Source organism: Coenobita brevimanus, chromosome 108 (assembly GCF_032717465.1).
Source record: "Coenobita brevimanus isolate Jiangsu-jjx chromosome 108, ASM3271746v2, whole genome shotgun sequence".
NCBI classification, from domain to species: domain Eukaryota; kingdom Metazoa; phylum Arthropoda; class Malacostraca; order Decapoda; family Coenobitidae; genus Coenobita; species Coenobita brevimanus.
The window spans coordinates 16,010,943-16,083,031 of NC_137061.1; the positions used below are offsets into that span (position 1 = coordinate 16,010,943).

Below are 72,089 nucleotides of genomic sequence, written 5' to 3' on the forward strand. Positions count from 1 at the left end.
CCAAGTGGTGGTCGCTGGTACCAATCTTCAAGCGGGCAAACACACCCTCACTCTTCTGCCTGGTGAGTCACTCTTCTGCCTGGTGGGTCACTCTCCTACTTTGTGAGTCACTCTCCTGCCCGGTGAGTCACTCTCCTGCCCGATGAGTCACTCTTCTGTCTGGTGAGTCACTCTCCTGCCTGGTGAGTCACTCTCCTGGCTGATGAGTCACTCTCCTGGCGTGTGAGTCACTCTCCTGGCGTGTGAGTCACTCTCCTGCCCGGTGAGTCACTCTTCTGCCTGGTGAGTCACTCTCCTGCCTGGTGAGTCACTCTCCTGCCTGATGAGTCACTCTACTGCCTGATGAGTCACTCTTCTGCGTGTGAGTCACTCTGCTGCTCGGTGAGTCACTTTCCTGCCTGGTGGGTCACTCTCCTGCCTGATGAGTCACTCTCCTGCCTGGTGAGTCACTCCTGCCTGGTGAGTCACTCTCCTGTCCATTGCGTCACAGACTAGCCAGAGGTAAAGTTATGTTTGCATGATGCGCCGTTGTGTTCAGTGTAATACTATGGAGAAAATGGTCAACATAAGCAACAGTCTGCTGACAACTCTCTCTCTCTTTCTGTCTCTCTCTGTATTAATCAGTGTATCTGTCTATTAATCTAATTAAAATTAAACACACACACACACACACACACACACACACACACACACACACACACACACACACACACACACACACATTATATATATATACGAGTATATATATATATATATATATATATATATATATATATATATATATATATATATATATATATATATATATATATATATATATATATATATATATATATATATATACAGAGAGAGAGAGAGAGAGAGTAAATTAACCTGTCGGTGGTAGGTACACTGTACATACATTCACGTCAATTAACCTGTCGGTGGTAGGTACACTGTACATACATTCACGTCAATTAACCTGTCGGTGGTAGGTACACTGTACATACATTCACGTCAATTAACCTGTCGGTGGTAGGTACACTGTACATACATTCACGTCACTTAATATTGTACATACAACTTTTCTTAAATGAGAAGAAATGGTCATGTTTGATCTTCCCAAGCACTGGGACACAATTTTTGAGTGACTCATACCACAGCTGTGAACGCATTAAGCTCACCCACTCCCCTCCCACCCTCTCACCCAATCATTATCTCTCTCTCTCTCTCTCTCTCTCTCTCTCTCTCTCTCCATCAAAGCTTTAGCGCTGCTTAAGGTAATCTAACAAACCTCAATAAATACATGGTTTTCACCTTACAACGCCAGTTCACTTTCTTTAACTAAGGGCATTCTGACAATAACATGATTATAAATATCAGGTTAACTTTCTGGCTATTGGAGTGGCATAATATGGCAATTATTCAGCACCAGTAAAATAGTCTGTTACTGTCATGGGTGATGTATACATGTCCTCTCTAGTTCCCACACCTTGACTTGGCCCAGATTTTCAACCTTTGGCAGCTTATGTGGCTCAGTGGCAGAAGACAGTGCTACGCCTTCATGTCCTTTCCATAGCAATTCCACGTGACTAGCAACATATTCCAGTGTTAATCTACAGTGTTGTTCCAACTTAACATTTATGAGGGGCAGTGACATTTTTAGGCCAGGTTAGCGTGAAAAGAGTATAGTTTCCCCAGCAGTATCTGTCTCCCTAACTGATGGCTAGAGATGCCAACTACTAATTTACATAACAGTTCATTAAATAATCACATTCACAGACATAGGTATGTTATTGTTTGTATTTGTATAAGTTTCATAAATAAAGTTAAGCTGTGATGCACTATCTTAAACACTATTAGCCCCACATCCCGGGTCAAGAATTGTTTCGTGAATAGTCCATGGTGTGTGCTGCCAGACCATCAAGTTCTTGGAATTAAAGCATCCCAAAACCACAGACTAAGGAATATAAATAATATCAACTAATTTGTGTGTAATATTGTACAAAATATTTACAGTCTCATAACCTAGAGTACCGTGTTAGGTGCAGCGCCATTTACGTTTATGGGTTCATTAGACAATCAGTCATTTGTCACAAATCAACAACTTTTTTCTCTGGCTTTACAAAGTGTTCGAAATTTAAACCTTTGATCTGTGACACTTCCTCTTTCACTGACAATAGTGGCAACATACTCAGCTCTAATTTTTAACAAATCAGTATAGTAAACATCCCCGGCCTGTTCATTGCATCAAACAATACATGCAGCCGTTATAGATGAATAATAAAGCAAGTTCTATGCACTCTGATTTATCTTGTTTATTGGTACAGTACTTGATCTTCCCACCTATGGCTTTTTGTATGGCTATGGAGCTCTTCAGCACCGTACCACATAACTTTATTTTTTCAGTATAAGCAAAGTGTGCATTAATGGTGTTTTGTTTTAAGACTGTTTGTCAACTTACAGTTTTCAGGCATTTCCACAACTTTTGAGCCATTGACAGACGAAGGCTGTCACATCAATCTCTTCTTCCGTCTGGCGTCCTGGAAGCCCCCAATATGAAAAAGGGGGCTGGGGGAAAGAAAAGCAGGGAAAAAAAGAGTTATATGAGAAAAGCAAAAAGTTGCGGTATAACCCTGGAGAATGTACTCCCCCCCCCTGCAAGTACCATGCACTTAGTAATCTGTTCTTGAATTTAAATAATTGAGTCAAAATACAAGAGTGTTGGCAGACGTACCAAACCTCACAGACCAATATTTACCTGCTTTGGGAACAGAAAAACTGATAGAGAAGTCTTAATATATATATATATTTATATATATATATATATATATATATATATATATATATATATATATATATATATATATATATATATATATATATATATATATATATATATATATATATATATATATATATATATATATATATATATATATATATATGGCAAAGGATTTGTTTATGTCAGCTCTTGTCTTCCCCCTTAATTAACACCTCGATCATAGTTCGGCCATACTAACCTGCAGATGGAGGAAAAAAGTGATGCAGTTACCTTCGTCTGTGATTGTTCAACAAATGTGAAAATGAAATAATAATTTTGGAAGATCACAAATGGACGTTAGATGAGTAAAAGTCCGTCATTGCATATTTGCGTGCACACACACACACACACACACACACACACACATATATATATATATATATATATATATATATATATATATATATATATATATATATATATATATATATATATATATATATATATTGTTACGGAACAGAGAGAGATAATGAACACTTCAAGTGAGAATACTAAAATCACTACTGTCCCGCAAAGTTCCAGGTTCAAAACAAAACACTTAGGTAAAATTACAAGTTAAAGTTTAATGCTCAAACTAACAACTAAACATTCAGGACTCATAAGGATAATGTAATGGCAAAACAGGTTACATATATGGTTAACTGCAATAGCCTTTACTAACACGAAATGAGCAAGAGCAAATTTATCTAAGTCAGCCCTGATAAAATGAGAAAACCGAATAATGCTCAGTTAAGGCAAGATATAATATTATTACAGATACAAAATATTACTTATACTGGCTGACAGCAAAAACCCCACCAGGCCCACGAATCAACGCCCTATGCTATACAGTACAAGAAAAATGGTAATAACACTTATACTCAAATTATACAGCAGCTAGATGGCTGGAGACTTCCTGAGCACCCACAAAAATAATAATATAACTGTACAGGGGAGGACAGAGATGTGAACAGAATGAGGAGTAGATCTAAGTGGCAACTAATGCAGAGACTGAGCTCATTATTTAGGGGGCCGACAGAGCTTGATTCAACTTGCAAGAAGGACGCGCAAATGAAGGCACAGAGGATGAAGAGCTGACACTCCTGCTCTGAACAACAGAAAGAACGACTTACTCTACTATAAGGGAGAGAAGGTGGGAGTGAGGTAGAACATGCAAGCCTGGTCACTATGGAAGCCACGTGGCTAATCGTGATCAAACATGCAGCATACTGTACATTAGAATTATAAAAAGGATGATGAAATCATAGGCAATCCCACAAAGAAAAAGAAATTTACAAAGGAAATTTCTTATTACTCTAAAACAATCTGTCTAAAGTCTAGATAAGCAATCTGCAATAACATTTTCTTTCCCCTTGACATGTTGTATGTCTAATGAATACTCCCGAAGAAGTAGACTCCATCTTGTCAATCTCTGATTTTTATCTTTAAACTTTCTAAGGAATTTCAGTGGGTTATGATCGGTATAAATGACTATGAGGTCAAAACCAGAACACAGATAAAATGAAAAATGCTGTAAATCCAAAATCAAGGCCAAAAGCTCTTTCTCAATAGTTGAGTAGTTCTTTTGAGGTGGAGTGACCTTCTTACTGTATTAAGATACAGGGTGTTCAATACCCTGATCATCCTCTTGCAGCAAAACAGCCCCAGCTCCTGTATAACTTGCATCAATAGCCATCTTAAAAGGCTTAGCAAAATTTGGAGTAGCGAGCACTGGCTGACTTAATAGGATAGCTTTAAGTTTACTGAAAGAGGATTCACAGTTATAGGTCCAGACAAATTTAACTCCCTTTTTCAGTAGGTCTGTAAGTGGTGATACAAGAATTGAAAAGTTAAGAACAAATCTCCTGTAATAACCTACCACTCCTAAAAATCTTTGTAGCTCTTTCCTACTTTTAGGTCTGGGAAGATCACTTATAACCTGAACCTTACCTCCTGGTGGTGCAACATGTCCATCACCAAGTACGTATCCAAGGTACTGAACTTTAGCTTGACCAAACTCACACTTTGATAAATTAGCTACAAGATTAGCCTGAACCAAACGCTCAAGAAATTTACTGACATGGCATAGGTGATCTTTCCAGTTGTCACTGAAGATTAATACATCATCAATATAAACAACACACCCTGCCAAACCCTCTGTTACAACATTCATGAGCTTCTGAAAAGTGGCTGGTGCATTCTTCATACCATATGGCATTACAGAACATGCAAAAGTCTTCCCTAGTGTTACAAAACATGAGATCTCCCTAGCACGTTCAGTCATAGGTACTTGCCAGTTTCCCTTTAACAAATCAAACTTACTTATGTACCTAGCCTTTCCTATCTTGTCTATGCAATCTTCCACACGAGGGAGAGGGTAAGTGTCTGTTTTGGTTATCTGATTAACACGTCTGTAGTCGATGCAAAGCCGCTGTGACCCACCTGGCTTAGGGACCAGAGTGACAGGAGAACTCTACTTGCTCTGACAGGGCTCAATCATATTGTGGTCCAACAGGTAGCCAAGCTCCTTCTGGATGAGAGGAACTTTCACTGGGTTCACACGGTAAGGAGGCAGTTTAACTGGCTTTGCGTCTCCAACATTGACATCATGCATCAACACAGTGGTTCTTCCTGGAGTGGCACGGAACTCTTGCGGGTACTCCTGCAGTAATGCCGAAAACTCCTGCCTTTCCTTGGGTGGTAGATGAGAAAGCTTAGTCTGGAGATCATTCATGATATCAGGATTCTTCCCCAAACTATCACTCAGGCTCATACTGCATGGGAGAACTTCACTTGCAGACTCGGGTGGAACAGCTACAGTGCAGACTGGGTTATTTTCGTCCTGCCTGTGATATAACTTTAGCATGATGATGTGACAAAGTTGCTTGTTCTTTCGACGATCTGGTGTGGTGATGACATAGTTGACATCACTGAGTTTCTTCTCCACGAAATAAGGACCACTAAACTTGGCTTGAAGAGGTTGCCCATGCACCGGTAGCAGAATCAAAACCTGATCTCCTGGCTGAAAGTGGCGTAACCTGGACTTCTTATCATACCAAGTCTTCATCTTCTCCTGAGCAGCTCCTAAATTCTCTCTCGCCAGCTGTAAAGCAGTGGACAGCCGTTCTTTGAACTTCATCACATACTCCAGCAGGTTGATGTCATCTTCCTCCGACAGCCAGCATTCCTTGAGTAGCTTAAGGGGTCCTCTTACTTCATGGCCAAACAGTAGTTCAAAGGGTGAGAAGCCCAGTGATTCATTTGGAGATTCTCTTGCGGCAAGTACGAATGGAAGATTTTTATCCCAGTCTTTCTGATGTTCCAAACAGTATTTCCTGAGCATTGATTTGAGTGTTTGATGATATCTCTCCAACGCTCCTTGGGTCTGGGGATGGTAAGCTGAAGACGTGATCTGGGTGATGCCCAACTCTTTCAGAGACTGCTTGAAAACATTTGACATGAAATTACTTCCCCGGTCTGACTGTACCTCCTTGGGCAGACAAAACTTGATGAAGAACCCTAGCATTTCCTTAACCACGTTCTTTGCTGAGATATTTCTAAGTGGAATGGCTTCAGGATAACGAGTAGCCATTTCAATCAGGGTCAACACATAAGAAAATCCTGAAGTCTTAGGAAGAGGGCCCACAACATCCACCCACACACGGGTGAATGGCGCCTCAAAAGGAGGAATGGGAACTAGAGGTGCAACCTTTTTGGTCTGATTACACTTCCCCACAACTTGACAGGTGTGACAAGACTTACAATACCATGAAACATCTCTGAAGATACCTGGCCAGTAGAAGTGTTTCAAAATGCGTGCCACAGTCTTCCTCACTCCAAGGTGTCCTGCCAAACTGGAATCATGAGCCGCTCTAATGATATCCTGCCTACAAACACGAGGGATGACAACTTGATGTACAACCTCCCATTCACAGTCGGCTGATGCTGTTGGGGGTCTCCATTTCCTCATAAGTACTCCTGACTTTATATAATAACAAGTAGAAGCACCAGCTGACTCTTCCTCACTGCAAGCAGAGTGTGCTAGACCTTTCAACTCAGGGTCAGCAACCTGCAACTCAACCAACTCTTGACAAGACAAATTATCAACACTACGGGGTACTGCCTTATCTGGTGAGTGGTCCAAATTAGCAAGAAAAGTGTCAGCTAGGATAACATCATTATCATCATTATCCTCTAAATCACCAGTAACTTTAGACTTAGCCCTAGTGACAGCACATGCAGAGAACACATCAGGGATATCACAATCCTGGGTCGCAGTCACTGGTTCACTAGACAACTGAAGAGCTGGACACACTTGACTTCCACCAATATCATTTCTAAGTAAGAAAGTTACACCTGTCATTGGGAGTGTCTCAACCAACCCAACCATAACGGAACCATTAACAAAACCAGACTCTAAAGTCACTCTGCACAGAGGGACAGAGAAGTAATTATTCCCTACACCTTGTAAGATTACAGTTTCATCAGAGGAATTAACATTAGAGCCTGGAACACTGGTCAGCATAAGGGATTGGCAAGCACCTGTATCACGATATATTTTAACTGATTTCCTGTCATTACTGTCCAGAGGACTGACAAAACCATCAGACAGGAAATTAGCACATGAACTCTTGAGAGTGTCACCCACGTTATTGCTCAAAAGAGGAGCTTCATCATGAGAATTTAATTTACCCCTCAAAGCAGGTTCAGTTAACTCGGTTAAAGAATTCTGGGAACTCAAGGGTGGACACTAGACCAATTGGCTGAATATTTAAAGACTCCTTTTTGTTCACATCACGCTGTCTCTTGAAACATTTCTCCGTAGTATGACCAAGCTTACTACAATAAGTACATTTACTTTTCTGAAATCTAGAGGTGGAGCTGGTATTTACTTCCTGTGAAACATCTTCTTTATTCTCTTTCGTGTTACCTGTACTCTGAGTAGAGGCAATGTACTTACTCTCAGCTTTCCCTTTTTCTTTAGAATATCTCTTGTGAGTGAGAACATATTCATCAGCTAAAACTGCAGCATCAGCCAAATTATCTATTCTTTTCTCATCAAGATATAGGCTCACATCTTTATAAATACACCTTTTGAAGTCCTCCCGGAAAATCATCTGCTTAAATTTATCAAAATCAGAATTTACATTCTTAGAATTTAACCACTGCTCTAACAGATCTTCTTTGATTTTTGCATGCTCAACATGGGATTGCTTATCTTGCTTATAAGTTGTCCTAAATTTTACTCTATAGGCTTCAGGAACAAGCTCATTGGCCTTAAGAATCAAGCTCTTAACTACATCATAATTATCAGATTGATCCTGAGGCAAAGATGCATAAGTTACTTGAGCTTTACCGGTGAGAACACTCTGAAGGAGTACTGGCCAATACTTTTTGGGCCAATTAAAACCTGTAGCTTCCCTCTCAAACAACTGAAAATACTTTGTTAAATCAGATTCATTAAAAGGAGGGACAAGTTTAACATTTTTAGCCACATCAAAATCATCTGAGCTAGATGATCCAATTCCACCTTGTTTCATGCGATACTCATGGTCTGCCTGAATCCTAGCTAGTTCAATTTGTGCCTGAGCCTGTGCCTGTGCCTGTGCCTCCTGAATACAAGCCTGAGACTCAGCCTCCTTAGCACGTGCCTGAAACTCAGCCTCCTTAGCACAAGCCTCCTGCAGGCCTAGCTGTAACTTAGCTATTTCAATCTGCGTTTGCTCATCTGGGGGAGTTACATTAAACAAGCTTTTATTAATCATGCCAACAATTTGATCTTTAGAATGATGAGAGCGAACAGCAATTCCCAATTCTTGAGCAACAAGCTTAAGTTCATTCTTTGTTCTGTTTTCTACATCACACACTGTTTGCACATTTGACAAAAAAGCTTTGGCTTCATCAAGAGTAGTAATAGTAAACATCATGAATAAATCTATCTATCTATCTATCTATAGCCCAACGCCCTAATCCCGCAAAGGGTGGCTGCAGACAAAACGCCTCCAAGTCACTCTGTCACCCACCATTTGACTCCCCTCCCCCCAATTCACCCCCCCCTCCCTCATATACCTCTCAACTCCATCCCTCCACCTCATCCTCGGTCTACCCCTCCCTCTCCCTCCCTCCACCTCACCTACATACACCCTCTTAGTCAGTCTTTCATTCTCCATTCTCTCCACATGTCCAAACCACCTCAGTGTATTTCTCCTAATCTTTTCAACCACATCCACATCTACCTCACAACGTTCCTTCACTTCTTCATTCGTCAACCTGTCCCTCCATGTCACTCCACATGCTCCTCTCAAGTAACTCATTTCCACTGCTCTCACTCTTGACTTGTTCCCCTCTTGCAAGGTCCACGTCTCGCTTCCATACGTCAGGGTAGGGATCAGAATACCATCATGCAGTGACTTCTTAACTTCCATACTCACCTCCCTATTTCTCATCACTGCTTTCAGTGTGCCAACAACCTTCCTTCCCTGCTGTACCCTTTCACGTACTTCATCCCCCAAAGTTCCATCCTTACTCATCACACTACCCAAGTACTTGAATGCACTCACATTCTCCATATCCTCACCATCCAACCTCACTGCACACTCTGTGACTTCATTCCTCTCAAACACCATAACTTTACTTTTGTTTACATTAACTTTCAGCTTCCTCCTCCTACACACTGTCCCAAATTCATTCACCAAACCTTGCAACTCCCATTCATCTTCACTCAACAATACTTTATCATCAGCAAACAGCAACACCGGAAGCTTCCAAATCTCACCCTCATTCATTAGGGCCAGCCCCACATCCACTGCCCTACCTTGTACCTCCTTTACGACCCCATCCATATATATATTAAACAGCCATGGAGACATTACACACCCCTGTTTCAGTCCCACATTGAGATCAAAGAACTCACTCAGCTCGCCATCCACTCGCACCGTAGCCCTAGCTCCCTCGTACATACTCTTCACAGCACTCAACAATTTCCCCTCCACTCCATATATTCTTAATACCTTCCACATACCTTTCCTATCTATTCTGTCATAAGCTTTCTCCAAGTCCATGAAGGCAGCGTACACTTTCCTTCCCTTCTCTAGATACTTCTCCACTAAACATCTTAGACCAAATATCTGATCTACACACCCTTTTCCCTTCCTAAATCCCCCTTGTTCTTCTCCAACTAGCTCCTCTGTCATATGTCTAACCCTATCAATGAGTATTCTACCATATATTTTACCAGTCACACTAAGAAGGCAAATACCCCTATGGTTACCACATACTTCTCTCTCCCCTTTTCCTTTGTACAGAGGAACAATTATACCTGATTTCCAGTCCTCTGGAACCCTTCCCTCTTCCCAAGCCAATCTACACAACTTCCATATCCACTCCACAACAATCTCACCCCCATACCTAAGCATTTCACCACACACTCCATCAATTCCTGGGGCCTTTCCCAGCTTAATCTTCTTCATCGCTTCCACTACTTCTGCCCTACTGATCTCTTCCTCCCTCCTCTCATCTCTTCTTCTCCCAGCCATTCCCCAACCACTTATACTCACACTGCTCTCACTCTCTACATTCAAGAAATCCTCAAAGTGCTCCTTCCATCTCCTCAATTTCTCTCTCTTCTCCACCAACAATCTATTATTCCTATCTTTCACTCCCCCCTATTATTTCCCCTTTCACACTGCCTTACTTTCTTTACCTCCTTCCAAAACAATTTCTTACGCTCCCTCCATTTCACACTCAGATTCCTCCCAAACTCTTCATCCACTTTCTTCTTACTCTCCTTCACCAGTCTCTTAACCTCCCTTCTCCTGCTCACATATACCTCTCTCTTCTCTCTCTCATCTTCTCCCCTACCTCTACTCGCCAACCATTCACCATATGCCTTCTTCTTTTGTTCCACAGCTCGTTTCACCTCATCATTCCACCATGCTGTCCCTTGTACACCCTTGCATCTCCTCCTCACTCCACAAACCGCCTCACACGCTGCGCTTATCTCTTCCGTGAATATCTTACATACGTCTTCCACCCCTTCCATCTGCTCTAGCTCATACCTTCCCAATCTTTCTTCCACTATGCTCTTATACTCTGTCCTCTTCTCACTATCTTGCAATTTCTCCACTCATCTCACAGGAGCTGCTTCCTCCTGTCTTCCCCTTCGCCTCCTCAACCACTTTCTTTTGCAGCTCTACCTTGGCCATCACTAAGTGATGGTCCGAGACTCCATTCCCCCACCCTCTCCACACCCTTGCATCCAACACTTGTCTTCTCATTCGCTCATCCACACACACGTAGTCTATCATTGCCTTTCGTTCAACAAGTTCACCATCCATCCTCCTCATTACTCTCCATGTATACCGGTGGATCATCTTATGACGAAAGTAGGTGTTGGCTATTGCCAACCCCTTACCAGCACAGATGTCCATCAAAGCACTACCATTCCCATCTACTTCCGCTGGCACACCCCACTGACCAACCACTCCATCCACTCGTACATTCCCGACTTTGCCATTCATGTCTCCAATCAACAGCACTCTCTCGCTCCTCTCAAACTTGTCCATACATGCTTCTACTCTCGCCCAAAACTCATCTTTCACAGTCTCAAAATATCAAGCAATATCCTTATGATAATATCCTGAATATCCTGATAAGAGGTCGCCAAATTTATGTCATGGAACAGAGAATACTAAAATCACTACTGTCCAGCAAAGTTTCAGGTTCAAAACAAAAGAATTAGGTAAAATTACAAGTTAAAGTTTAATGCTCAAACTAACAACTAAACATTCAGGACTCATAAGGATAATGTAATGGCAAAACAGGTTACATATGTGGTTAACTGCAATAGCCTTTACTAACACGAAATTAGCAAGAGCAAATTTATCTAAGTCAGCCCTGATAAAATGAGAAAACCGAATAATGCTCAGTTAAGGCAAGATATAATATTGTTACAGATACAAAATATTACTTATACTGGCTGACAGCAAAAACCCCACCAGGCCCACGAATCAACGCCCTATGCTATACAGTACAAGAAAAATGGTAATAACACTTATACTCAAATTATACAGCAGCTAGATGGCTGGAGACTTCCTGAGCACCCACAAAAATAATAATATAACTGTACAGGGGAGGACAGAGATGTGAACAGAATGAGGAGTAGATCTAAGTGGCAACTAATGCAGAGACTAAGCTCATTATATAGGGGGCCGGCAGAGCTTGATTCAACTTGCAAGAAGGACGCGCAAATGAAGGCACAGAGGACGAAGAGCTGACACTCTTGCTCTGAACAACAGAAAGAACGACTTACTCTACTATAAGGGGAAGAAGGGGGGAGTGAGGTAGAACATGCAAGCCTGGTCACTATGGAAGCCACGTGGCGAATCGTGATCAAACATGCAGCATACTGTACATTAGAATTATACAAAGGATGATGAAATCATAGGCTATGTAACTCTATATATATATATATATATATATATATATATATATATATATATATATATATATATATATTACATGTCCGACTCTGGGCAAAGGCTTCAGGGCCTATTTTTGGGGGGCAGTGACCTATCCCAAGGCCCAGTAGTCCTCCTACACCTCCACATGTCACCACTTTGGAGCTAACACCCACCATCCATGTTGAATACATGCTAGGGCTGTCTCATACAGGACTGGTGTACTGGTATTAGCGGGGGTATTTTTACGACATGTCGGCAGGTCAACTGGTAGATCAGGAAAGTCTGCTTTTTTAGGAAATTAAAATCCTTAAACTGTTCCCTGCCCAAGCCGGGATTCGATCCTGGGTCACCTGGTGAACAAGCCTACATCTTTTCTATCCTTAATGACTTAGAGCAGGTTGTACAGCACCCTACCCATATCCCTGACTGCCCAGGAGAGAGCTCCAACATACTTGACCTCTTCCTCACAACTAATCCTTCTGCTTACTCTGTTAATCTTTTCTCTCTGTTGGGCTCCTACAATCACAACTTTATCACCTTAACCTGTCCTATCACTCCGGTACGGCCTGTGGACCCTCCAGGGAAACGTCGTCTGTGGCATTTTGGAGCCGCAGACTGGGAGGCCCTCAGGCAGTACTTCTTTGATTTTCCCTGGAATGATTATTGCTTCCATGGCCGTGAGCCATCTGAGTGTGCCTTGCGCATTACGGAGGTTATTCCCTCGGACATGGAAGCATACATTCCTTTCTCATATCCTTTGACTAAAGCAAGAAAGCCTTGGTTTAATCACGCTTGTTCTAATGTTGTCCGCAACAAGGAGAGAGCCTATAAAAGGTACCGGAGCCAACCCACCCCTGAATCACATCATCTTTACGTGCTAAGTGTGTTCTTCGCTCTGCTAAAAATAATTTCATCCATACTAAATGCTCTCAACTCTCCAACTCGAATTCTTCCCGCTCCTTCTGGCACCTTGCCAAAAACCTTTCTAACCTCATCATCCTTCCCTCCTCTTTTCTACTCTGATGGTTCTGTAGCTATTTCTTCTACTGATAAAGCAGATCTCTTCGCACAGACTTTCTCCTCCAATTCCACTTTAGACGATTCCGGTGCTGTTTCTCCATCACTTCCCCCCTCTGACTTCCTCATGGCTGACATTAAAATTTCTTCAGTTGATGTATTTTCTGCCATCACTGGCCTCAGTACTAACAAGATATATGGGCCTGATGGGGTTTCTCCTGTTGTTCTCAAGAACTGTGCTTCTTTGCTTACATCCTGCCTAGGTAAACTCTTTCGCCTTTGTCTGTCAACTTGTACCTTTCCTTCTTGCTGGAAGTTTGCTCTCATTCAGCCAGTCCCAAAGAAGGGTGACCACTCCCAACCCTCCAACTATCGTCCAATTGCTTTAACGTCCTGTATTTCAAAAGTTTTCGAGTCAATTCTCAATAGAAGAATTTTAAGGCATCTTTCCTATCACAACCTTCTTTCCGATCATCAGTACGGGTTCCATCAGGGTCGCTTCACTGGCGATCTTCTCACCTACCTTTCAGACTCCTGGTCATCCTCCTTTCGGGACTTTGGCGAAAGCTTTGCGATTGGAATTGACATCTCAAAGGCTTTCGATCGAGTCTGGCATAAATCTTTAATTTCCAAACTGCCCTCCTACGTTTTCCATCCTTCTATCTGTGCCTTCATCGCTAGCTTCCTTTCTGGTCATTCTATAGCCGCTGTTGTAGACGGCCATCGTTCTTCTCCTAGATCTATCAACAGTGGTGTTCCTCAGGGCTCTGTCCTATCACCAACTCTCTTCCTTTTATTCATCAATGATTTTCTAAGCTGTACATCTAACCCTATCCACTCATACGCTGATGACTCCACCCTTCACCTTTCCATTCAGTTCCCGCAACGCCCATCTCAACAGTTACTTCAGCAAACAAGGGATGAGGCTATGGCACACCTAATGTCTGACTTGGCTCATATCTCTGACTGGGGTAAAAATAATATGGTTGTTTTTAATGCATCTAAGACTCAGTTCTTACACCTATCAACCCGACAAAATCTTCCACAGGTATACCCACTAATGTGTAAAAATATTCAGCTTAATCCTGCAATCTCCTTGAACATGCTTGGGGTTTCATTTACTCAACTCTTATCTTGGAAAGATCATATTACATCTCTTGTAAAATCTGCTTCCAATAGATTGGGTGTGCTAAGCCGACTCCGCTCTTTCTTTACCCCTGCACAATTGTTGACTCTATACAGGGGTTTTATCCGCCCCTGTGTGGAGTACAACTCTCATGTGTGGGGAGGCTCCCCACATACAGCTCTTCTCAATAGGGTGGAGTCAAAGGCTTTTCGTCTCATTAACTCTCCTCCTCTTACTGACTCCCTTCAACCTCTGTCTCATCGCCGCACTGTTGCATCTTTAACTCTTTTCTATCGCTACTTTAATGGTCACTGCTCCTCTGAACTCTCTGCTTGCATTCCTCCACCTCTACGACGGGCGCGTAGCACCCGTCTGGCAGCAAACTCTCATCCTTTTTCTGTCCAACTCTCTAATGCAAGAGTTAACCGTTACTCCCAGTCTTTCATTTATGCAACAAGTCAACTCTGGAACTGTCTCCCTCTGTCTGTATTTCCTGCTGCCTATGATCTCCAGTCTTTCAAACGCAGTGTGTCCAGGCATCTCAAAATGATCGGATCTTGAATTTGGCTCTCTATTGTATTTTGTTTTTCTCTTGGAGGGAACTGTTACTGCGGGCTCATGGCCTTTGGTTCCTTCTTCCTCGCAAAAAAAAAAAAAAAAGGCCGCCTCTCTACCGATTCAGCCACCGCCTCTCCCTTGTAGACAGATGGACAGATAGATAGATATATGTTACGATCATTTTGCGAAATTGGTCATTTTGCAAACTGCCTGGTCATTTTGCAAAAAGACCAAAACCACAACCGTGATCAGTTTGCAAACTGACCATAAATATACAGGCATTTTGCAAAATGACCAAAACCAGGGTCAGTGTGCAAAAAATGACCTTAAATGTCTTGCCATTTTGCAAAAGGACCAGGGTTTTGGTCTTTTAACAGAATCATAGGCGACCTGGTTGTTCAATATGCAAAATGCAATAGGACATGAAGAACGGCTATTTTGCTCAATCATCAGTAATCTACTCGGTCAACTGAAGTGAACGTAAGTGGAACGATGTGAACGTAATAAAAAGACAAGGTTATTTAATCTCAGAAAATACATTGAACATTAAAAAGTATGCTTATTCAACCTTCAAAAAATTTTAGAAAAAAATATCTTACATCCTTAAGCATTGTGTGTGTGTGTGTGTGTGTGTGTGTGTGTGTGTGTGTGTGTGTGTGTTTAAAAATACATATATTCATGTAAGTAAGTAAGTAAGTAAGTAAATGTTTATTGCTTTTTAGTCATACATCCATGTAGGCTATACATTTGAACATTACATAACAAGCAACGGTCTGTCGTGCCTAAGCTTCCTGACAGACATTTTTATAAATACTATATATAAATTGTGGTTGCTTTAGTTTTATATATCAGCTACAATTGTATGTGTGTTAGAAAAAAAGTAAATTATTTAAATATAAACTACAACCTTATGGTTATCGGAAATATACATGCATAAATAAATACATATACATCGATATACATACACACATATACTTTTACATATATTTTGTACATCCATATTCTCACATACACATGTGCACATATACAGTATACCCACATACATATACACATACACATACATATACATACATACACACACACACATACACGTATATATACATATACATATACATACACATACATATACATACATACACACACACACATACACGTATATATACATATACATACACACACACACACATACATATACATACATACACACACACACACATACACGTATATATACATATACATATACATACACGTATATATACATATACATATACATAGACACACACATACATATACATATACATATACACACACATACATATACATATACATATACACACACATACATATACATATACATATACACACACATACATATACATATACATATACACACACATACATATACATATACATATACACACACATATACATATACATACACATACAGTACATTATGTATACATACATACATATATATATATATATATATATATATATATATATATATATATATATATATATATATATATATATATATTGAACACACACACACACAGCTTCACATTTACATTCACACACATACACATACTATGCATTAATTGTATCAAAACTTATGGTGCTTTTGTTCTACCCTAAATTATTTCAAAATTATGTGTATTGTATGTATTGCTGACCTAACAAATAATTTTTCATTTCCAAATGTTAGAATATTACTTGACTTAAGGAGAATTTTTTTATCTGTTGGTAAACCATTAAGTAGTTGAGGGCCGAAAGTTATTATACTGTTCTTGAAGAGGGTTGTTCTAAATTGTGGAGAGCATAAATTAATGCTATTACTACGAGTATTATGTGGGTTTTCTACAAACTTAAATATTTCATTCCCTACATAGACTCTTAAGGTCTTATACATCAGTAGTAATGTAAAATACTTATGAATATTTTCAAAGTTCAACAATTTTGTATTTGAAAATATTGGGGTTGTTGAATCGAATTTACCTAGAAAATATATACATCTTAAAAAAAAAAATTCTGAGCTACTATTATTTTGTTCAAAACTGAGGGCCAAGTACATGGCCATATGGCTACACAGTACATGAGGTAAGGATAGCATAGTGTATAATAAATGCTGACCATAGCCTCTGTTGTTAGATTATAACGGACTTTGTATAATACACCACACACTTTGGATAACTTTAAACATATTTCATCTATATGATATTTATAATCTAAATTCTCATCTATGAGTATGCCAAAGTATTTTATTTTACTGACATTTTGTATAGTTTCACCATCAAGTAGTAATGGTGGCAAAGAATTTTTTACTGATTGGTTTTCAAAAAAAATATATTTTGTTTTAGATACATTAAGCTTTAATTTATTAGATTTTATCCATTCATTTATTAAATTTAATTCCAAGGGCAAGTTTGATTAAAGGTAATTTATATTTTTGTCTGCTAACAAGAGATTAATATCATCAGCATATATCGTAAACTTAAATTTTGTGCTGGCATTTACTATATCATTAACGTATATTAGAAAAAGAAGTGGCCCAAGGATAGACCCTTGTGGTACACCTTTTGATAATGATTTAAAAGGCGAGAAATTATTGTTACAAAAAACCTATTGCATTCTATTACTGAGATAACTATGAAATAGTTTTAGTAGGACACCTCTTATTCCAATATGTTCCAACTTATCAGTTAGAATTTTGTGATCTAATGTGTCAAAAGCTTTCGATAAGTCAATAAATACCCCAACTACATAATACTTTTCTTCTAAGAACTTATAAACATTGTTAACAAACTATAATACTGCAGATTCTGTTGATCGATCTGTACGAAACCCATGTTGGTATTCAGATAGTAGGTTTTTTTCCTCAAGGTAATGTATTAATCTAACAGCAATTACTTTTTCAAATATTTTACTGAAAGCTGGTAGTATAGAGATTGGGAGATAATTATTAATATCACTTCTGCTACCTGTCTTATATGTAGGAATAATTTTGGCCTTTTTTAAGTGATCAGGAAACATACTTGTTTTCAATGTAAGGTTGATTATATGAGTCAAAGGCTTAGATATTACATCTGATGTATATCTTAAAACTTTGGGGGATATATCATCATAACCTGGAGCAGCTGACTTTAAAGCATTCAGGTAATTTTCAACTTCAGTCTGTTGTGCTGGAGGTAAGTATATTGAAAAATCAGGAGAGTTATTTAAGTACCTTTTATGGTTGTTTTTCATCCCAGCTGATTCTATGTTAGAGATTTTTAAAAAATGTTTATTAAATAAGGTAGAGGTGTCAAAGCTAGGCTTTAATTCAATAGAGTGCACAGAGGTTAAGTTGTTTGTTCTACCAAGTATTGAATTATAGCTTTCCACTGGGATTTAGGATTTCCTTGACTTTCTTTCAATAAATCTTTGTAATACTTATTTTTTGCCACTCTTAAAGTTGATGTCAGTTTGTTTCTGTATTGTCGATATTTTTCACCATAGGTCAGTGGCCATTTTTTTGCCAGTTTCTCTAATCTATTTCTTTCTTTAATGCTGTTTTTTAAAGCCGTTGTTATATATGGACTAATTCCACATTTTCTTTTTATACGAACCATTCTCAATGGAAAATGTTTTTGATATAATGTATTATATATATTATAAAATATGCTATATGAGTTATTGGGACAGATTGATGTTAATACATTATTCCAATTTACATGGACAAGGTCATATTTGAAGCGCTCTAGTGCAGAAGAAATTATCATTCTCTTATTAATGGAATAAGTAACATCAGGAGTTTATGAATATATTTAAACTGAGAGATAATAGGGAGGTGATCAGTAATGTCTGTATTATTTAGTTACCAATATTGAATTCGACTTGTGTTGTCCAAATGTGATCCTTAAGTGTGGCCGACATGTCAGTTACTCGTGTCGGCTTTGTAATTAGAGGAAATAAAGAAAAAGAATACATCACATTGATAAACTCAGAAACAGAGTTGTCATTTCTCTTCAACAAATCCAAATTAAAATCCCCTAATATGTAAATCCCTTGGTATTGTTTATCATGGGCTAAGGAAAGAATTTCTGACATCGAATTTAGAAAGCTGTAAACATTACCACCTGGAGGCCTGTAGATACATATGAATAACGACTTTTTATTCATAATAACAGATTCAACACCTATACATTCTATAAAAGACTCCATTAATGAGAATTCTTTCTGTACTAACGAAAGGTAGTCAGTTGAAATATATATTGCTACACCTCCACCATACTTATTTCTAGAGTTTTTAAACATATTATAGTTCATAGAGTGGAGCAAGATGTGGGTCAAACCTTATTTCTGTAAAACCAAGAATATTTATTTCTTTACATTCATTATACAAGACAGTGTCAGTAAAGTGTTGAAGGTTTTTTGGAATTGATCGTATATTCATACTTGATATTGTAAAAGTATTGTTATTACTAGGCAGGTCTAGGTCGTCAATGTAGATATATTTTGATTTTGGAATATTTTGGTGTCTTAGGTGGGTGTATAATTTACTGATATCTAAGTCACTGTTATATTATCTTCATATATAATAAAGGGATCGAATTCTAAGTTATAGGAATCGTTGATGCAGACTACTAAACTTGGATTATTTAGAATAGTATTTAATTCATCATCACTTGCATTGGCAAAAGGTAATTCTTCAGCAAAACCTATTTCTCTAAATTCTGTGGACATAAATTGATCAAAAATTTCAGTTAGAGCAGTAATTTATCTATTTCCTCTTGCGTTCTCTGACGTTCCTTGTGTGTGTGTGTGTGTGTGTGTGTGTGTGTCCTTTTCAGAAAACCCACTATCAGACTTGTTAGAGCAAGAGGCACTGCACTTGCATCTAACATTACATAACACTTTGTTTTTGAAACACGTACAGCGTCTGGTCCTACATGACTTACTGCAGCAGCATTTAGCGAATCCCTGACCTTGTCCCATGGAATCTGCATGAGCTGCTTCCCGCAGACTTACTTCCCACTCCTGTGATACAACTTCTACCAATGGGAATTTCTCCACACATGGAGTAAATGGGTTATGAATGTACACTTGCTTAAGCAGGCTCGCGACTTAATCCTGTTCGAGACAATTGGCTTGACAATCACAGACCTATTGAATATTGACCAATTATGCTACTGATGAATTTGCAAAAAGATTAAAACCGTGGTCCTTTTGCAGTACGCCCAGACATTTAAGGTCATTTTTGCAAACTGACCATGGGTATGGTATTGTTGCAAAATGCCAAGATATTTACGGTCATTTTGCAAAATGATCACTGTTTTGGTTGTTTTTGCAAAATTACCGGGCATTTGGCAAAATGAAAAATTTCGCAAAATGCCAATAACATTATATATATATATATATATATATATATATATATATATATATAGATAGATAGATAGATAGATATGGATGTAGATATAGATATAGATAGATAGATAGATAGATAGATAGATATGGATATAGATATAGATATAGATAGATAGATAGATAGATAGATAGATATGGATATAGATATAGATATAGATAGATAGATAGATAGAAAGATTATATATATATATATATATATATATATAATCTCCGGAAGCATGCCAAATCGCCTAGTAGTTGTACTGAAGGTTATGGATGTGAAGACCAAGTACTGATGAAATGCTTTTGTTTCATTCTCCTCCTACAAACTATATATTGCTCGGTGTGTTTGGTGCAGTGAACAGGCTGACAATGTTGATCATACTGACTCGACGATTTTTTTTTCTTATGAGTATTTAAAACCTAGGAACGCTGCTTCTGTATGTGCTCAGGAGTGCTCAGAATAAGTGGATCTCTCTCTTTCGCTCTCTCTCACTCTCATAATTCCCACAGGGCTGTGACTCAGGCTGCTTACTCAGTAGCTGAATCAGAATATAACACTAGCAACTCAGGGAAGCCAGCCAGTCTCACAAGTGGTGCAGCTCGCTCATTTCTGCTTTCTTTGGTGTCGGCGTGTCCACACCTCCACTTGTAAGACAGGATGGTACAGTTATTTATTGCCTGGGGAGAGGGTTGACATTTTTCCTGGTGTATTTCATCCATACTAAATGCTCTCAACTCTCCAACTCGAATTCTTCCCGCTCCTTCTGGCACCTTGCCAAAAATCTTTCTAACAACTTTACCTCATCATCCTTCCCTCCTCTTTTCTACTCTGATGGTTCTGTAGCTATTTCTTCTACTGATAAAGCAGATCTCTTCGCACAGACTTTCTCCTCCAATTCCACCTTAGACGATTCCGGTGCTGTTCCTCCATCACTTCCCCCCTCTGACTTCCTCATGGCTGACATTAAAATTTCTTCAGTTGATGTATTTTCTGCCATTACTGGCCTCAGTACTAACAAGGCATATGGGCCTGATGGGGTCCCTCCTGTTGTTCTCAAAAACTGTGCTTCTGTGCTTACACCCTGCCTAGGCAAACTATTTCGCCTTTGTCTGTCAACTTGTACCTTTCCTTCTTGCTGGAAGTTTGCTCTCATTCAGCCAGTCCCAAAGAAGGGTGACCACTCCCAACCCTCCAACTATCGTCCAGTTGCTTTAACGTCCTGTATTTCAAAAGTTTTTGAGTCAATTCTTAATAAAAAATTTTTAAGGCATCTTTCCTATCACAACCTTCTTTCCGATCGTCAGTATGGGTTCCGTCAGGGACGCTCCACTGGCGATCTTCTCACCTACCTTTCAGACTCCTGGTCATCCTCCTTTCGGGACTTTGGCGAAAGCTTTGCCATTGCACTTGACATCTCAAAGGCTTTCGATCGAGTCTGGCATAAATCTTTAATTTCCAAACTGCCCTCCTACGGTTTCTATCCTTCTATCTGTACCTTCATCGCTAGCTTCCTTTCTGGTCGTTCTATAGCTGCTGTCGTAGACGGCCATCGTTCTTCTCCTAGATCTATCAACAGTGGTGTTCCTCAGGGCTCTGTCCTATCACCAACTCTCTTCCTTTTATTCATCAATGATCTTCTAAGCTGTACATCTAACCCTATCCACTCATACGCTGATGACTCCACCCTTCACCTTTCCATTCGGTTCCCGCAACGCCCATCTCAACAGTTACTTCAACAAACAAGGGATGAGGCTATGGCACACCTAATGTCTGACTTGGCTCATATCTCTGACTGGGGTAAAAATAATATGGTTGTCTTTAATGCTTCTAAGACTCAGTTCTTACACCTATCAACCCGACAAAATCTTCCACAGGTATACCCACTAATGTTTAATAATATTCAGATTAATCCTGCATCATCCTTGAACATGCTTGGGGGTTTCATTTACTCGGGACTTATCTTGGAAAGATCATATTACATCTCTTGTAAAATCTGCTTCCAAGAGATTGGGTGTGCTAAGCCGACTCCGCTCTTTCTTTACCCCTGCACAATTGTTGACTCTATACAGGGGTTTTATCCGCCCCTGTGTGGAGTACAACTCTCATGTGTGGGGAGGCTCCCCACATACAGCCCTTCTCAATAGGGTGGAGTCAAAGGCTTTTCGTCTCATTAACTCTCCTCCTCTTACTGACTCCCTTCAACCTCTGTCTCTTCGCCGCACTGTTGCATCTTTATCTCTTTTCTATCGCTACTTTAATGGTCACTGCTCCTCTGAACTGTCTGCTTGCATTCCTCCATCTCTACGACGGGCGCGTAGCACCCGTCTGGCAGCAAACTCTCATCCCTTTTCTGTCCAACTCTCTAATGCAAGAGTTAACCGTTACTCCCAGTCTTTCATTCATGCAACAGGTCAGCTCTGGAACTGTCTCCCTCTGTCTGTATTTCCTCCTGCCTATGATCTCCAGTCTTTCAAACGCAGTGTGTCCAGGCATCTCAAAATGATCGGATCTTGAATTTGGCTCTCTATTGTATTTTGTTTTTCTCTTGGAGGGAACTGTTAACTGCGGGCTCATGGCCTTTGGTTCCTTCTTCCTCGCATAAAAAAAAAAAAATAATAATCTAATGAAACTCTTTTTGTGACTCGCTTGCAGTCCTGAGGTGAAACTTTCTAATTTTGCATTTAGGTCCGTTCAGGTGATATGTTTTTAACTTTTTATTCATTATTAAGTTTCTCACAGCACAAACATATTTTGTGGCTTGAAGCACAAAATATTTCCTGTAATTGCTATTTGCACCTGAGAATTTTCTTGTACGCGGGACTTCGGTGTTATTATTTACAGAAATTCGTGTAATATCTCCTAGTAATGAATATAGGTACTGTATTATTCCCCTGTCTCTGGCAGGTGGACAGCAGCACGTGGCTGTGGCCATGGACGTGAGAGAGAGGAGCAGTGTGGAGGACGCCATGAGGTCAGCCCAGGACCAGTGTGGCGCCCCGCCCTCGCTGCTAGTCAACTGTGCTGGCGTGGGCGCCAGAACTCCCATCTCAGAGACTGATGGTGACTCCTGGCAGAAAAATATTGATGTCAACCTGACGGTCAGTTCCAAAATGTGATGATCATTTCTGTGTTTAATAGTACATGACATAGAAAGTAACAGAAAATGCTCAGACTATTATGAAAGTAATACTTATACTCAGGCAACAATGCCTAATATTATTATCATCTTTTACTCTGCAGGGAACTTTCTTGGTAACACAGACTTTCGCAACATCACTGTTGGAAAATGGGAAGGATTCCAAGGGTGCAGTAGTGAATATTGCAAGTATTGTGGGGAAAACTGGCTCTACCAATTGGAGTGGCTATACTGCCAGTAAAGGAGGAGTTATTTCACTCACCAAGACGTGTGCTGCGGAATTGGCGAGGTAGCTAAACCATATAGGCATGCAGACAATGGACTGATCATGGCTTCCATGTACAGTATTTGCTTTAATGCTGGTATTCATTTTCCTCATACTGTATATAAAGAACGATTTTTTTAATGTAATATGTTCATACTTCAGTGTAAGTTACTGGATCTCAATAACATTTCAGCAAAGCCATACGTGTAAACTGCGTGCTTCCTGGACTGATTGACACACCAATGACTGCAAGTCAAATTAAGGAGCCACGTGAGAACCTCATGCAGCTCATACCACTGGGTAGAGCTGGCCGCCCTGAAGGTTAGTGGAGGCAATGAATAGGTCGATGTTGTGAGGTGACTGGTGGCTGGATTTGTGAGGTGATAATATTTAATATGCCGAGTGTAGACGTCCGGCACCAAGAAGAAGAATGGCTGGGAGGGTGAGGTGTCATTTTTGTCCCAGGCTTCACCAGGATATATGTTCAGATTCTTTCATGCTGTTTCACAGACTAAATAAAATCACATTACATAAATGGACACAAAAGTGGTTGAAGAACAGAAGTGCATTTTCAGATATTCGTTCTAACCAAAACTAAATTATATAAAAGTAATTCGTGTGCACATTTTTATTCTTTTGCATTTATACGAATACTGAATCAAATTTAGAAAGGCAGGAATCTTATGTAAAGAAATCACGTGAATGCAACAGTTTCATTAGATTTTAGATAAAATATAATATAAACTATATAGTACCTCTTTTTTTTTTTCTACCACGATGACATCAGGCCAGCTGTGAGGGATCCAGTAATTGTTTCCTGTACGTGACCGATATATCCTCTGTAAACTTTGTGCATTGTATAGAAATAAAAGCATTGACTGCCATGCATGATAACACTGTCATAAACACAGTACCTATAAACAAGAAACTGATATTATGAGAATATTAACAATGACAGTTTTCACTCTATATGTTTTGCTATAAGTTTTTACATTTATTACACTCAGAATGGCCTCTCATCTGTCGCTGCTGTGCAATCTGTTTACAACACCAGTGATGTCCTGTGCCTGCCCGGCATGGGCCTCCATCCTATCTAACACCCACTACAGCACCTTGCAGACCATACAGAACAACGTCCCTCACATCATTACTGGCTGCATTAAAGCCACTCCCACAGCTCACTTACTCTTTGAAACTTGATATGAGAGGCATGCAGTTCTATGCGGGAGCATACCCCAACACACATTCCCCTGTCATTATATAACAGGGCCACACAACACAACTAGGCATGTAAAATAATCACTCACAAACATTACAAGACCCTCTTCAACATCATCCCGCCTCCAAACATTCCAATATTGACAATAAACAACAAACTCACTTCCTGTGCAGATCAGTACATCTCATCCAGAACCCTGTATTACAATCCCCTTCTCTCAAAGTTCACCATAAACAGAGGTATTCTTAAATAGAGCTGATCGAGTACAACGACCTAGATTTAGATCAGGGCATCACAGGGGTTCGGGGCTGGAGTACTCACTCCCAACATGTAAGGCATGGGTGACCAGCGTCGCTCGTCTTTCAGTGCCGTCATGTCAGCAATGAACCCAAACCACCCTGCAGATGGAAATCTTTTGAGCCCCATCCTATTGAAGCGTCTTAACCCACTAGACCACTACACGTCCATTTCACTATATGGTTACCACCCAATGTATTAAATGGTTTCCTGGACGTACTTATGGTGCTCAAAGCACCATATCTGAATTTTGATGCCATTGCTTACTGTGATGTTAAGACGACAGATCCCAACCATAATATCTCATAACCAGATATTTCTTTCCGATACATCACCCTGTCCATAACTCTTGTAATTGTAGATCTCTTTGGCAGCAGCTGGCATCATGCCTTCGTTCAGTCAATCGCAGGTGCTGTCAGAAACAACCTTAATGGATCACCAGTCACTTATAAGATGATGACAGCGCCAACATTAGGCAGTGGGTGGGGCTGCCGTAGTTTAGTTAAGACATATTTACCTGCAATAGACGTGTCCATCCTCGGATCTTTCACAGAGAAATACGTGAATAATAATTGTACTGCAACCAGATAAGACGTGCTAAACAATTATTGCATCACAGGACCATTGTTGAGTTCCTAACCACACTTAAAAGTACCAGAACTACGGAAGCTCTTGTAATAGAATGTGTATTGCCCATTCTTTCTCGCCCTGTGTGTCGTGCACTATGTGGTTCCAGTACTACACAGAAATGAGGATTGCCATGACATAGTAACTAATAGTACGATAAGAGGTATTGACAGCTAACTTCCAGAGGATGTAGTGGATCTCTGTATCTCATTTCATGCCATCTGCACAATAGACTATAGAGGTAAACTGTCACTAGCATTATTTTCTGCACACAGATCTGTACAGTACTTGGGGTATATTTTTACTTCTGACTCCTCTTCAACTGTTGATAATTTGGTGATGTTATTCATTTCATCGTGCGGTGGCATTTTTTTTTTTTTTCTGTAACACTTAACAGTTTCACCATAAATAGCAGGCTAGTGTTATGCCACACCCATTTTTGTAACTACTTACGTATGTAAGATATTCACGGAAGAGATAGGCGCAGCGTGTGAGGCGGTTTGTGGAGTGAGGAGGAGATGCAAGGGTGTGCAAGGGACAGCATGGTGGAATGATGAGGTGAAACGAGCTGTGGAACAAAAGAAGAAGGCATATGGTGAATGGTTGGCGAGTAGAGGTAGGGGAGAAGATGAAAGAGAGAAGAGAGAGGTATATGTGAGCAGGAGAAGGGAGGTTAAGAGACTGGTGAAGGAGAGTAAGAAGAAAGTGGATGAAGAGTTTGGGAGGAATCTGAGTGTGAAATGGAGGGAGAGTAAGAAATTGTTTTGGAAGGAGGTAAAGAAAGTAAGGCAGTGTGAAAGGGGAAATAGTAGGGGAGTGAAAGATAGGAATAATAGATTGTTGGTGGAGAAGAGAGAGAAATTGAGGAGATGGAAGGAGCACTTTGAGGATTTGTTGAATGTAGAGAGTGAGAGCAGTGTGAGTATAAGTGGTTGGGGAATGGCTGGGAGAAGAAGAGATGAGAGGAGGGAGGAAGAGATCAGTAGGTCGGAAGTAGAGGAAGCGATGAAGAAGATTAAGCTGGGAAAGGCCCCAGGAATTGATGGAGTGTGTGGTGAAATGCTTAGGTATGGGGGTGAGATTGTTGTGGAGTGGATATGGAAGTTGTGTAGATTGGCTTGGGAAGAGGGAAGGGTTCCAGAGGACTGGAAATCAGGTATAATTGTTCCTCTGTACAAAGGAAAAGGGGAGAGAGAAGTATGTGGTAACCATAGGGGTATTTGCCTTCTTAGTGTGACTGGTAAAATATATGGTAGAATAGTCATTGATAGGGTTAGGCATATGACAGAGGAGCTAGCTGGAGAAGAACAAGGGGGATTTAGGAAGGGAAAAGGGTGTGTAGATCAGATATTTGTTCTAAGATGTTTAGTGGAGAAGTATCTAGAGAAGGGAAAGAAAGTGTATGCTGCCTTCATGGACTTGGAGAAAGCTTATGACAGAATAGATAGGCAAGGTATGTGGAAGGTATTAAGAATATATGGAGTGGAGGGGAAATTGTTGAGTGCTGTGAAGAGTATGTACGAAGGAGCTAGGGCTACGGTGCGAGTGGATGGTGAGCTGAGTGAGTTCTTCTTTGATCTCAATGTGGGACTGAAACAGGGGTGTGTGATGTCTCCATGGCTGTTTAATATATATATGGATGGGGTTGTAAAGGAGATGCAAGGTAGGGCAGTGGATGTGGGGCTGGCCCTAATGAATGAGGGTGAGATTTGGAAGCTTCCGGTGTTGCTGTTTGCTGATGATACAGTATTGTTGAGTGAAGATGAATGGGAGTTGCAAGGTTTGGTGAATGAATTTGGGACAGTGTGTAGGAGGAGGAAGCTGAAAGTTAATGTAAACAAAAGTAAAGTTATGGTGTTTGAGAGGAATAAAGTCACAGAGTGTGCAGTGAGGTTGGATGGTGAGGATATGGAGAATGTGAGTGCATTCAAGTACTTGGGTAGTGTGATGAGTAAGGATGGAACTTTGGGGGATGAAGTACGTGAAAGGGTACAGCAGGGAAGAAAGGTTGTTGGTACACTGAAAGCCGTGATGAGAAATAGGGAGGTGAGTATGGAAGTTAAAAAGTCACTGCATGATGGTATTGTGATCCCTACCCTGACGTATGGAAGCGAGGCGTGGACCTTGCAAGAGGGGAACAAGTCAAGAGTGAGAGCAGTGGAAATGAGTTACTTGAGAGGAGCATGTGGAGTGATGTGGAGGGACAGGTTGACGAATGAAGAAGTGAAGGAACGTTTTGGGGTAGATGTGGATGTGGTTGAAAAGATTAGGAGAAATACACTGAGGTGGTTTGGACATGTGGAGTGAATGGAGAATGAAAGACTGACTAAGAGGGTGTATGTAGGTGAGGTGGAGGGAGGGAGAGGGAGGGGTAGACCGAGGATGAGGTGGAGGGATGGAGTTGAGAGGTATATGAGGGAGGGGGGAGTGAGTTGGGGGGAGGGTAGTCAAATGGTGGATGACAGAGTGACTTGGAGGCGTTTTGTCTGCGGCCACCCTTTGCGGGATTAGGGCGTCGGGCTATAGATAGATAGATAGACAGATAGAAAAAGATGTACTTAAACCACGATAAATACCCTAACCATTCTGAAATAATACAAACATAGAACCAAATGAAATGACACAAACATAGGAACTGTGCATGAAATATATCTAGATATTTTCAGTCACAAAAATACAACAATCTCCCTAAGACAGAATAGAGAAGTGGCAATGATACATTGACCGCTATTACCAATTTATTACACGGCCATAGCGCACTGAGATATTGATAGGCGTGTCGTGTGACAGCAGACTTCAATCCTCTCACTCCTTTGGATTTTTGCGCATAGTAATTCATAAACATACCGCTGAACAAGAACTGCAACTGATGTATCTTCCTTGCTTGAAGTAGGTGTCATAAACACATGTAGTTATCTTTTACTAAGTAAAAAAGGATTACCATGTTTACTTTCTTTTTCATTATAACAACATGCCTACTGGATAGCATAGCTTATAAAGCTATCCTATACGGTAGGCATGTTGTTAAAACTAGAAAAAAAAAAGGATACTGGTATAATTAAAAAGAACAGAAATAATGTCAATGTTCAATCAAACGAGGGCAAAACAAGACATGCATCTGTCCTCAACTCAGCCAAGGCTTCGGTTATCAACATGTACTTAAAGCAAGCCTTAGGATCGCACCATCCTCAGGACGTTCAATAAGAGAAATAGTGAAAACATAAGTGAAAGGAAGTAAAAATGAGAACACTGTAGTATACAGCATACCTTGTAGTGGATGCTCAAAAACGTAGAGGGGAAACAAGACGAAGAATGGATACAAAGACAGCTGAACACAAAGCAGATGTGTCGTGTCACAGAGTATCTAATTCCCTGGTGTTGCACACAGATCAGCACATTCATTGGCCCAAGTGGCAAGAAACTACTGTCATTACTAAAGATTTGAATAAACAAATGAGAATCAAATTGGAAGCAGATCAGTGTGTGTAAAAAGTGTAACTAACAACAAGGAGGGATCTTTCAGCCTAGGTATGTACTGTATAGACAGACAAAGGATGGCATTAATGTCGCAATCAGAGTTGGATTAGAATGACGGGATTTTCCTAGAGGTAGCCAGTCAGGCTGCGACACGAGAATGGGGAGGGCATTTCCAGAGGTATAAATGTCGCGATTCTATCACGTCTTGCTTTGAGGGATTTCGATGCATGGTTGTGGAGGGTATGGACCGTACAGGTATGCTTGTCTTGCTCTCCGGTAGTTGCAGGGCTGCCGCACCAACTTTAGCTTTTTGTTCAACATTAGGGTGTTGTTTAGTTAGGTTAACTAGTTCCCATTTTCATCCCTTCCCCGTCTACAATACAATAGGTGTTTGTATCTATTTCTTAAGATTACTTATTGCTTACTAACCTCGGGACTGATCCCCTCACTGATCGGTCTTAGTTGTCTTATTCTGGGTTTCTTGTTCCTTGCATGTTTTTTCTCTTTCTTTGCACTGCTCCCATGATGGAGTGGTGGTTACTATGGCGGACGCCTTTGTTGCATCTCCCACCTTGAGGGGATTGAGATGGTCCTGTTGGACCCATGACTACAGACTGAATGTTCCCAGATTGATCAGTCCTTGATTCATACCCCCTCGACATTTCTGTTAATAATGCATCTATCGTCGTGCTACATGCTGTCAGTTCCAGTCACCTAATTAGTCTTGATTCTTCATTGTTAGAAGGTAATTGACGGCTGTGCTGGTGAGATGGAAGAAGTGAAAAAACTTTCTAGTGTAAATATTCTAGTTAAATTTGTTACTTCCACATAGGTAAAGGACTTGTTGAAGCTGTGTAGGTTTCACTGTTATGATGTTTATCCGAGGATCACGGTTTCCATGAATTCCTGCATTGGTGTTATCATCTCTAGGGACCTCATGGTTAAGGAGGAGGACAATCATCAGAGAAATTACCAATATGCCGGGAATCGAACCCAGGACTCTCAGGTGGGGGGCGGAGGGACGTTGGTTACAAGATTGTGACAACGTGAGTTAACTTTTACCTGGTCGTGGTGTAATGGTATGCTGCCTGGCTCTCACCTGAGAGTCCTGGGTTCGATTCCCGGCATATTGGTAATTTCTCTGATGATTTTTCCTGTGTAAAAATACAGGTTCTCTCTTCGAGGAGGACAATATCATACGTGAACTTGCTCAGTAGGATGTAATTGATGCTAGTTTTATAGCTGGATTCTCGAAGGAGAAGAGGGCTATGACTGCCACCATTATCATGACATTTGACAAAATTTCTCTCCCTGTGCCTGTTAAAGCTGGTTACGAAATTGTTACCATCAAGCCATATAACCCCATCCCTCTTCGTTGATCAAGGTGTCAGTTACATGGACATAATGACTAGTCTAGTAATGCTTCTCAGTCAGTGTCTGGCAGGTTTACAGTTCAGTGTCATGGTGCTGAACACTGCACATTGGAGACTGTATGTTGCTTTCATTGCAAGGGTCCTCACTCTATTTGCTTGACGAATTGTCCTAAGTTGAGGGAGGAGGAGGAGGTCTGCACAGTGAAGGCAACAGAGGGCATATCCTATTACGATGCTAGGAAGAATGTGACGGAGTTGCATGCCATCCCCATACCTAATGTCTCCTATGCATCGGCCGTTGTGTCACGTCCCGTGATGAGCACAGTGAAGACACAATCTGACCCTGTCCCCAGCGCTCTTGTCACTCGTTCTGCCTCTTGGTCTGCTCCTTCTGTACATTCCAATTCTCGTACTGATATTCATGTTGCAACTTCTCACTATCAGACTGCTACTTCCTTTCAGTTAGTATGGTCTGAACCAGAATCTGACAAGTATTATGAGATTAATCTGACCACCCTTTCCAAACAGCCACATCCTCATGGACTTCCTGTTCCTGCTTCAGCGAGGGGGGAAATGGGTTAGCTCTTCCTCTGGTAAGTCTGGGAGCCTTGTTATTGATTATCATATGAAGGTTTCCGGCAGCAAGCAGAGGGATAGGTCTTCCTGTAGTCATTCACCTGCTGACAGACTGCATTAAAAGACTAAGCACTATGGCCTGCCTCGTAAATTTTACACCGTCGCATTCACTGTGTTACAGTGAAATTGTAAGACTCTTGGGAATAAATTACACAGTATATAAATCTTGCTACCTATACCCAGGCCAGATGACATTTGTTTACAGGAGATTAGCTTGGAGGATCACCCTGATCCTCCACAGTTCAGTTACTAACACTAGTATAAAAAGCTATGATAGTCACGAAGTTGCCATATACACACACAAAATATCACACCCACAAACAGAAGTGGTTCTAAATTCTACCCCGAAAGTTGTCGTGTGCTGAGTAAATCAATAACACATGCCTGCCTTCCTGCTCTCTCCAATGTCCTCCGCATGGCCTCATTGATAGTGGTGCTGTAAATTAACTTTTTAACCACTCTCCTGGAAGTAAGTTAGTGCTGGGCGACTTTAATGCCCATCACTAGGAATGGGGTAGCTAAAGGATTGATAGTCGTGGAGAACAAGTACAGTAGTTGACATGTAGTCCAGCCTCTGGTGTCTGCATGGTGGTAGAACATCTTGTGTGGATGATCGCACGCACTGGAAAATTTTCAGCCATTGACTCGTCTCTGGCCTCCTCATGTGTACATTTAGATTTCTCATGAGATCCTTATGGGGATTCCTTGGGAAGTGCCCATTTACCCACCTGTCTTTTTTATTAATGTTATGACTTTTTGGATCCTCCAGTTCCAAAATTTCACTTTAACCCCTAGGTGCCGATTCACGTCATATGACATGCGGTCGACAGCCAGCGGTTCATGTCATATGACATTTACATTTTTCGCGAGCACGTTTGAATTTCCTAGTGCTCCAAATTGACTCAGAGTATTGCCATGGCCTGTCTGGTGTACGGGGTGATGCTGGCCTGCGGTGGTATGGGGCGGGGGTAGGGGTGGGGGTATGGGAGGGGTGGGATGGCGGCCAAGCCATGAGGAGAGATGCATGGTAGAGGTGGATGGTGGTGGGAGGCCCGTATAGGGATAGTGTGGCCTTGAAAGTCGGCAACAGAGAGTAAGTACGTGCATTTGATGTGTTTTTTGTCATTTGTGATTGATTTGTAATGAAAAAAATAATAGTTTGCAGAAAATTGAAATTCCAGAAAATAGCCCGGTTTTGGGATGTGGATAGGGTGATCCTCCCCCGGCTCCTAGGGGTAAAGAAGACAGATTGGGGATCTTTCTCAAGGATCGCCTGTTAAGATATAACTTGGGAGATCTTAGATGTAAAGATCCACAATTTTACTAAATCCATATTACATGCAGGTGGACTTCTATTCCCAAGACTTCTCCAATTCATGCGAAGGCTAGAGCTCATTATTGGACCCTGGATTGCCAACAACATTAAGGAAATGCAATAGGAGGTTTTTGAAGTCATTTGACTAAGGAAAACTTTGTTGCATACGAAAAAACAAGGATTGAGGCAAGGGCAGTAATTAGAAGAACTGAATGTGATTCTTGGCGTTTTTTTGTGTCCACGGTGAATCGATTTACCTCAGTGACTAAAGTCCTGTCCACTATTAAAATACTGTATAATAAACGCCCGTATAACCCCATGACCACTCTGCACGTGGACAACATCTTGGACGATCCTGTGGACGTAGCTAACATCCTCACCACGAGTTTTTCTCATGTATATAGTTCAGCCAGTTACGACCAGCGTTTCGACACCATAAACGCACGGCTGAGCTGTGAGTATTAGACCTTACCACAGAAGACGTACACTCCCTTTACAACCAAAACTTTACAGTGGATGAACTTATCCGTGCCCTAAAATCCTGTAAAGACGCCAGTCCTAGACCAGATATTATCATGTACTTTATGATCCAGCATATTCATCAGGACAACCTGATTTAGCTTGTAGCATTTTACAATGAGCTTTGCTTGTCCCGAATGTTCCCAGACTCATGGCATTTTGTGCACGTGATACCGATACCCATACGGGCTGGTTGTCTTATGAATCCCATTTCACTTCGTATAGTTGTGTTGAATCCTTGTCTATGTACGGTCATGGAACGAATGGTTAATAACAGGCCTTTTTTTGTTTTAGAGTCGAAGACTACCCCCTGGGGATAGGGGGGGTTTTCAAGAATACTCCCCCAGTATCCCTGCTTGTCGTAAAAGGAGACTAAAAGGGTTGGAGGAGGGTTAGTGCCCCTCCCCGGAAAACAACTAACTAAAAAACAAACAATAAGCCTCGGACAAGGACTGACCAAACGATGACGACCAAGGACCGGACAAAGGACATGGTTATCGGAACATGGAATGTAAGGGGAGCGAATGATGAGGTGAAAGAGAGAAAGATTGTCCAGGTGCTTCAGGGTGCGAAAGTGGATGTATGTGGAATAACTGAAACAAAATGGAGAGGAGAAAGTGTAAGAGAATGGGAGTATGGATGGGTATATGTGCAGGAGCAGGTGAAAATGAGAGGGCAAAGGAAGAAGTATGTATAGTTGTGAGTAAAAGATGGAAGAAGAGCATAAGACAGTATGGATCAGTTGCGTCAAGGATTGTGTGGGTAAAGTTGAAAGTTTGAATACAAATGTGGGCGATTGTGTGTGTGTATGCGCCAACGCAAGATCGTGCTAGAAGAGTGGGAGAAGAGTTCTGGACAAATGTAGAAGTGTGCATGGAAAAGTTTGGAAGGAATGAGAGAGTGTTTTTGATATGTGATATGAATGGTAAAGTTGGGAATGTGAAGGTGGATGGAATAGTTCATGAGTGGGGTGTGCCTGCTGAGATAGATGAGAATGGGAGTGCGTGAGAGGACATTTGTGCTGGGAGGGGGTTGGTGATAGCCAATACCCTCTTCAAGCACAAAATGATCCACAGGTATACATGGCGAGTGATGAGAAGGGTGGGTGGTGAACTGAATGAAAGGAAGGCAATGATTGATTATGTGTGTGTGGATGAAAAGATGCGAAGATGTGTAATGGATGCAAGAGCTTATAGAGGCTGGGGGAGTGGGCTTTCTGACCACTACTTGGTGGTGGCCAGAATTAAGATTCAAGTAAAATGGAGGAATAGAAGAAGGGAAAGACGAGAGGAAGGAGTAGTTGCAAGGGGAGTGGAAAGGTTACAAGAGGATGAGAAAAAGGCAGAGTATAAGAGAGAAGTGGAGGAACGATTGGGGAAATATGAATTGGAGCAGATAGGAGACGTGGAAGGTGTGTGTAGGATATTTACAGAAGAGATATGTGCAGCATGTGATGTGGTGTGTGGAAGGAAGAAAAGACGGAGGGGGGTGCAAGGAACAGCATGGTGAATTGAAGAGGTGAGACAGGCTGTGGCACAAAAGAAGAAAGCATACAATGAATGGATGAGAAATAGGAGCGTGGAAGAAGTTGAGAGGCAAAAGAGAGAGTTTTATGTAGAAAGAAAGAGAGAGGTGAAAAGATTAGTAAGAGAGAGTAAGAAGAGAGTGAATGAGGAATTTGGAAGGAATTTGAGTGTAAAGTGGAGGGACTGTAAGAAAATGTTCTGGAAAGAGGTGAAAAGAGTACGACAGGGTGGCAGTGAAGTTAGTAGAGGAGTGAAAGATAAAAATGGTAGATTACTAGTGGAGAAGGGAGAAAAAGTGAGCAGATGGAGAGAACACTTTAAGGAATTGTTGAACATAGAGGATGGAAGTAATGCGAGTATAAGTGGCTGGGGAATGGCTGGGAGAAGGAGGGAGGTGAGAAGACAGGAAGAAATCAGCAGGATAGAAGTTGTGGAAGCAATGAAGAAAGTTAAATCGGGGAAAGCCCCAGGAATTGATGGAGTGTGTGGTGAAATGCTGAAGCATGGAGGAGAGATAGTAGTAGAATGAATGTGGAAGATGTGCAGAATGGCCTGAGAGGAAGGTAGAGTCCCGGAGGATTGGAAGTCAGGTATAATTATTCCCTTGTACAAAGGAAAAAAAATGGGAGAAATGGAGTTTCCCCGAGCTAAGCCCTGTATTGGACTATATAGCCCCGCTAGGGTTACAGGAGCGAGCTGCCACTCCCAGCACGGCAACCCGGGCGAGGCTCGAACTCGCAATCCCCCGATTACGAGTCCGGCGCGCTACCACTGTGCTACCGCGCCCCCCTGTAAAAAGGAAAAGGGGAAAAAGAAGTGTGTGGTAATCATAGGGGCATTTATCTTCTTAGTATAATAGGAAAAGTGTATGGTAGGATACTTATTGACAGAGTTAGAGAAAGAACAGAGAAATTAGTTGGAGAAGAACAAGGAGGCTTTAGGAAGGGAAGAGGTTGTGTAGATCAGATATTCATTCTTAGATCTTTAGTGGAAAAGTTTCTAGAGAAGGGAAAGAAGTTGTATGCGGCTTTCATGGATTTGGAGAAAGCATATGACAGGGTGGATAGACAAGGATTGTGGAAAGTGTTCAGAATATAATTATGGAGTAAATGGGAAGTTGTTGAATGCTGTGAAGAGTATGTACGATGGTGCGAAGGCTGTAGTGCGTGTGGATGGTAAACCAAGTGAATTTTTCTCTTTGAAAGTTGGGTTGGAACGGGGATGTGTCATGTCTCCATGGTTGTTCAATCTGTACATGGATGGGGTAATAAAAGAGGTACAAGGTAGGGTAGTGGATGTTGGAGTGGCCCTGGTGAGAGAGGATAGTGTTTGGAAACTCCCTGTTCTGTTGTTTGCAGATGATACTGTGTTGTTGAGTGAAGAGGAAGGAGAACTGTAAGGCTTGGTGGATGAGTTTGGGAGAGTGTGTAAGAAACAGAATCTAAAGGTGAATGTAGGGAAGAGTAAAGTGATGGTCTTTGAGAGAGGTGAAGTCAGTGAATGTACAGCGAGGTTGGATGGTGAGGAATTGGAAAATGTGAGAACGTTTAAGTACTTGGGTAGTGTGATGAGTAAGGATGGAGGTTTGGAGGGTGAAATGCTTGAAAGGGTACAGCATGGAAGAAAGGTTGCTGGTTCTTTGAAAGCAGTGATAAGAAACAGGGAAGTAAGCATGGAAGTGAAAAAGTTACTACATGACAGTATTGTGATACCAACTCTAACGTACAGAAGTGAAGCTTGGACATTGTTGGAAGGACACAAGTCAAGAGTGAGAGCAGTGGAAATGAGTTATTTAAGAGTAGCCTGTGGAGTCACATGGAGAGACAGGCTGTCGAATGAGGATATAAAGGAGCGTTGTGGTGTGGATGTGGATGTGATAGGAAGCGTTATGAGGAACACATTGAGGTGGTTTGGCCATGTGGAGAGGATGGAGGGTGAAAGACTGACGAAGAGAGTGTATGTGAGTGAGGTGGAGGGGGGAAGAGGGAAGGGGAGGCCGAGGATGAGATGGAGGGATGGGGTGGAGAGGTATATGAGAGAGGGGTGTGTGAGTTGGGAGCAGGGCAGTGAAATGGCGGGGGACAGGGCGACTTGGAGGCGATTTGTTTGTGGCCACCCCAAACGGGATTGAGGCGTCTGGCAATAGATAGATAGATAGATCATCAGTGTGACTTCTTTAAATGCAGAAGTACACTAGACCATATAATGAATTTGGGGTATTGCATTTTGGAGGCATTTGCCAATAAAGAATTCATGTTAGGAGTGTTCTTGGACATCCGTAAACCCTATGACATGACGTGACAACAGGGTATACCAATAAAGCACTGTGCTTATGGTTCAAGAGGTAATTTACCTGATTTATTTCCCCCTTTTTTTTTTTTCTTTTTTTTTTTGAGGGACAGAACTTTCTCTGCCAATTGCCCTGTAACATACCATCGGATGTTTTTATCCAAGAACACGGGGCACCGGAAATGTGCATAGTCCCATTTTGTTTAGTATTATGATCAATGATATTCTCTCATCAGCTCCCATCCTGAGGAATCTTAAATACTCATTCAGTGTTTCCGATTGTGCAATATGCCACTTTTCTAGTAATGCGCAAATTTTGGGCTGAACAGAATCAAGCTGCCTTGATTCCGTCCATCAGTGCGCCTTGTAGTGGGGATTTAAGTTTTCCGCCCCTACATGTGCCACTTAGTTTTTAACACTCGTAATGTCCCGGATTTGAATTTGGATTTGGGTAAACAGCCGGTACCATTTCAAACTTCTGTCAACTTTTGGTGCCTCCATTTTGGTCACTGATTAAACTTGAAATTTCATGTTAATAATTTACTTGCTCGTTCATAATTTACTCGCCCCTATCATGCAATATTTGATTTTAAACAATTATTCCGGCCATGTATTGTTTCATTCAAGTTTTATACAAAGGCATGATATGAAGACGCCCTTCCTGGAATATTTTGTCCCCAGCTCACTCGTCAACTGCCTTTTATCGCCCACCCCTGAATCAGTGGATGTTATAGTCCTTTCACGTTAATTTGGCCTAGATTTTATTCCCTTTGCGATTTCCTTCACATAGGTGTCAGAATAAGTCGATACTACGCTCTGCATCCTGTATATAGCATTTCTTTCGTAATTAGCATCATGCCCTATTGTTAATCTATTGTTACAAGTCAGCATTGAGGATGGAGAGGTGGAAAGTGTGAGTAAAATGTGTATTGTAAGTGTGAGGGTGGTGGCGTAAGTAGACATAAGTGTAGATGTAAGTGGGTAAGTAGGCATGACTGTAGATGTAAGTGGTTTTGGGTGTGGGCAGGTGTGGGTGTAGATGGATGTGAGTTTAAATGGGTGGCTGAAGTTGCGGGTGTGGATATGGGCGTGGGTGTGAGTGTGGGTGGAGGCAGGTGTGAGTGAAAGTGGGTATAAATGTAAGTGTTAGTAGCGATGTGGATGTAGGTATGGGTGACAGGTGTGAGTGTGTGAGTATGTGTAATGATGGATAAAGGTGTAAAAAATGGGGTTGTCTGGATTTAAGTGAGAGGTATGAGTGTAAGGGGAAAAAGAGAGTTGTCTTGAATGGTTAAAGAGAAAAGAGTTATGAGAAAATTACTTGTGGTCAGCTGAGATATCTATATCCACTGCATGTAAATAGTTTATCCTCTATCCTTCGATAGGAAAAAGAAGCTGGGATGATGATGGTGATGATGATGGTATTTTTTTTAACCTTTCTTCTCCTGAATGGCTGTGTGTCGAACGAGGGTGCAGGTGAGTAATATGCAGATGTGGGTGTCGACTGGAGTGTGAGGTGTTTTGTGTGTGTGTACTTGGGAGTTAGTACTGTATGGTGCTAAATGTGGGACAGAATTTCGATGTTTTGTATATGTGTGTGTGTGTGTGTGTGTGTGTGTGTGTGTGAGAGAGAGAGAGAGAGAGAGAGAGAGAGAGAGAGAGAGAGAGAGAGAGAGAGAGCAAAATAAAATCATTACTGTAAACCCTGTCATGGACGTCTCCTCTGTAATATTTGTTCCAGCTACGACAATCGATATCGTTCATATATGACCTACGCCACATTTTCGTGCTGCCATTTTGACGAGATAAATGTCTACACCAGTCACGTCACGGGAAGCCTCGGGTTGTGACTGGTTATGACCGCTCAAAGGGCAGGACGAAAATACCGCCATAGTGTGAATACCGTCACTGTTAACCCTATCATGGTATGGGACATCTCTTATTCTCTTGCCAGCTTCAAGGGTTCAGTGGAAATGACGCAGAATAATGAACTCGGTGAGGGAAGATTCCATCAATTAGCATTACCTTTTTATGCTTGTAATCTCCAGATGATTTTATGCATATTAGGAGGAGTATTTCTATTGTGAGGTTAGATGCAGCCTTCATTAATATATATATATATATATATATATATATATATATATATATATATATATATATATATATATATATCCCTACCCTGACGTATGGAAGCGAGGCATGGACCTTGGAAGAGGAGAACAAGTCAAGAGTGAGAGCAGTGGAAATGAGTTACTTGAGAGGAGGGTGGAGTGACGTGGAGGGACAGGTTGACGAATGAAGAAGTGAAGGAACGTTGTGGGGTAGATGTGGATGTGGTTGAGAAGATTAGGAGAAATACACTGAGGTGGTTTGGACATGTGAAGAGAATGGAGAATGAAAGACTGACTAAGAGGGTGTATGTAGGTGAGGTGGAGGGAGGGAGAGGGAGAGGTAGACCGAGGATGAGGTGGAGGGATGGAGTTGAGAGGTATATGAGGAAGGGGGGGGTGAGTTGGGGGGAGGGTAGTCAAATGGTGGGTGACAGAGCGACTTGGAGGCGTTTTGTCTGCGGCCACCTTTTGCAGGATTAGGGCGTCGGGCTATAGATAGATAGATAGATTTTAATTATTCCTAAGTTTTTGAAAATTGGAGCAGTGTGATCATGCAGATTGGCCCGAGCTATTATCCTTATAATTCTTTTTTGGAGTAAAACTAATGAGTTGAGTGTAGTCTTTCTAGCCATCCTCCACACTACATTACAATACTGTAAGTATGGATAAATCCATGTGTAGTACAATGTTCTGAGTGTATCTAATGGTAACAAGTGTCTTATTTTATGTAATATACCAGAGGATTTTGCAAGTTTACTCTGAATGTGACTGATATGGTCCCTCCATGTAAGCTTTTCATCAATAAATATAGCAAGATATTTACCTGAGGATGATCTATGGATATTTTTGCCACATAGTTTTATACTGAAATTTTCATTAAATGATTTGTCGCCAGCAAATACTAAATACTGATTTTTTTTCTACATTTAGGGAGAGTTTATTGGCCGATAACCATGTGTATACTAAATTTAGCTCAAAGTTCATGATTCTACTTAGAGAGACGATATCATTTTCAGGGTGGGTAATACTAATGTCATTAGCAAAGAGAGTGAATTTCATGATTTTAGAGGACTCAACAATGTCATTTATGTACATCAGAAATAACAGAGGGCCTAATGTGGAGCCCTGTGGGACCCCTGTGACAACTTTGGAAAACTTGGAAGTTGAGTAATTTATAATGGTACATTGAATTCGGTCATGTAAATAACTCCTGAACCAGTTGTGACATATATTCCGGATTCTGTAACGATATAATTTTCTCAACAAAATATTATGATCTAGAATGTGAAAGGCTTTTTAAGATCTAAAAATTATTATGGATTAGTTGCCTTTTCCAAAACAAATTAAAGGAGAGGCTAAGGTAGTAGACTCAGTCTTTGTTACCCCCACACAGTCACTAATTGTAGCTAGAATAGGTGCAGAATTAGAACCTACTCAGATAAATGACTTGTTGGATGAAAATATTGAACCTGCACACAAATTGTGGGACCTTGACAGTGTAGGTATACACTCTGAGGAACCAACCCCTGAAGATGAAATAACCTTGGATTTGTATAATCAGTCTGGAATTTAAGGATGGACAGTATTGGGTAGGATTACCATGGAAACTAAACCATTCGGAGATACCAACAAATTACCAAGCAGCTAAGGAAGTTGAGAGATAAACCGGAAGATCTGACTATATAATTATGATAATATTATAAAGGATCAATTGAAGAATATATTTATAGAAGAGGTAGAATTCCCTGTTAACCATAAGGAAGGACATTACTTACTACATCATGCTGTAAGCAAGGATTCAGTAACTACTCCCATAAGGATAGTATTCAATTGTAGTAGTAAAGCGTCCAAGGGATCAGCTAGCTTGAACGATTGCTTATAATCTGGACCTACACTAACAGAGAGGTTAGGGAATGTGTTACTAAGATTTAAAGAGAAACCTTATGCTTATAATTGACATCAGCCGATTCTCATCAATAAGACAACTTATAAACTGTACTAAATTGGTTGTTGAATTTTTGAATAAGAAAGTGGGCTTTCAGAAGTTAGATCCCCTAGAATATTGGCTGAAAAGAATACAAAAGAACTATTACTGAGAGGTATATAACCTTTTAGGCCAAGGCACTAGGAACAGGAATAAGCTGATAAAGGATTTAGGCTTGTTCTTAGACGGATAGGGTCTGATTAGATGTCGGGGCCGATTAATAAAGGCTGATTTGCCTTTCCAAACCAAACACCCCATTTTATTACCCAAGAGCGGATACTTTGTACAACTAATTATAAAGGAAGCCCATGATTCCACTCTCCATGGAGGAGTGCCGCAGACCTTGGCCCAAATTCGGGAAAGGTGTTGGATTCCTAAGGGTAGACAGATCATAAAAAAAATATCTCAAAGACTGCATCATTTGTAGGAGGTATGGACAACGACCATATGACTATCCAGGACCACCAGCCCTACCTAGGGATAGGGTAAATGTAAGTCGGCCCTTCCAAGTAACAGGAGTGGACTATACAGGGGCTATAACCGTTACGGGTGAGGGAACTCCCCATATAGTTTACATTTGTCTATTTACTTGTGCCTACACAAGGGCAGTCCATCTAGAAATAGCAGAAGATCTGAGCTCAGAGACATTCCTCAATGTCTTTCGAGGATCTACCGCTAGAAGGTCTTGTCCTAACAAATTAACAAGTGACAACGGAACTCATTTCATTGGAGCAGCACCTTTACTGTTAAACATAATGAATGACCCAAAGGTTAAGTCGGCGCTGGGAATCCGAAATTGTACCTGGCAGTTCACAGCTCCAAGAGCTCCATGGCAAAATGGATTTACCGAACGAATGATTGGTATTGTCAAGAACTGCCTGAGGAAAACATTACACAGAACTAAGATCATTAGAGAAGAATTAAGAACAGTAATAACTGAAATTGAAACCAGGATTAATAAGACCCCTGACTTATCTAGATGACACTAGCGTCTCACTAGAGGCCTTGACACCGGCTCATATGTTATATGGTAGGAAGCTCCATCCGATGCCTTGTGTGGATATCCAGGAAGAAGTAGATGATCCTACCACAGAAAATAATGATTAAGGACAACATCTGCGGGAGGGATATCAAAGTCTGAAAAGGGTGTTGGATACTTGGAATACACATTAGAGTTAGGAATATCTTTAGAGCCTAAGAGAAAAATTTTATGGGGCTCAGGCTGCCAGCAACAAATCTATTATAAACATAGGGGATGTGGTCTTAGTGAAAACCGAACAACCAAGATCCCAGTGGCCATTAGCTAAAGTGATCTCCATGCACCCAGATTCAGAAGGGGTGCTGAGACTCGTAAAAATAAAATGTAGGGGACATACCAATATAAAAACTATTGATAAACTGGTACCCCTTGAGTTAGCGGCTACTCCGGATACAGGGGATGGTGAAGATCAAAAGGGTCTGGATGTGCATCCTAAAAGGGCCACAGCACAGGGTTCTCGAGATCTATGGAGGGAACTCCTGGCTAAGAGTCATATTACATGATACAGCGTATCATTTTCTGCCCGGCCCCAAACCTGTAGGAAATATTTTCCCCCAGAGCAGTTGCGCTCTCTACTTTTTATAAAAGTTGTCCCTGGTTAGAAGCAGAGGAAAACTTGAGATATTGTCACTTGTTTGAGCGGTTTTTATAACCCAGAAATTATGTTCTCTTTAATAATTCTTATTATTGATAAATGAAATGCTACTGCGTCTAACCCTCGTGGACTACTACATTGAAAATACTGTACATGTAATTATATGGAAAGTATCATGGACCTAAACTGCCTCTGCGCGTTAGATGACGTGGCAAGGATGAAAAGGTCCACATGTAAAGCAGATGTGGATTTAAGATATTCACAAAGCTAAAGGGAATATTTAGTTTAACTTTAGTTTAATTAAAACTAATTTGTTGGATTTGCCCTGTATATATCATGTTGTAATCTAACAGTATTTAGTACTGTAATTTATTAACAGTTGGCACCCCTACAATTCTATGAGGAACTAGGGCCCGCCATTTTCTTCTCTCTGCTCGTAGACATCGTCGAGCTAGCACGTTTGTATAAGAGCACCTTAAGGACTCTGCTCCTAGACAAGGTTCAAGTAGCACGTTGTACATACGCACCTTAAGGATGCTTGATTGCTCAAGCAACCACAGAAAAGCAGCTTGATCGTCATCTGTTATCCGACACTCCCTCTTCACTAGCTAAGTAACCTTTACGAATTGGCCAATTCAAGGGGAGATTAGTTAGGAGATAGAAGAGCAATAGTTAGGTGAGTTAAGGTTAAGTTACGGTTCACCTAACCCTATGAGACTTGTTTGAATTTACTTAAGGATAACTTTAGGGACGAGTAGCGACCTACGAGTTGTTTATTCGAAAATACTAGAAATTTCTTACAATGTGGTGCCCCGAGTGAGGAGGCCCGATTTATTTACCAGAACCCTCCAAATTTTTTTCACAAATTTATTTAATATGTGAGGGATATACGTAGGCAAACAAAGACGGACCGGGAGGCTTCAGGGATTCAAAAAATTCGAAGCCGGATGTTGAGCTCAATGAAGGAAGGTTCCAACAACTGGTATTAACAACCTCGGTGAAATTGCTTCTTTCTACACTCTCTTCAGGGGACTTATTGAACTGTGTCAACTAGATACTAGTACAGTCTTCACTAACTCCGTAACCCATTAGCTCCCAGAGTTCCTGTGTGAGGGATTTTGCTGGAAGGGTGCTAGGCGTACTGCCCTCCACCTGTCGGCTCGTAGTCGCGAAGCTCATAGGTCCCTACGCCGGGGTTCCCTTCTTTATTAAATCTTTGAAAATGTACACTTTGCACTGTGCCATTTCCACGCTGTGTCTACAGATGACTTGTTAACTCAACGTACCCATAAAATTCGTGCCTTATTTAATTTTTTATTATTCATTTTACTTTACTACTTTCTCTTTCAGGTTATTCAGACTAGTAGCTTATAGATAAAGTATTACAGAATGTAACTTTTCCTTTCAGTCTTTCCTGTAAAATTTCCATGTCAGTTTTTCCATGCTGCATGGTGGTTTTTCTCAGTTTTTCTTGCCAGTTTTAACTGGATGATTTGGAGGCGGGGAGAACCTCCTTGCTTTACTATCCTTATCCATCTGCATGTAGAATTAGATCCTGTAGTCATAGTCTACTCTGTAAAGAGCAGCCTCGAAAGGGCCATAAGGTCTGTTGCTGTTTGCTTTCCTTTGTATTCCTTTGTACTCTGTATATTGAGGACACTGGACGCAAATGGGTTAATATGAGAGGCCATTCGTGCATTACATAAAAGCGTCTGGATGGTGAATTCAACAACAGAGGGGTCGGACTCACGAAATTTACTCTTTCACAGCCAGAACGTTTTCCTGTACCTTATTCATGCCATCTCCATATATTTATAAAATGGATCATGAGAGAAGTTTCGAACTGGAGGGGTTAGACGGTACAGGCTTCATTAACCCCTCCAACAGATTTGGTTGTCTTTTTAAGCTGTATTCAGCCGCATGGAGGTCAACTTGATAAAGAAATCGTCTGCAGGTCGATATTTGCCTGGCCAAGTGTGACTTGGTGGGAAAAAGTCTGTGTAGACTCCCATGTATGAATGTTTCGCCCTTCCTCCCCTGTTAAATAAACAAGACTGTGTGCATGTCAGGATTATTATCGCCTGCCATTACCAAGGAGGAGCGAAAATATTTTTGACCGCCTCTGTGTGTGTGTGTGTGTGTGTGTGTGTGTGTGTGTGTGTGTGTGTGTGTGTGTGTGTGTGTGTCATGAACGGCTTGAGCTATCAACAAGAAACCATCAGGGTATCAAGATATGGCCAAAATCTTGGACGAGTTCGAAAATGGGCAGTCAGGTTCAGGGTCAAGGTCAGCAAAATGGCTGCCAAAGGTTAACTAGTATTTGTTGCCCTCCTTTAATATCATTATATCTCATGAACAGCTAGAGCTATCAACATGAAACCTTCAGGGTATCAGTCTATTGCCAAAATCTTGCATGAGTTTATAAATGAGCGGTCTTGGTCAAGATCAGGGTCATCGTCTGCCATTAGAATCATTATATCTCTTGACTGACTTAAGCTATCAACATGAAACCTTCAGGGTATCAAGATATGGCCAAAATCTTGGACGAGTTGGTAGATGGGCAGTCAGGGTCAAGCAAAGGGTCACCATAATGGCTGCCAAAGGTCAACTAGTTATTATCGCCCACCTTTAGCACCGTTATATCTCATGAACGGCTTGAGGTGTCAATGTGAATGCTTCAGTGTATCAAGATAATGCCAGAATCTTCCGACCCCCCGAGGGGCCGCCTCCCCCTGCGCCCCCGTTGGGGCCGCCGTACCCCCGCGTCTCCCGGGAGGGCGCAGCCCCCCTGCCCTCCGGCTGTGATGCTGCCCCCAGGTTTCCCCCGGGGGTGGCACTCCCCGGCCCCCCAGAAGAAGCGTGCTGCAATCCGTCCCCTGGGGGGGGCGCCGACCCCCATAAGGTTATTGTTAGATCAAATGTTCGAAAACGCAGGTCTGTTCTAGAACCTTTCTACAGTTCATTTCTAGAAACTGCAATAGTGTCTTCTGTACAAAAGCATGGCTACATGACTTAATTTCAAGGCTAGAGTGACGTTAGAAATGTTACCACTGGCATATAACAGATGTGAGGAAGAAGATGAGAGTTGACTGTATAATGAGAGGCATTTGGGAGGATTGTGTGAGGAAAAAAAAGTAAGCAAGGAGAATCACTACAAGACTGGTAAATCACGGATTCAGTCATAAAGCTCCATTGTTATCATACTCAACACATTCTGTCTAAATTTTCAGGCCATCCCTCTAACGATGATACAGCCTGTGTGACTGAGAAGGGAAGAACCAGATGTTGGTGGCTAACTACCAAATCTGTAGGAAGGAGGAAGACAAGGGAAGAAATCGTTGGCAAGAAAGTGATTTGCAGTTCTCGGGGCTTAACCCACCATGCACGGGCAGTAGTTTGTGGCGAGGGACAAACACAAACAAGTGTGACTGAGAAGGAAAACAAACATTAGAACACGACATGCAACCGTTGATTTACATCCAGGTCCCTATTTTCAGTTGTTGGTAATGGACAGACTGAACGAACTTAATAAAATTATTCAGTTTTGAAAATGTCTTTACTGTTCTTTAGGCTTATTTAATTTTGCAATATTTACAATATTTACTATATATGCTATATTTGTTTCAAATACAGAAGTGGCTGAAGTGGTGGCGTTCCTGCTGAGCGAGCGGAGCAGCTACATGGTGGGGGCCTGTGTTGAGGTGACGGGAGGATACGCCATGTGATCACCACACACACACACACACACGCTCACACTTATATCGATACCTACCTATCTTTATATGCAGAAACTCAGAAACGCATTTTATATATATATATATATATATATATATATATATATATATATATATATATATATATATATATATATATATATATATATATATATATTGTTACATAGCCTATGATTTCATCATCCTTTGTGTAATTCTAACGTACAGTATGCTGCATGTTTGATCACGAGCGTGTTCTACCTCACTCCCCCCCTCCTCCCTTATAGTAGAGTAAGTCGTTCTTTCTGTTGTTCAGAGCAGGAGTGTCAACTCTTTGTCCCCTCTGGCTTCATTTGCGCCTCCTTCTTACAGGTTGTATCAAGCTCTGCCGGCCCCTATATAATGAGCTCAGTCTCTGCATTATTGCCACTTAGATCTACTGCTCATTTTGCTCAGATCTCTGTCCTCCCCTGTACAGTTGTTATTATTGTGAGTGCTCAGGAAGTCTCCAACCATCTAGCAGCCGTGTAATTTGAGTATAAGTGTTATTACATTTTTTCCTTGTACTGTATAGCATAAGGTGTTGATTCGTAGGCCTAGTGAGGTTTTTGTGATTCATGTGTTTTTATGTCAGTCATTTTTGATAATATTTTGTATCTGTAATAATATATCTTCCATTCACTGAGTATTATCCGGTTTTCTCATTTTATCAGGGCTGACTTAGATAAATTTACTCTTGCTAATTTCGTGTTAATAGAGGCTATTGCAGTTAACCATATATTTAACCTGTTTTTACCATTACATTATCCTTATGAGTCCTGAATGTTTAGTTGTTAGTTTGAGCATTAAACTTTAACTTATAATTTTACCTAACTCTTTTGTTTTGAACCTGGAACTTTCCGGGACAGTTTTCTCTGTTCCGTAACAATATATACATAGATAGTATATAGATAGATAGATATAGATACATACATACATACATATATATATCTATATATAAGCATTGAAGAAGGAACAAAGACCAGGAACCTGCAAATTGTTCCTTCCAAGAAAAAAAAAAAAATAAGATAACAGAAAACGAAATTTTTTATCCATTAATTTCGAGATCCCTTGACAGACTGCGTTTGAAAGACTGGAGATAATAGGAAGTAGGAAATACAGCAAGAGGGAAACATTTCCAAATTTGACCTGTTGCATACATGAAGGACTGGGTATAACAGTTAAATCTTGCATTAGAGAGATAGACACAAAAGGGATGAGAGTTTGTTATTAAACTGGTTTTACGCGCCAGCCGTAGTGGTGGAGGAATTCAGGCAGACAGTTCAGAGGGGTAGTGACCATTGAAGTAGTGGGAGAAAGGAGATAAAGATACAGAAGTGCAGTGAAGGGACAGGTAGAAGGAAGCCAGTAAGAGGAGGAGAGTTAATGAGAAAAAAAGTCTTTGACTTCTCCTTGATGATGAGAGCTGTATGTGGGGAGCCTCCCCACACATGAGAATTGTACTTTACACAGGGGCGAATAAAACTTGTGTGTGGTCAAAATCTGTGCAGGGGTAAAAAAGGCACCGAGTCGGCTCAGCACACCCAATCTCTTGGAAGTAGATTTTACAAGAGAGGCAATATGACTTTTCCAAGATAAATCCCGAAAGACCGAAACCCCAAGTTTGTTTAAAGATGATACATGACTGAGTTGGATGTTGTTAAATTTTAGAGGATACTCCAGCGGATGATTTTGTTGGGTTGATGGATGTAACAACTGAGTTTTTGACGCATTAATAAGAAGATTACTTTTATCCAAATCAGAGAAGTGAGTCAAGTCAGACATTAGGTGTGCCATAGCCTCATCCCTTGCCTATTGAAGTGGCTGCTGAGATGGACGCTGCAGGAAGCGAATAGAAAGGTGAAGGGTCGAGCCATCAGCATATGAGTAGATTGGGTTAGATGTTCAACCTACAAGGTCACTGATGATTAAAAAGATGAGAATTGTTGATAGAACTGAGTTCTGAGGTACACCGCTACTGCTGACTCTAGAAGAAGAGTGGCCATCTACAACAGTAGCTATAGAGCGACCAGAAAGGAAGCTAGAGATGAAGCCACAGATAAAAGGGTAGATACTGTAAGAGGGCAGTTTGGAGATTAATGATTTATGCCAGACTCGATCGAAAGCCTTTGAGATGTCAGGTGCAATGGAAAAGATTTCGCCAAAGCCCCGAAAGGAAGGATGAACAGGACTTTGAAAAGTAAGTGAGAAGATAGCTAGGAGAGCATACTTGGCAGAACCCATACTGATGATCAGAGAGAAGGTTGCAATAGGGAAGATGCTTTAAAGTTTAGTCAAGACGGGGCTCGAAAACTTTTGAAACACAGGATGTTAAGGCAATTGGGCAATAGTCAGAGGGATGGGAATGGTCACCCTTCTTTGGGTCAGGCTGAATGAGAGCAAGCCTTCAGCAGGAAGGAAAGGCACAGGTTTATAGACAAAGGCAAAAGAGGTTACTTAGGCAGGGTGTAAACACAGAAACACAATTGTTGAGGACAACAGGTGGGACCCTGTCAGGCCATGTGCCTTGTTAGTACTGAGACAAGTGGTATCAGAAAATACACCAGGTTAAGAAATTTTAAAGTCAGCCATGGGCTAGTCAGAGGAGGGAAGTATTGGAGGAACAGCACCGGAACCGCCTAAGGGTCGAACTCTAAAAAACTAAACGCCAGTATTTACGAACGTGAGCGTCTGACGATCCTGTTTTTGGTACTATAAATAAATTTGCTGTTCACTCTAGGCGTTCGTCACCTTAATATGGCGTAAAAGAGTATTGGAATGTGACAGGAGGATAAACGCTATCAGACACCCCCCTTTCATGTAACAGACTCAAATATTCATAAATAAGATAGCCGTTTTTTCCATTAATAAACATTGAATAATTCAGGAATAGAATTATCTTTGGCAAGCTAAAATCTATGAGAAATACAGGGCTGTTCAGAATATTTTATAAAAGTATACGTTCTTGTCAGCAAATACAAATAAACCAAACATCCGTGGTGGTGGGGTGGCGACGTCGTGCGTAATATTTGGAGTTATAACAAATTGTGCTCCTAGGTTTATCTCAGACTGCCTGTATAATTTCTCAAAATTTTTTTGAAACGGCAACAATATTAAAGTTTATGTGTTAGCCAGCTCAGTGTTATAGTCATCACATTTGAGGGGAAGCCTATAAGTGTTGCCTGTAGTTAAACAATATCTGTGTGTGTCAATGACGGCATTGAAAAATAATGAAACTGAGTGCTTCTTGAAATATATCACATGCAGTTCAATTGTACAATTGGTCATGTAGCAGCTGCAGTGGGTGTTAACGTTATGAAGTCACAGTATTTTGCTGCATACTTTGCTACTTTTCCCCCACATTTGAGGCTTAATACCGTATATAACGTAGAAGAAGAGTATATGCAGTATTATATTACATGGCAGAAATTACAGGTATCAGAGTTAGGTCAGTGTTGATAAATGGTTTGTTAGGTTTGTATGCTTCACCTACTTTAGTGTTCCTCAATACAGTTAAGTTACAGCAATGGCTAAAAAAAATAGAGTGCAGTATATAAGTTTTTCACCAGTACTTACAAAAATATGCAATCACTTTAGTTCTTTACTGAAATATGTAGTTTGTTTCTGCACCAGAATAAATTAATAAGCTGATTTAAGTAAGATAGTTGAAGTTACCAGAGGCTGAGTGAATTAACTGGTTAGGATGCTGACTAAAACATTGACCAATTTCAATCAAGCACTCAGATTTGAGTATAGATGTGTTGGCTTTAATATAACAAATTGTTAGTAACACAGTGCACATTATTTCATGAGATTAAAAAAAATCCTGAGGTATGTACCATGCACATAAAAAAAAAATAATAATAAAGGTTAATTAGATGGAAATGACTTACTGTAATGGTGAAGTAGATGGGTGTTGGAAAGACAGGGAATACCAGTATTGGTTTGGGCGGAAGGGTTATACAGTATTTTTTTTATTTTTTATAATAATCATGGCGGCGCAACTGCCAGGGTCATATGCCGCCGTATAACAAAGAAATAAAAAGTAAAAATAAAAACAGAGGATAAACCACACAATCAAAAAGGAGAAATTCTAAATATCCTTAAGAAGTCCTGCCTCCTTCACAAAGGAGAGGGTTGCCCCTCCCAAGACACAGGCATCCTCCCCAAGCACGGAGGAAAGATGATACACACCACCATCCGTTTGGTGGTCAGAGAGGAACCGACGCCGCAAATCCTCGACCACAGACTAGGACACTCCACCAACAGGTGCCGAACAGTCAAGGGAACCAGACAGTCATCACAGAATGGAGGAGGAGCCCTCTCCATTAAAAAACCGTGAGAGAAACGGGTGTGGCCAATGCGGAGGCGGCCCAAAGCAGTCTCCCATTGACGAGGGAAGCCCTGGTAACTGAATGAGCCCACCTTCTGGCAAATCGAGCGCAACTTATTGGCACCTACAGCATCCCAATGCTCCTGCCAACAGCACCAAACCCTGAAGGCAATAAAGGAGCGCATATCTGCAGCAGGCAGACGATACAGAGGGGACTGTGCAAGAGAGGGACGAGCCGCTGCCGCCATGGCCAGCTGATCAGCTCGTTCATTCCCTGCCACTCCTACATGAGCTGGAACCCAACAGAAATCTACACGACGTCCACGACGCCCTAAAAGGAAAAGCCACTCTAAAATGGATAAAACCAAAGGATGAGAGGGATTAAAAGACTCCATTGCAGAAAGAGCACTTCGTGAGTCACTAAAAACAATAAAAGCAGTGTGGGGGAGAGTGAAGAGAATCTGAAGGGCAAATAAAATAGCAGTCAGCTCAGCCGTAAAAACAGAAGCAGTCACAGGGAGGCCCCCACCTCGACAGAAGGTGGGAAACACCACACCAAAGCCCACACCCGCATCAGACTTAGATCCATCAGTATAAACTGGTATGGAGTCCCCATGAGAAAAGGCATGCTCTAAAAACAGAGAAAATAAAACCTGAGAAGGAAGGGAGGCCTTACTGGATGAGAAGAAACGACAAAATGTCACCCTGGGGAGAAGCCAGTAGCCCACCCTCGGGACACGGTGGGGAGTGATCGGCACAGAAGGAACAGAGAAGCTAGACATAACTGACTGCACCCTGAAACCAAAGGGCTTTGGAAAGGATGGCCGAGTGGCAAAAATAGGTGACCGAGAATCTTGAGAGACCTTGACAAAGGGCACAGAGTCTGGGAGACGAGATAAGCGATACCAACATCGCATCAAAAGGAAAGAGCGGAGCAAGTCTAGAGGAAGGACACCAGCATCAGCCAACAAACTTGAAATCGGGGAAGATCGGAATGCCCCAGTGGCGAGACGAACACCAGCATGATGTATGGAATCTAAAATATGAAGCCGGGCTTCTGAGGCAGAAGAATAAACTTCACATCCATAATGAAGTTTGGATAAAATCAGAGACTGATGCAAGAGGAGGAGGGTCTTGCGATCAGCTCCCCAGTATGTGTGCGCTAAAACTTTCAAGAGACCCAATCCTCTGAGACACTGAGCTTTTACGTACCACAAGTGAGGGACCCAAGTCAACCGGCTGTCAAAAATCAGCCCTAAAAACCGGGTTTCCTTTAAACACGAAATACGACGCCCGTCTAAAAAAAGGTTTGGGTCAGGGTGGACTCCACGAATGCGGCAAAAATGCATGGCAACAGTCTTCTTGAAGGAAAATCGAAAACCTCGGTCATCAGCCCATCCAGAGACACGGTTGAGAGCCATCTGCATCCTCCTTTCTGCCATTGACATCCGTGAGGCAGTGACAGAGATTGATAAATCGTCATCATAGAGAGAGCCACGAACACCATCAGGGAGCACAGAAATAACGCTGTTAATTGCCACTGTGAAAAGGGTAACACTTAGTATGCTCCCTTGTGGCACACCATCCTCAAGGGGACGTGCAGTAGACAGCTCACTCCCAACTCGGACCCGAATAATACGATTAGATAAAAACTCCCAGATAAAAGTGGGGAGTCGCCCATGGAGACTAAACTCATAAAATGATTGTAATATACCATGACGCCAGGAAGTGTCGTACGCCTTCTCCACATCAAAGAACACTGTGATATGATGCTGGTTAGTTGCAAAAGCCTGGCAGATGGAAGATTCTAAAGAAAGGAGAGCATCTGTGGTCGACCGCATCTTCCGAAACCCACACTGTACTGGAGACAAGTAACCACCCTTCTCTAAGTACCACATGAGCTGACTATTCACCATTTTTTCGAGGACCTTACAAAGACAAGATGTCAGCGAGATAGGGCGATAATTAGTGGCCTGCAAGTGATCCTTACCCGGCTTAGGGATGGGGAGAACCACAGCAACACCCCATGAGGCTGGAAACCCACCAGTGCACCAAATTCTGTTATACAGTGACAACAGAAAATGAAGGGCTGCATCAGGCAAGTGGTGTAAGAAGGCATATGGGACATCATCCAAGCCTGGAGACGAGTCGCGACACTGCGACAATGCCGTCTGAAGTTCAGAAGCAGAAAAAGCAACATCATACGACTCCTCCGCAGTAGATGGAAAATTAATGCCCAAAGATTCCAGGTGCCATTGGCGGCGTGCCAACGGGGATGAGGTGTTCTTCCTAGAGACATTAGCAAAATGAGCTGCAAATATCTCGGCAACAGACGAAGAATGAGCCAGCACCACACCTGCATGAGATAAAACAGGAGGAGAGGGAACGGGAAATTTCCCTGAAATCTTCCTCACCCGTTTCCACACTTTCGTGAGAGGAGTCTGTGAAGAAATTGAAGAAACAAATGACGCCCAAGACTTCCTCCTAGCCTCCTTCATAACCCGCCGGGCATGAGCTCGGGCCCTCCTATATGCCGCTAAGTAACCAGGGTCACCTCGGTGACGACGAAGTCGGGAGAAAGCAGCACGTTTAGCCCGAACAGCAGAAGCACACTCATCAGTCCACCAGGGAACTAGACGGCAAGGAAAGTGACCAGCTGTTCTTGGAATACTCTGGAGTGCTGACGAGTGAAGTAAGTCTGTGAAATACTCAACAGCAGCATCAGTGCTGACAAAATCCTCCACACATCGGCTCGGGGAACACAGCTCCTCAAAAACCGGCCAGACTGCCCTATCCAAACGCCAGCGGGGAAGAAGACGCCGAGGCTCACTCTGTGTCGATCTTAATAAAATAGGGAAGTGGTCACTACCATGTAAGTCCGGTAACACAGCCCATGTAAAATTCAGGGCTACCCCTGCAGAGCACAGAGACAAATCAATAGCAGTAAAAATACCCGTTTGACTATGGAAGTAAGTAACTTCACCAGAATTTAAAATGTACAGATCCACATCCTCCACCTTGGAGGCTAACATAGTACCTCTAGCATCAGCTGTGGAGCCACCCCACAGGGGATGATGACTGTTCATGTCGGCCAGCAAGAAATAGGGTGAGGGAAGTGCACGAATAAGATTTTCAAGAACAACCCTCTCAATAGTGGCACTAGGAGGGAGGTACAAAGAGCACACAGTATAATGACGGGGAAGGAAAATCTAGAGAGCAACAGCCTGCAGTGGAGTGTTAAGACTCACAGCAGTGAAAGGTATGTCACTGCGTACTAGAATAGCCACACCCCCACCATGACCCTGTCCAGGAAGAGGATCTGAATAAAAACCTGGTAACCAGGTGGACAGGGAGGCACAGCATCACCAACCATTGTCTCTTGTAGGCAAACACACACAGGTGAATACTCAGCCAGAAGCCAACGGAGTTCCTCCCAGTTGGCTCGTAAACCACGGCAGTTCCATTGAATAATATTAGCCATTAAGACTATTGAAATAAAAAGGGGCAGGGGAGAGGGACAAACAGAAAACCATTAAAAAAAATACTAAAAATATTAAAATGGAGGAACTATATACACAAAAGAAAGGGTCACTTAGTGGAAACCACTGAGCGACCCTGGGAGATCTTCTTGGGAATGCGGATATGCCCACGAAGGGCCTTGTCATGGGCAGCAGCATGGCTAGAACGAGGGCCTGGGGTCTGCGAAGTGGTGGGAGACTTCACAGACACCCGTCGCTGCCCAGCAGGAGAGGAAGTGCTACTCCAAACCCTGCCCGGGGCCCCCAGTGAACCAAGAGGTCGAGCAGGAGGGGTTGGGGTCCTGGCCTCCAAACGTGGAGGGGGTAGGACAGGATCCTCCGAGGTAACTGGAGGAGGAACATCCTATACCCCGGAGGAAGAGGTGCCAGACTGACTTGACACCCCAGAAGCCCCCAAAGACCCAGAAGCAGGGTCCGAGGGCTGTTGCACAGATGGACTAACTACAGAGGGTGTGGACTTCACGACCGACACCTTGCTTGGAGGGTCTTCAAGACTCAAAGACTCTGAGGAACCACGATGACGTTTAGCGAATGAAGAATGTGCACCATGACTAACAGGGGATACCATAGATGTAGAGGTCGAGTCTTGAACTGTAGTGGCAACCGTCTCAAGTGCGGGAGATTGTTGCACTGGCATGGGATCAACAGATGAAGGCATAGGAGCTGACACAACAGGAGGAACTCGAGTCTGCTGCTGGACAGGATGATGAGGACGGCTATGACCGGACAAAACTGATGCACAAGACACTCCATTACGGAAAACAGATGACATTGCTCTACTCCTGGCCTCAGAAAAGCTTATTTTATCACGATTACGGATGAGAAGGATCTCCTTCTCCAAGCAAAACCCGGCACAGTCTTTAGATGAAGCAGGATGTGCCTCGTCACAGTGCAAACAACAAACAGGTCCAGGACAGTCCTGTCCTGCATGAGTGGATTCTCCACAACTGACACACACCACTGGGAGGCCCTATTGCAAACGACGACAGACTCGCCCAACATGCCCGTACATCTGACAGTGGTAGCAGCGTCGTGGATTTGGTACAAAGGGTTTGACCCTAAGGGACAACCAAGCCACCTTGATGGATGAAGGGAGAACAGTACAGTCGAACGTCAGCAACAAGGATGGAGTTGGGGTAAGTACACCATCAACCTTCTTCCGAAACCTCTCCACTTTAACAACCCTGTGGACCTGGAGTTCTTCAAGCAGCTTCTCTTCACTGTAACGAAGTAAGTCTTTGGAGAAAACAACACCTCGACTATGATTGAAAAAAGCATGAGGAACACAAGTAAACAGCACATCCGGGTCCTTACACTGGGCAGCCAGCTGGGAACCCTCTTCAGGGGATGTAACCTCCACTAGTAGGCTACCATCCCCCTGAGGTGAAATCTTCGGCTCTCTCCCACAGATTGACATAATGCGCCAATGAACAGTAAAAATGTCCAAATTCCCAATAGGCTGACCATCCAAAGTACGAATGGTGTAGTACCTTGGGAAATCAACCCTCTCAAAGACACCCGGCAGGATCTGACGTGCATGTCCACAATATGTTGTTGTCTGTTGCCAACTCTTCTTTGTATTGGCCACTGACCGAAAACCACTGGAACCAGGCAGGTATGGTTCCAGGGTGGCAATAAGGGCCTCACCAGCCAGAGGCACAGGAGGCGCACAGGAGGGAGACTGTAAAGGATGGTCAAGGACGGAACCAGGGTCGTCAGCTGCAAAAATTTTATAAGAAGCCATATTAAAAAAAACCCACCTTCATTCCCCCACCCCTCCACCCACCATGGAGCCCAACAAGGGGAGGCCATATGCCAGGGAAAGCACCACTGGCGACCCCAGAGGTAGTGGGAAAGTATACGCAGGTAACCACCAAGGGACCCTGACAGGGGTGACTCCAGGACGATAGGAGCCACCAGGTCCCCCAGTGCCCGCTTGACCTTAAAGCCACTAGGTGACTAGCCTGGATGGCTAGCCAGTGACCAGCCGATTGACCTGGTCGGGCCCAACCAGGCCACCCGTCTAGCCAGAATAAGGGACCAAAGAGGTGTATTGCTGGCTGCAGGGCGCACCATGCAGCATCACTCAACATCCAGGACTCCCGTCTCCCAGCATTACTGGACGCCACGCACGGCAAACACGTGGGGAGGCAACAGTCCCGCCCTAGATGGCAAATGGGCAGGGACTGACATCACCAGTAGGCCTCCTCTACCAGTGATGTAGGGGGTGCTTGGTCCACAAGGCCGACAAATGCCAAACCCTACAAAGGTAGGCTTGCCTCCCAAGTAGGTGGCACTGCCAACCATGCTTCAAGCCCCACCACCACGTCAAGGTGACCCCCTACAGTGGGGGGGTTATACAGTAACATGAATGAAACAGTTAAGCAGACAGACAAACAGGAAAAAATGAGATCAATATTTAGTGAAGGAGACCAACATCAAGCATACGAACAGTTTAGGAGAAAGCTTGGAAAACAGAACAGCAAGTAGTCTGAAAATGTATAAAACAGAATTGGATGAGAGTACTGTTGAGGCGGAATGGTTTCTGGGAAAACAGGTAAGACTTATCTAGCATACTGGGATAGAAAAAGAAATACTGTACCAAGTAGCTTAAGAAATACTTGCACAATGTTTGAAGGGAAAAGTAATAATAAAGGATGTGAATACCAGAGAAGTATAATTAGAGTACTGATCTTAACTGGAAATTTACTAGTAATAGCCGAGACAGATAAGGAGTCAACAGTATAGAGAAAAATAATCTCCAGCTACATACATAGGACCTGAATGAACAACTGCGACAGTACACATATCTGATAACCTTTATTTTCCAGCATGATCAGCTGGTCAGGGCTGCATGATGAAAGTACCATTCAACCAGCGTTGTAAAGAACCAAAGCCGTCTCCATCTATCTATCTATCTATTGCCAGACGCCTCAATCCCGTTTGGGGTGGCCATAAACAAATCGCCTCCAAGTCGCCCTGTCCCCCACCATTTCACTGCCCTGCTCCCAACTCACACCTCCCTCTCTCATATACCTCTCCACCCCATCCCTCCATCTCATCCTCGGCCTCCCCCTCCCTCTTCCCCCCTCCACCTCACTCACATACACTCTCTTCGTCAGTCTTTCACCCTCCATCCTCTCCACATGGCCAAACCACCTCAGTGTGTTCCTCATAACGCTCCCTATCACATCCACATCAACACCACAACGTTCCTTTATATCCTCATTCGTCAGCCTGTCTCTCCATGTGACTCCACAGGCTCCTCTTAAATAACTCATTTCCACTGCTCTCACTCTTGACTTGTGTCCTTCCAACAACGTCCAAGCTTCACTTCCGTACGTTAGAGTTGGTATCACAATACTGTCATGTAGTAACTTTTTCACTTCCATGCTCACTTCCCTGTTTCTTATCACTGCTTTCAAAGAACCAGCAACCTTTCTTCCCTGCTGTACCCTTTCAAGCACTTCACCCTCCAAACCTCCATCCTTACTCATCACACTACCCAAGTACTTAAATGTACTCCCATTTTCCAATTCCTCACCATCCAACCTCACTGTACATTCACTGACTTCACCTCTCTCAAAGACCATCACTTTACTCTTCCCTACATTCACCTTCAGATTCCGTTTCTTACACACTCTCCCAAACTCATCCACCAAGCCTTGCAGCTCCCCTTCGTCTTCACTCAACAACACAGTATCATCTGCAAACAACAGTACAGGGAGTTTCCAAACACTATCCTCTCTCACCAGGGCCACTCCAACATCCACTACCCTACCTTGTACCTCTTTTATTACTCCATCCATATACAGATTGAATAACCACGGAGACATGCCAAACGTAATTCTGTATTAACTATATGTTTACATCTTGCAATATAAAATTAAAATATAGTATGCGCTGTTACATGGGTATGAGTAAAGGTGCACATAATCTAGATATACTGCTGGTTAGTTACTGATTGTTGGGCTGACAGGCAACATACTAAGGAAATCTATGAAGTATGCAATAATACACTCACTTTACACACATTAATTCAAATCTAGATATCTTCACTAATTATTTCATGCAAATAATGGCAGAAAGAGGATGAATGATTATTAACGCTCAGCATACTGTATATTATAGTATGCTGTATCTTGCTCGTAAATACATCCTCTTTTTGTGTTCTACCGTCATTTTTTTTTTAACAGTTCGAGCGCATGTATGCATATTTTCAACACAGTAATAATATCATAGAATTGGTTAGCGATGTGTCCGGTTTATTAACCAGAAGAAACATTCAAAATTCGCGCGCTGTTAGCGCTCACGCAGCCTTTTCTCTCCCAATCTAGCTACTGTCGTGGCATTGGGCTTAGCCATGAGTGACGGTTGAGATTTTTTATGGTAAGGATGACTGACACTCATGTACGCGTGACAACTGAACGTCGCCGCTGGACCGCCTGAACTCTTGTTTTTTATACAGTAGTACGGCCCTAAGGTGGAACTGGTGGAGAAACTCTGAGTGAAGGGTTCTGCTTTATCAGTAGAAGAAAGAGCTACAGAGAGATCAGAGAGGAAAAGAGGATGGAAGGATGATGAGGTGAAATTGTTAGAAAGGTTTTTGGCAAGGTGCCAGAAGAAGCAGGAAGAATTTGAGTTGGAGTGTTCAGCACATTTAGTACGAATGAAATTATTTTTAGCAGAGCGAAGAATGGACTTAAGCACGATTCCGAGCGGAAAAATAAAAGAAATAAGATTCAGGGATGGGTTGGCTCCTGAACCTTTTGTAGGCCTTCTCCTTGTTGTGGAGAGTATTAGAAGATGCGTAATTAGACCCCCCTTTTTTTTTTTTGGCATTAATCACAAAATATGAGAAAGAAATGTATGTTTCCATGCCCGAGAGAATAACCTCCGTAATGCGCAAGGCACAATCAGATGGCTCTCGACCATGGAAGCAATAATCATTCCAGGGAATCAGAGTATAACTGATCTCAAATGTGCATGTGTGTCTGTGTCTGTAATACGAATTTTGCGTGGAGTATCATGCAAAAAGAAAGACGTAGTAATAAACTCTAAAAGCAAAGGATGTTAAGGAGTTTAGAATACGAGTATGGGTGGAACCCAACAAATTTCCAGATTCTTCCAAATTCGTCTTTCTTTGTGGGTAAAAATGTCTCTTTAAAAGTTGATGACAGGAAATTCAAATGTTCGTAATGGTAGCAATTTATTGACCCAGGGACTGCGGTAATTGTCATGGAGAAGCTGGGCAAATGTCAGCAGTGTTTTATGGCATTTGGGGACAATTTTGCCACGAAGCCAAACAGAAGCTGAAGGCTATATATATATACAGATAGATAGATAGATAAATAGACAGATAGATATTCGGGCGAAGTGCATAAACACACTAGTCTAGGCTCCCATAGATAGATAGATAGATAGATACATAGACAGATTTTCAGGCAAAGTGCATAAACACGCTTGTCTAGGCTCCCATAGATAGATAGATAGATAGATTGATAGACAGATATTCGAGCGAAGTGCATAAAGACACTAGTCTAGGCTCCCTTAGACGTGCAGTAATATTTTAGGTGAGTTGATGCTTGCTTAACCGGTATTAACCAATTGTTTCTACATTTATTTGAGGTCAGTGGTTATTGTAGCAACTAATAAACTGATGTATTTTATGTTTTATTTCTATCTGTTCCTCGAATTATACTTCATTATAATATAGTAGAGATAGGCACCTCTTCTACAGTAATATTACAAAGTTACATTTACTCATAGAAAATACAGGCAATGAAGAGGGAAGAGAAAAGTATGATGATAAACTTATATGTGTAAGCCACCATCATTTATTATTATCATCATCATCACCATCATCTAAATAAATATACTAGAACCCTCTTCTTAATGTAGGCAAAGATAGGCCTCTCCTACTAGCAACTATTATTTTTACTTGATCTCAGACTAAAAATGTGGATTGGAGGGGAAACTGAAAATATGTTATCAATTAGGCTTTGAGGTGTAAACCATGTGTGTTTTTAACCTGAGGCATCCCATCGACGTATGGGTACGTCGCAACATTTTGTCACAGCTAGTCCCGTCGACGTACTGGTACGTTGCACAATTGCAAGGTTTATAATGTGCACAATTTTCAATTTTCGTGCATGATTTTTCGTACGTATACACGGGACACCTTCCTCTATTCCTCTGCAAGATGCCAGGCAGGGACAATGCCTTACACTGCATAACCTCCCCCCCCACACGCCATTGTCTTGGCAATTCACCTGTTACCAGTGATCTCGCCAATAAAGACATTCAGGGCCAGAGTGATTCCCCAGTTGCTGACAATGTGGAGGACAAAGTTTACATAGCATTAGAGGAAGAAACAGTCAGAAATGATGATCAGGTAATGTCGCCAAAAAAGGTCAGGTATGTTGATGAGTTTGTGAGTGAAACAATGCTTATAATGCCTATATTACTGTTTGAAAACCAATATACTCTCGTACTACATATAAATTCGTACCAAATAAATAAATAAATACCGTTTGTAAGTGGTATGGAATAGTTACCCTCCCATAGAACTCGTTTTCTTTGGAGCCAGCCTGATAGAAAACCCAGTAAGGTATGGAGGTACTGCTACCTGTATCGAGTATTTTAAACTTCAGGTGAGCGATTTCTCTATGAATTTTCGATGTTTCTCACCAAAAGCGGAGGTTTTAGCGAAAAATATTTTTTTCCAAAATAGCTCAGGATTGGGGGGTGTCGGAGGTGCAAAATAGCTTGAGATGTGACGGGTTTAATAACATATATCTCACTTCACTATGTACTCCTTTTATATACCTACGCTGATTTCGATAAGGTTAGGTAGACTTGGCCCTCAGACCATCAACAGAACTGAAGTGTGGCCCTTGGGAGGGACTGATTTTCACACCACTGGTCTAAAGCCACATTTTCTACTCTCTCTCGGATCAAAGACCTCATCATAACCCAGTGGACATTGTTGTATTTTAGGGATGTGCTTTTCGGTCCAGGTAGTACTCGGTTTACTTGATTCATGGGTTTGAGTACTACTCGGTTTACTCGGTTCTTGGGTTTGAGTGAGTACTACTCGGTTTACTCAGTTCTTGCAATTCAATTACTTGATCGATTTAATCCCTAAAAAAATGCAAAATAGACCTTCAAAGAATTCATTAATGTTACATAAAGTTAAATCATATTTCTTTTGTTTTCTTATATCTTCCATGTTCACCTTATATTTTATGAATACCTGAAAAGTTTAAAATTCTTAGAATATCAAGACCTTGAATTTTCTGCATTTTAAGACTCTATTCAGCTTCAGAAAACTAAGTTCCGTTCTATATATATTTACTATATTTTGAAACGAGAATTTTGATTTAAGAGTAAATTTTCATCATAATATAGTTTTGATAAATTGAATTTGCTTATCACTGCAAGATTTCATTTCCTGTTTAAAGGCATTACATTCTTGGTCGAAATGAATATGTTATGTATTAATAAATTTGAAATATTCTCTTCTTTGGCAACCCTTTGGCTCCCGTAGCCTCCTGCTTATCAGATTGCCATCCACCCCCTCCGCCCAGCTATCCCTACACTTTTCTCATTTCTGTTTTCCACCTGAGTGAAACGTAATCATTCGGTACTCGGTTTACTCGGTTTTGAAGAGTAATCAATACCGAATTACCCGGTTTGCAGAAAGTACTCGGTTTGCCCATCACTATGTATTTGTGTGATCTTTCAAAAATTTGCCCTCTCCATTCCCGAACATATTAAAGAATAAAATTTGTCATGCTGAATATTAGATTTTTATTTATATGAATGATATTAATGTAAACGTCCACTTTTATTTAAAGGAATGTGTATTATTATACCCTGTCATAGATAATAGTAAAAAAGTACAAGTTACCACACAGCTAACTTGGAGTTCGTAGAATTGTCAGCACTTGTACCTTTGTAATTTGCATGGTTGTCCTTGTAAATAATGTTAGCGAACAGGTGTAAAGTACAATACAAAGTGTAACCTATTTTGTTTTAGTAACATTTCGATGGCAATTTTAACAAAATCAGGGAAAGGTTGAATTTTCTCAGGGGCCGAAAAAAAAGCTACAGTAAAACCACAGAGTACTGAAAAAAAAAAAATGACTTGGCAGCCATATCTTCCTTTCATCTGTCCTTCAGCAGCGATCCTTCGTTTTGTCGCTCTACGTCTCGTAGAATGGTGGGCCGCTTTTTTCTGCTACCAGATTGAATGATCAAGAAGTTTCTTTAGTCACGTCCCAAGGGGCCACAAGAAAACTAATTCTGACTAATCATTTTCCTACTCTCACCTGCTGCTGGTTGGCAGTAAAGCAGGTGAAGCAATGAGGATATGTAAACACTAAGTGCAGCATCACACAGTCTCACAAACGACTTACCAAGCTAATTCCCCGTTAGGCCCACAGCACTACACAGACTCCTACGTTCTTTGTTCAAGTAAAATTACTCTAAATGGTGTCTTGGCCCCTTACCTGCTTATTTAATGGGATCCTCTCTGTCTCAGGTTCAATGGGTAAGATTGTATCGTGCAGGGGGGGCTACGATGTTAACCGAAAGTTTCCAAACAGCTCGAGATCCCCCCAGAAGATTAATATTTTGTCATGTCAACATTTCCATAAAAACAATACTGTGTAGAAAAATGTCACTAGTACGCAGTACAGTGCATCCTCATCAATGTAGGTTTACCAACGTGGGGTGTGATCATGTGGCATTTTGCAACCGCCATCAGTTGTAGTGTCAGACTGTTTCACGTGAAACGTGCAGTGGTATCATTTTTTTAATTGGTCCATTGTACACTGTTTCACAAATTTCATATATCATGAGCAAAGTATGGTTTTTGATCATGACCCTTTTCAGAACCCACCAACCCTAACTCCCTTCTATTATATCAGACAGCAGCACGATATTTTATTTTATCATAAACTCAGTTCACAATAGAGTATGTGTTTTTTCTCTCCACATACACATCGTCATTTGATGTTCTGTTGGTGCATTAGTACGACACTTTATCGGCTCCTCCTTATACTTGCCAGCTGAACATTTTATTCCTCACAGACATTTCAAAGGTTAAATAATAGCTATGAGTAAATGAAATGGTGTTTGTTATTACTATTATTTTGGTCACTAAAGCAACGGAAATTCATCTATATGTGTATATTTGTCATTCCAATGTATCATCATAAATATCCAGGGTTATTCTCCACAATCTCAACATTTTCTGCAGTAAATGGAAGGTCTATGACCTGGCTGATTCACAGACGAGACTGATTCTGATTGGGTAAAACGGTAATCTAACAAAAGCAACTGATTGAGTAAAACGGTAATCTAACAAAAGCGACTGTTTTCTGCCGGGGAAAAGATGATTTCAAAGCTGCTCCTCAAACTGGAGAGGATAAAGTACAATGGAAGACTAAATTCCCTGGATTTGATAAATCTGTCAGTCAAGAGATGGCGCTTTAAGGGGTGGAGTTAGCAAGTGGGAGGAGGGTGAGTGTGGTGGGGAAGAGCAAGGTGGAGGGTGGAGGCAATAGTTGGAGTTTGGGCTCGTGCTGTTTGATTCAAACTTGTGTGTCGACCAGGTTGTGAAGTAGAAAACTACTGAGGCGAGTTTCGGTGCATGCAGCAGTGTAGCCAGAACTCACAGGTGAATAATGCGAAAAATAATTTTTAAAAATGCAACAATACGGTATGCAGTTAAAATTTCATATAGTAGAAGATTTCTCGTGACAAAAGAAATCGTGTGGCGGAAGTGAGGACGATGTTGATACTGTTTATTTCCAGTCCCTGTAATGGTTACTTGTAGTTAGATATTTCTCTGCTGACATTTCAGTGCATATGCTCCTGTTATTACCTGCCGCGTTAGCGATGTTGGTATTGTTTTAAGTTTGTCCGTGTGTGTGTGTGTGTGTGTGTGTGTGTGTGTGTGTGTGTGTGTGTGTGTGTGTGCACTATAACTTCGCACCCACTCAAGATATCATCACAAAATTTTACAGGTGTGTAGTGGGCATGAAAATCTCGGACAAGTTCGAAATGGGAGAAAATATGTCCAGGTCAAGGTCATATTCCGAGCCGCGCTAGTTATGTATCGCCTCGCGGGTGGTGTGATTCCCCAGTTGGGGGACCTCTAGTTAACTGTTCTTTTTATTCATTTCATTACCCATCCCAGCCCGGGAAGGGATGGGGGACGGGTATTGCTTTCACTCGGTTCGTTTGTTTTTCTGTCTGTCTGTCTGTCTGTCCGTTAACAACTTTATGCGAAAATAATTGGTGAGATTTTGACCAAAATTACAGGGATGATGGGCTATGACCTTCTGATCATCTGATTAAATTTTGGGCCAAATTGGTCCAAGGCCCAGAATGTAGGCCCAAAAATGTACTTTTTTTTCGCCATAACGCCTTTCAAATTCGTCATATCGACATGAAACCAAAACCTAAAGGTGCATAATTCAAATCTGCATCCTATAACAATGCTCATACCATCAGTGTGTTCACCCACCAGTTAGTGGAGGGGTCAGTGTCAGGTGGGTCGGACCTAAAATTTCAAATGAGTATAAAACTGTGATTTTTCACCCGCTTTACTCCAAATTTTATATGTGACATCTTTGTCTAGACATCCTGTTGTGTTTATACGTCAGCACTAAAATGACTGCTGTGGACGGGTTTGCTGTGCCTTGGGTCTGCCATTGACTTTGCTTTGGAGTTCTTTTCTCTCCTTCTTTATGTAATTCCTCATAAAACCTCGTTGTGTCTCCTTCTGCGTCATCTGTTATGGCTGACTGCCCAATCACTCGAGATTTTAAGAGTACAGTATATATAGGCAGGAGATTTTCTTTAATACCGGTACATACATCGTTGAAAGTGATTACAGTTTCTGCATTGTATATTTTCTTCAGTATATTTTCTTTACACCTCAGGAGTGTCTTAGCCTCGTCTGGTGGGTTGTGTAGGATTTCGCCGTAGTTTGTTCCGTCCATTTCATTTCTTGCGAGATCGCGATTTCGGGTCCCTTAACCCTTCTCCAGCAGCCTTGGTAGATAGATGTTTCTTCCTCTGTGACTGACGTGAGAATGTGCTGAGCAGGTGAGGTGGGCGCTAGTTAGTCCGCGGCCTACCTCGTTGCTGACGTCAACAGTACACACACCTCTATACTCGTCCATTTTAACACATATTAAGCATTAGTATTGCCATTCTATCGGGTACGTTAACGTGAAGCTACAGAACGTGGTGAATGTTTTTGGCGTATCCGACAGAGCCAGAATTCCGGGGGCTTGAATGATGAATGAATGGAAGCGTGGCCGATTGGATTGGGCAAATTTGGGCTGTCTGGACATTGCCACTCCTCGCTCTGCCCTAGGGTGAGAAAGGAGGTCCGGATGATGATGATGATGATGATGATGACTGTCATTCTTATTCAAAAAAATGATAGCTGTCGCATTCTGATGTCATTAAGAAAACAACGAAGTAAACAATTGTTTCAAACATTTCAATGTCAGGTCTTGTGTGGATTATGTAAGACGCTTACGTTTACTTTACATAAGGTCCGAAGATTTTCTTTTTTTTTTTTACCTGAGCACTTACTAGCTGCTATCGAGAGAGAGAGAGAGAGAGAGAGAGAGAGAGAGAGAGAGAGAGAGAGAGAGAGGTGCGGGGGGTGTTTGGGCAAGAAGCCCGTCATAATTTAATGAACCATAACTATTTATCATCATCGTCAGCCGTTGAGGTCCACTGCAGGGCCGGCCTATCCCTATCGAAGCAGGGACGATACAGCCAATGTATCTCTACCCAGTGGCTTAGTGTGTCTGGTAGAGACTGTATGTAGGGTGAGTAGTGCTTGTGAGTGTAATTGTAATGTTGGAGTGGCTTTGGATGTGTGTGTAGTCTGTGAATCAAGTGTAATCGGCCCGCCTTAAGCCGATTGGGTGCAACCATACTAGTATGCGGCACTGGTTCAACCACAGCACGCCTTATGTCCGCCAAAGCGGGGAAAGTGGCTCAGTGAATGCTTCCCAAAGTTTTACAACTCTGGCGGGAGGCGAACCCGCGTCCACCAGCGTGCGAGACGCACACTCTACCACTGTACCACGGAGGCTCCTAACCATTTATATGCAGCATTATATTTTACCACTATATATATATATATATATCACGATCTGCAAAGACCCGTACCCAAGATGCACAGACCCTATGGCAATGACCTGATATGTCCAAAATTTGGTTTTGGTTATAGTAGACTTGGCCCTCAGACCATCAACAGAACTGAAGTGTGGCCCTTGGGAGGGACTGATTTTCACACCACTGGTCTAAAGCCACATTTTCTACTCTCTCTCGGATCAAAGACCTCATCATAACCCAGTGGACATTGTTGTATTTTAGGGATGTGCTTTTCGGTCCAGGTAGTACTCGGTTTACTTGATTCATGGGTTTGAGTACTACTCGGTTTACTCGGTTCTTGGGTTTGAGTGAGTACTACTCGGTTTACTCAGTTCTTGCAATTCAATTACTTGATCGATTTAATCCCTAAAAAAATGCAAAATAGACCTTCAAAGAATTCATTAATGTTACATAAAGTTAAATCATATTTCTTTTGTTTTCTTATATCTTCCATGTTCACCTTATATTTTATGAATACCTGAAAAGTTTAAAATTCTTAGAATATCAAGACCTTGAATTTTCTGCATTTTAAGACTCTATTCAGCTTCAGAAAACTAAGTTCCGTTCTATATATATTTACTATATTTTGAAACGAGAATTTTGATTTAAGAGTAAATTTTCATCATAATATAGTTTTGATAAATTGAATTTGCTTATCACTGCAAGATTTCATTTCCTGTTTAAAGGCATTACATTCTTGGTCGAAATGAATATGTTATGTATTAATAAATTTGAAATATTCTCTTCTTTGGCAACCCTTTGGCTCCCGTAGCCTCCTGCTTATCAGATTGCCATCCACCCCCCTCCGCCCAGCTATCCCTACACTTTTCTCATTTCTGTTTTCCACCTGAGTGAAACGTAATCATTCGGTACTCGGTTTACTCGGTTTTGAAGAGTAATCAATACCGAATTACCCGGTTTGCAGAAAGTACTCGGTTTGCCCATCACTATGTATTTGTGTGATCTTTCAAAAATTTGCCCTCTCCATTCCCGAACATATTAAAGAATAAAATTTGTCATGCTGAATATTAGATTTTTATTTATATGAATGATATTAATGTAAACGTCCACTTTTATTTAAAGGAATGTGTATTATTATACCCTGTCATAGATAATAGTAAAAAAAAGTACAAGTTACCACACAGCTAACTTGGAGTTCGTAGAATTGTCAGCACTTGTACCTTTGTAATTTGCATGGTTGTCCTTGTAAATAATGTTAGCGAACAGGTGTAAAGTACAATACAAAGTGTAACCTATTTTGTTTTAGTAACATTTCGATGGCAATTTTAACAAAATCAGGGAAAGGTTGAATTTTCTCAGGGGCCGAAAAAAAAGCTACAGTAAAACCACAGAGTACTGAAAAAAAAAAAAAAATGACTTGGCAGCCATATCTTCCTTTCATCTGTCCTTCAGCAGCGATCCTTCGTTTTGTCGCTCTACGTCTCGTAGAATGGTGGGCCGCTTTTTTCTGCTACCAGATTGAATGATCAAGAAGTTTCTTTAGTCACGTCCCAAGGGGCCACAAGAAAACTAATTCTGACTAATCATTTTCCTACTCTCACCTGCTGCTGGTTGGCAGTAAAGCAGGTGAAGCAATGAGGATATGTAAACACTAAGTGCAGCATCACACAGTCTCACAAACGACTTACCAAGCTAATTCCCCGTTAGGCCCACAGCACTACACAGACTCCTACGTTCTTTGTTCAAGTAAAATTACTCTAAATGGTGTCTTGGCCCCTTACCTGCTTATTTAATGGGATCCTCTCTGTCTCAGGTTCAATGGGTAAGATTGTATCGTGCAGGGGGGGCTACGATGTTAACCGAAAGTTTCCAAACAGCTCGAGATCCCCCTAGAAGATTAATATTTTGTCATGTCAACATTTCCATAAAAACAATACTGTGTAGAAAAATGTCACTAGTACGCAGTACAGTGCATCCTCATCAATGTAGGTTTACCAACGTGGGGTGTGATCATGTGGCATTTTGCAACCGCCATCAGTTGTAGTGTCAGACTGTTTCACGTGAAACGTGCAGTGGTATCATTTTTTTAATTGGTCCATTGTACACTGTTTCACAAATTTCATATATCATGAGCAAAGTATGGTTTTTGATCATGACCCTTTTCAGAACCCACCAACCCTAATTCCCTTCTATTATATCAGACAGCAGCACGATATTTTATTTTATCATAAACTCAGTTCACAATAGAGTATGTGTTTTTTCTCTCCACATACACATCGTCATTTGATGTTCTGTTGGTGCATTAGTACGACACTTTATCGGCTCCTCCTTATACTTGCCAGCTGAACATTTTATTCCTCACAGACATTTCAAAGGTTAAATAATAGCTATGAGTAAATGAAATGGTGTTTGTTATTACTATTATTTTGGTCACTAAAGCAACGGAAATTCATCTATATGTGTATATTTGTCATTCCAATGTATCATCATAAATATCCAGGGTTATTCTCCACAATCTCAACATTTTCTGCAGTAAATGGAAGGTCTGTGACCTGGCTGATTCACAGACGAGACTGATTCTGATTGGGTAAAACGGTAATCTAACAAAAGCAACTGATTGAGTAAAACGGTAATCTAACAAAAGCGACTGTTTTCTGCCGGGGAAAAGATGATTTCAAAGCTGCTCCTCAAACTGGAGAGGATAAAGTACAATGGAAGACTAAATTCCCTGGATTTGATAAATCTGTCAGTCAAGAGATGGCGCTTTAAGGGGTGGAGTTAGCAAGTGGGAGGAGGGTGAGTGTGGTGGGGAAGAGCAAGGTGGAGGGTGGAGGCAATAGTTGGAGTTTGGGCTCGTGCTGTTTGATTCAAACTTGTGTGTCGACCAGGTTGTGAAGTAGAAAACTACTGAGGCGAGTTTCGGTGCATGCAGCAGTGTAGCCAGAACTCACAGGTGAATAATGCGAAAAATAATTTTTAAAATATGAAACAATACGGTATGCAGTTAAAATTTCATATAGTAGAAGATTTCTCGTGACAAAAGAAATCGTGTGGCGGAAGTGAGGACGATGTTGATACTGTTTATTTCCAGTCCCTGTAATGGTTACTTGTAGTTAGATATTTCTCTGCTGACATTTCAGTGCATATGCTCCTGTTATTACCTGCCGCGTTAGCGATGTTGGTATTGTTTTAAGTTTGTCCGTGTGTGTGTGTGTGTGTGTGTGTGTGTGTGTGTGTGTGTGTGTGTGTGTGTGTGCACTATAACTTCGCACCCACTCAAGATATCATCACAAAATTTTACAGGTGTGTAGTGGGCATGAAAATCTCGGACAAGTTCGAAATGGGAGAAAATATGTCCAGGTCAAGGTCATATTCCGAGCCGCGCTAGTTATGTATCGCCTCGCGGGTGGTGTGATTCCCCAGTTGGGGGACCTCTAGTTAACTGTTCTTTTTATTCATTTCATTACCCATCCCAGCCCGGGAAGGGATGGGGGACGGGTATTGCTTTCACTCGGTTCGTTTGTTTTTCTGTCTGTCTGTCTGTCTGTCCGTTAACAACTTTATGCGAAAATAATTGGTGAGATTTTGACCAAAATTACAGGGATGATGGGCTATGACCTTCTGATCATCTGATTAAATTTTGGGCCAAATTGGTCCAAGGCCCAGAATGTAGGCCCAAAAATGTACTTTTTTTTCGCCATAACGCCTTTCAAATTCGTCATATCGACATGAAACCAAAACCTAAAGGTGCATAATTCAAATCTGCATCCTATAACAATGCTCATACCATCAGTGTGTTCACCCACCAGTTAGTGGAGGGGGTCAGTGTCAGGTGGGTCGGACCTAAAATTTCAAATGAGTATAAAACTGTGATTTTTCACCCGCTTTACTCCAAATTTTATATGTGACATCTTTGTCTAGACATCCTGTTGTGTTTATACGTCAGCACTAAAATGACTGCTGTGGACGGGTTTGCTGTGCCTTGGGTCTGCCATTGACTTTGCTTTGGAGTTCTTTTCTCTCCTTCTTTATGTAATTCCTCATAAAACCTCGTTGTGTCTCCTTCTGCGTCATCTGTTATGGCTGACTGCCCAATCACTCGAGATTTTAAGAGTACAGTATATATAGGCAGGAGATTTTCTTTAATACCGGTACATACATCGTTGAAAGTGATTACAGTTTCTGCATTGTATATTTTCTTCAGTATATTTTCTTTACACCTCAGGAGTGTCTTAGCCTCGTCTGGTGGGTTGTGTAGGATTTCGCCGTAGTTTGTTCCGTCCATTTCATTTCTTGCGAGATCGCGATTTCGGGTCCCTTAACCCTTCTCCAGCAGCCTTGGTAGATAGATGTTTCTTCCTCTGTGACTGACGTGAGAATGTGCTGAGCAGGTGAGGTGGGCGCTAGTTAGTCCGCGGCCTACCTCGTTGCTGACGTCAACAGTACACACACCTCTATACTCGTCCATTTTAACACATATTAAGCATTAGTATTGCCATTCTATCGGGTACGTTAACGTGAAGCTACAGAACGTGGTGAATGTTTTTGGCGTATCCGACAGAGCCAGAATTCCGGGGGCTTGAATGATGAATGAATGGAAGCGTGGCCGATTGGATTGGGCAAATTTGGGCTGTCTGGACATTGCCACTCCTCGCTCTGCCCTAGGGTGAGAAAGGAGGTCCGGATGATGATGATGATGATGATGATGACTGTCATTCTTATTCAAAAAAATGATAGCTGTCGCATTCTGATGTCATTAAGAAAACAACGAAGTAAACAATTGTTTCAAACATTTCAATGTCAGGTCTTGTGTGGATTATGTAAGACGCTTACGTTTACTTTACATAAGGTCCGAAGATTTTCTTTTTTTTTTTTTACCTGAGCACTTACTAGCTGCTATCGAGAGAGAGAGAGAGAGAGAGAGAGAGAGAGAGAGAGAGAGAGGTGCGGGGGGTGTTTGGGCAAGAAGCCCGTCATAATTTAATGAACCATAACTATTTATCATCATCGTCAGCCGTTGAGGTCCACTGCAGGGCCGGCCTATCCCTATCGAAGCAGGGACGATACAGCCAATGTATCTCTACCCAGTGGCTTAGTGTGTCTGGTAGAGACTGTATGTAGGGTGAGTAGTGCTTGTGAGTGTAATTGTAATGTTGGAGTGGCTTTGGATGTGTGTGTAGTCTGTGAATCAAGTGTAATCGGCCCGCCTTAAGCCGATTGGGTGCAACCATACTAGTATGCGGCACTGGTTCAACCACAGCACGCCTTATGTCCGCCAAAGCGGGGAAAGTGGCTCAGTGAATGCTTCCCAAAGTTTTACAACTCTGGCGGGAGGCGAACCCGCGTCCACCAGCGTGCGAGACGCACACTCTACCACTGTACCACGGAGGCTCCTAACCATTTATATGCAGCATTATATTTTACCACTATATATATATATCACGATCTGCAAAGACCCGTACCCAAGATGCACAGACCCTATGGCAATGACCTGATATGTCCAAAATTTGGTTTTGGTTATAGTAGACTTGGCCCTCAGACCATCAACAGAACTGAAGTGTGGCCCTTGGGAGG

General features: G+C 41.6%; 1 protein-coding gene across 1 annotated transcript; it reads left to right on the plus strand.

Moving 5' to 3' along the window:
* The first annotated feature begins 20,193 nt into the window (after positions 1-20,193).
* LOC145417026 (estradiol 17-beta-dehydrogenase 8-like) lies at positions 20,194-46,463 on the plus strand. The gene is made up of 5 exons (XM_080285867.1): positions 20,194-20,197; positions 23,235-23,428; positions 23,571-23,755; positions 23,925-24,052; positions 46,372-46,463. Exons 1-5 carry the CDS (start codon positions 20,194-20,196, stop codon positions 46,461-46,463), a joined length of 603 nt encoding a protein of 200 aa, XP_080141993.1.
* Positions 46,464-72,089: the final 25,626 nt, after the last annotated feature.

What these genes read in the sequence shown, in the direction of transcription:
- LOC145417026 (XM_080285867.1), top strand. An exon ending in TGTGCTGCGGAATTGGCGAG is followed by an intron (nt 23,756 to 23,924) that starts GTAGCTAAACCA and finishes ATAACATTTCAG; the next exon opens with CAAAGCCATACGTGTAAACT. An exon ending in TAGAGCTGGCCGCCCTGAAG is followed by an intron (nt 24,053 to 46,371) that starts GTTAGTGGAGGC and finishes TTTCAAATACAG; the next exon opens with AAGTGGCTGAAGTGGTGGCG.